This window comes from Lactuca saligna, chromosome 9, assembly GCF_052625555.1.
Source record: "Lactuca saligna cultivar CGN05327 chromosome 9, ASM5262555v1, whole genome shotgun sequence".
Lineage (NCBI taxonomy): Eukaryota > Viridiplantae > Streptophyta > Magnoliopsida > Asterales > Asteraceae > Lactuca > Lactuca saligna.
The window spans coordinates 75565628-75637716 of record NC_136425.1 but is presented as its reverse complement, the minus strand read 5'-3'; the positions used below and the strand labels follow the sequence as shown (position 1 = coordinate 75637716).

The 72089-nt window shown below is 39.7% G+C and overlaps 1 protein-coding gene across 2 annotated transcripts; it reads right to left on the bottom strand.

Moving 5' to 3' along the window:
- Positions 1-44654: 44654 nt before the first annotated feature.
- On the bottom strand, positions 44655-47045 carry LOC145015134 (AT-hook motif nuclear-localized protein 15-like). Of its 2 annotated transcripts, none has more exons than XM_078973581.1 (2): positions 45376-47045; positions 44655-44767 (listed from the first exon to the last, which is right to left on the bottom strand). In XM_078973581.1, the coding sequence occupies exon 1, from the start codon at positions 46430-46432 to the stop codon at positions 45431-45433; it is 1002 nt and encodes a 333-aa protein (XP_078829707.1). In that variant the 5' UTR covers positions 46433-47045; the 3' UTR covers positions 44655-44767; positions 45376-45430. The 2 variants fall into 2 exon arrangements, with proteins under 2 accessions (XP_078829707.1, XP_078829708.1); XM_078973582.1 differs by lacking the exon at positions 44655-44767 and adding an exon at positions 44825-45136.
- Positions 47046-72089: the final 25044 nt, after the last annotated feature.

Genomic DNA, 72089 nt, shown 5'->3' with positions numbered 1-72089 from the left:
AGTACCATTTGAGAGTGATCTTTGAGCTTAAAAGTGACTTTGGTGGACTTTTTGGTGTGTTTGCAAGAAGAAGAAGTTGGTGAGCAAGCCTTGGACATGGTTGAGCTTCAAGATCCTGAATCTACATCATCTTAGAAGGCTTTTGGAAGTAAAAATCTCATACTTGTTAATCCTATTGATAATTAGATTTAGGGTTTGTTTATAAGCTCATTTTTGGACCATGGATTCTCTTTTGTGAGTTTGAGCAACTCAAGAAGCCTACAATGCTAGATCTTAGTCCTTTTGGTGTGTTTGAGGCATAAAAATGCTATCTTGATGGTTGTTATGGCACCATGCATGAATATAGGTCCTTAAAGTGAGTCTTAATGGACAAAATGGGATGTTGGGCTCCTTTAAGGCATGCAAAGGCATAAAGTTGCCAACTTTATGCCCTAGGACCCCTTAAATGACCGAGATCTGGAAGTTGACGAAGTGACTGCATGGATTAAGCGCTTAATGGTTGAAAGTACTTACCAACTTAGTACATGTTGCATACTAAGATGTACTCCGCACATAATTCCTGAAGATCGAGTATGCTAACTGTATTGATGTTATGTTGCGCGTACGCCCAGTAGGTTGTTAGTCAGTTATTGGACTTTTGGGCCTTAGCTAGTTTTGGGCATTGGCCTGTTTAGGATCGGTAAGCCTATTTTTCTGTTGTGGTCCTCGTGTGTCATGATTTGGGCCATGGAGCCTATTACTGTGGATGGGAAGAATATTGTTAGGCCCATTATGGGAAAGGCGAATGGGATATATTCTAGAAGTTGGAGTTAGGGTTTTGGCCCATGTTTTGAGTATGTAGCATAATTCTGATTAGGGAAAATTATGTATATTTAGTGTGAGATTGTCATATCAGTAGCCGAGTAGTTAGTATTTATATGACAACCCGAAACTATTCCGTCACCGTAACCCATTTTCCATTAATAAAACTCGTTCTTATTTAACTTTTCCGTTAATTTTGGGATCAAACAAATAAAAATTTGTACTTTTACTATAACTTCATAAGGATCAGAATAAATTAAAATGCGGGAAACATCCTAAATATCCTTTTAAGAAGTTTTAGTTACAAACGAATTAAAATACGACCATTTAATCGGGTACGACCATAAGCCCCGTTTAACATCAGTATCGGGTAAAAATCCACTGGGCCAAAAACTCAAACCCTATATAAGGGTTGAGTGGTCACCAAGTTAGAACTTTTACCACTCTAGTCCCTCTCTCTCTACTCTCTCTCTCTTTAAGGCCCAATTCTCCCGAAATCCGCTAGTTTCCGCTCCAAGCTGTAAGTACACTTGCCCTAGCTTGTTCTACAACCCATTGCATGTCATTATAGCTAAAAAATCATCCAAGAAGGCTAAGAGTAAGGATTTTACGGCCCAAGAACACTCTAGGGCCGTAAACCCCAAAAAATGTGCCAAAATGGTCCCAAATCCCTTCCTTAGGCTTAGAGGCTAATTTAGAACATACCCTAGAAGTTTTTTAACCATTTAATCTTGTGTTTAGAGGCTTAAAAGAGGGTTTATGGCCCAAGAATATCCTGAGGCCGTAAACTCCCTTAAACCATGCAAAATGAGCCTTTAAACCCCTAATTAGCCTTATACCTTCACCTAGAAACACATAGGAGTGAACAAATCACCCAAAAAACGAAGTTTAAGGGGTGTCTAAGAGTTCATGGCCGTAAACCATGTGGTTTATGACCGTAAACTCCCAAGGAGTGGTCCTAGGACCGCAAACTCCAAGGGAGTGCTCCTTTGGAACCTTAAACACCCCTCAAGCCTTGTATATTGCCTTGGAATCCCTTCTAGAGCCACAAGAGACTTGAAAACACAAAAATACACTCCTCCCATGATTTTACGGCTGTAAACTCATGGTGGAGGTGGTCCCTCAGCCGTAAACTCACCTAAGGTGAGTTTGTGAGGAGTAAACCCCATAGTGAGGCCTAAAACTCCTTCCTTGCAACTCAATAGCCTTCTAGCACATAACCATAGAGCTTTTATTCACATTAGGATGTCTATTTGTGTTTAATTAGTGTTTAAATCACTAATTACTTGTAAACATATGTCTTCATATGTTACTAGGGTCATAAAGTGTGTACAAGTCTTTACTTGGCACCAAACGCTCAACCGACACTTCCACCCGATCTACTCGCTTCAGGTGAGTTCGTACCCCTTAATTAACCTTCTTTAAATGTTTTTACATGTTTTAAGGGGGATACAAGTAAATGCAAAAAGTTCTAGTTCCTAATCATATGTGATTTATAACATACAACCAAAAAGGATTTTTCTATACTTTTAACTATTTGTCAATAAAATTGTTTTAAATATTCATCAAAATGCATTTTCTAAACTAAAATTGTTGTTAAACTATTTTCAAATCATATTTAAATTACTTTTCTTTTAAACTATATCGACATCAATATATTTATATAAATAAGGCTTGAAGGACTTAGGACCGATAGCTCACCTTATTTCCTGTTCTTATTTGATTGTGGTCTTAGGGTATATTATTATCCGTTCGATTGTCATTGATTTCTTACTTATATATCATATATTGTGTTAGATATGAAAGTCTCCATCTTATACAATACCTTTGCATATCAAAGGCATGCGACTCTACACTCTATATAACTATAATAGGTATAGTTAATACTACTGCTCGTTACCTCTATCACTATGATACCCATTATAATTACTACCATCACGAGTTAAGACACATTTAAGAAAACACTCTCTATACTATACTAAAAGTTACTATACTATAATACAAGAAAATGCACTAATCCAGAATATAACACACTATCCCTCTATACGACACTCTACTACGTAAATACCATGTAACCAGGGCTTCCCGAAAGGAAAGCAACACTACATGTATAGATCTATACAGGATGGACGCTATTACATCTCGACTGTTATTTACAGTCCGAGCCGACTAGGCCCAGGGATGGCACTACATCACTACACTACAGATGACCGGGAAGGTCATTGGACCCTCTATAATCACTCAGTTTGGTTACATGAGAAATCATATCCATATCCAAATTAACACACTAAGAATTAAAGTCTAAGCTAATTCCCGAAGTAAATAAACATATATTGAAGTTGCAACACTACTACAGTAAATCAAAAATACTTTTACTCATCTACGTAACTTGTATGAAATTTATTACTTTATTTTTAACACTGAAGGTTTCAATTAGAATATTTTTACGCACTCAAAGGATTTAACTTACAAATATACCATCCTAGAAAATATAGGACTTTCTAGGGATTTCTACTACTCTCAACATTTATTTCAGCTTTTATATTACATGATTGTAAACACTTTTATACAAGAAATGACACTAAAATCTTATGAACTCACCAGCTTTATGTTGATACTCGTTTTCAAAATAACTTGTATCCTCAGTTCAAAGATAGACATGTACTGGTGCAGCTTTTGGGAAGATGGAGCATATACAAGACTCATCTTTTATTTTTATTATACTTTTGGTGTCTATCAACTGTACAGAACACGTTTGTATCTAAAATCACTATATTAATGCAATGGTTGTTGTCGCTTGTTTTTACTATTATGCAATTGTTATGATACTGTACATGACGTCCTCCACCCCAGAACGTATTCCGCCGTTTTCGGTTTTGGGGTGTGACAATTTACGAGTAGACCGAGGTGAGTCTTCTCACTATATCCATGGGTCGAAGGCACTAATGTCGGCCCATTACTTGTCATGTGGAATGATAATTATCTATGTGGTTGCTTGTTTGAAAGATCTCGGGGTAGCCTGTGGCACTTGTTTGGAAGACCATGGGAGTAGCTCATAGCATGGAAGACCATGAGGGTATCCCATGACATTTGGATATCAGACCATGGGGTAGCCCATGGCATTCCAGGGAAAATGATCATGGGGGTACTCAATGACAATTATTTATATGTTATGTGGTATTTTGGGAAAACTCATTAAGCTTTTGCATACAAATTGTATTGTGGTTTTAGGTACTTCTGGTACTAAAGGATATGACTCAGCTTGATGACACAACATTCACTCTCCACTATTTTTCGCTCTTGTTGATGTTGTTACTATGATAGTTTGACATGTTTATTTTGTAATTGATTTTGGAAGCAAATTATGGGTATAATTCTTAACTGAAAATGAAAATTTTGAGCCGGTTGTTTTTGCTGTTACAAAGATTTTAAGGTTTTTTGGTTTTTTTATGATTATAGAACGTTAGAATAAAAATTGAAGTGTCGATATATAGATATGTTACTTGATTTGTTTGATTGAAAATTTAGAATTCTTTTTGCATTTTTGTATATTTTAATGTTGTGGTGAAATGATGTATAAATTTTGTGTTGTAAATTACAAAGTAATGATTTTATATATTAGAATGTTAATTAGGATTAAATTGATTTTGGGTGAAAATTATCTTTTGTACTTTGTAACATATCATGTTTTTTTTTTTTTTTTTTTTCCTGATAAGAGGTGGGTAGGTATGGGAAAGAATAAGGGTTAGGGTGTATTTTTTTTAAATGCGTAATAGAAAGAAAGTAAAAAAAATTACATAAAGACAAGTTATTTATATCGGTTTTGGAAGGAAACGAAACTTTAACGAAAGACGCCTAAAATGATCATAACTATAAAAATAAAAGCAAATGGACCGTAATGATAATAATTAGTAAACAAAGGGACAGAGTTTACGGTTAGTTTTGTTTCTATTAATAAGTCTTTGTAACATATCATGTTTTTTTTTTTTTTTTTTTTTTTTTTTTTTTTTTTTTTGCTAATAAGAGGTGGGTGGGTATGCAAAAGAACGAGGGTTAGTGTGTATTTTCTAAAAATAAAATTTTATAATGGACTCTATAAGGAAATAAAATCATTCTATTAATTTTATAATAAATTTTCATAAATACTCCAAATGCTTTAATTATTTTGCAAATGGATTCTATAAGGAAATAAAATTAGACCTAATTACATTATAAAGTATTTAATGTTTATATATTGATATTAAATTTTTAATATTAATAAACTCGTGTAATACAGAGGTCTCACACCTAATGTTTAATAGAAAGTAAATGAAAAAAAAAAGAAATTAAATTGATTCCTACTTTTTATACCTACAAATATGCCTACTCAATAAAATTATGATAAGTATCATCTTTCCATATTTTTTAAACTAAATCATTAAGACTATATTAGGAATATATCAAATACAATTAAATTGAATGGTGATTTGTCATAATTTTAGTGGGTAGGAATAATTGTAGGAATAAAAGGTAGAAGACAATTTAATTTCTCAAAAAAAAAAATTACATAATGACAAGTTATTCATTTCGGTTTTGGAAGGACACAAAACTATGACGAAACACACTTAAAATGATCATAACCACAAAAATAAAAGTCAATGTAACGTAAGGAGAAAAATAGCAAACCAAATGGGACCAAATTTACAATTACTTTTGTTTTTATTAATATTTTCAGAGTTCTAATTTTCGTACATATATATATATATATATATATATATATATATATATATATATATATATATATATATATATATATATATATATATATATATATATATATATAGGGTAAAGTGAATATACCTAACAACCTTATATAAGCTTAGGTACCTAACCTCATCAAACTACGTCATTTTGCATTAAATTTTTATTGTAATCATCCAAGGTTCTTAAACTTCGTCCGTAAACTTGATTTACTTCAAAAAAAATTGGAAATTCATGATTATATTTCTCCTATATCATTTCGTTTGTAGCGGTAGGATATGAAGCCCATCAGGTGGTATTCGACAGAAAGACGTGATCTAAAAGAAAAATATTGGTGAAAGTTAAAAGATTTTGGAAATAATCAAGTTATGGAGTTGATGTTTAAGAACCTTAGGCAATTACAATGTAAATATGATACAAACCGATGTAATATTATAGAGTTAGGTACCTAAGCTTATATAAGGTTGTTAGGTATATTCACTTTACCCATATATATATATATATATATATATATATATATATATATATATATATATATATATATATATATATATATATATATATATATATATAGCGAGAGAGAGGTATGTTTAATAAGTAGTTTTATCTTTATACTATTGAATAATAGGAATTGTAAACTCTGTCCCTTTGGTTTACTAATTATTAGATTTTGAACAACTTCGGGTATTACGTCCTCGCGAAATTCCTTTGTTGCCTTCTTAATTTATCCTCCTCCTTGTCCTTTTGTCGGCCACTAGCTAAATAGTTTTTTGGGTTGCGCACATTTAAAGTTTTTAAATGGGTAAGCCTAGGACCTAGTGAGTTCGTGTTGCACATACATGTTCATCACTTAAAAAAAAACATATAGTTTTATTATATATCTTCAATAAATCATACAACAAAACATATAATCCGATAACATAATTTAGGGTAATGATTAATTATCCAGATAAAGAACTAAATGTTCATTTCCGTTCTCATTGAGACAACTCATCATCCATTGTACTCAAGTATTTTAAATATCCAAGAAAATGAGTATAAATCTCAATTCTCATCCCCACCGCTCACACACATCCGTCATGCTCATGACGATTAAACACCCTACCCGTTCCCACTAAACACGTCACCCAAAAAAAAACGCACAATAGATAAACAACTCAAAATAACATTTTCACACAACTATACTTATCATAAAATATACTATGAATAAATAACTAAAAAACCACATAATAAGCGCATGACAAACATATATGTGCGAGCAACCACAGAACACGAGAAAACTCACATCGATGACGTTAGGCCTTAACCGAAGCTTGTTACGCTACACGCACTCTACATTTAGCCAACATGTTTTCTAAGCCCACAATTCTAGAACAACATCCTACGTGTTCATTTTGGTTCAACTATCCACTTGTTTCGTTTGCCCCATCAAAATAATCATCATCTATGTTAGTTAAAATGTACGTAATAATTTTAGTACAAGTATTATCTTTTGTTGCATCAATATTTTCATATAAATAAAGTTTCACTCTCAAATATAATACTCGTATATTAAAACAATTTAAACGTTGAAATACAAATATGTTTGGTTTTAATAATAACAATAAAAACTAGTTGTTTCGTAAAATTTGATGGACTACTTTTGTCTTTCTTATATTCGTATAAAAGAATTTAGTATTGTCAATATGTTAACAGTTCAAGGACCATTTTTGTAAATTTAGTTTTTAATTCATAATAAAAAGAATGAAGAGTTTCCTTGAAACCAAAATTGATCATATGGAACTATTTTTTTGTAAATTTAAATCCCTCAAAAATAAAAAGTACACAGTTGATTACATTGTTTTGACCATTCTTAATACCCACCCAAAACAAAACCTGAATATCATTTCTTCTTTACCTTATATTATTTTTCGGCCATTTTTTTTTTATCAATTTGATGCTTCAAAATTTATGTAAAATTAATTTGTAAAACCAACATTAATCATCTCCGCTTCTTACCAAATGTAATCATAAACTATTTTTCAGGAATATTCTCGAAAGAATATGGATTCAAGCTTTTTATCAAAATTCAAACACTTCAAATTTTTCGTCAATTAAACTCTTATTAGCCAGAAAAGAGACATTAGATGGAACCAAAACACTTAATGGAGACGTACAACCCTAATCAAATGACTATATCAAACTAAAATCAAAGAATCATACCTTAATTTGCTAGAAAGCTCTGTAAATCTTCACACTTTCTTTCTCCGGTTTCTCACTTGATTATCAACTTTTTCTTGCAATTCTAATGGGTTTTTCATAGGGTTTTTCGAGCTTTATATAATGCCTAATATTTTAACTACTAAACGCTTTCACAGGCTTGAATTTACTACACCATTAAGGTTGGTGATGTTGAGGGTTAGCTCATTATATCTCCTAATTAAACCCAGTTACTCCTAATTAATCACCCATTATATTATTTTAATAATATATCCAAATTATGTATATTTATAACTTCATTTTAATTTGAGTTATCACAAACTTCCCCCCTTCAGAAAATTCCGTACTTGGAATTTGAATTCTTTAAACAAATATGGATATTTGTTCTTCATATCTCATTCGTTTTCTAGTGTTGCATTCGATCCCTTGGTATCTCTAATCATTGAGCCACCCATCCAACTCGATCCTTAAGAAGGTCCAATAGCTTGGAGACTTAACTTAACTTTACAAAATCGCACCATGTCTTTCCATGAGAATCCGTTCAACATGACTTTATCTACACCTGAAACACTATTGGCTTCCTACGTTTAACCAACTAACCTTTTCATTATTCATATGCATCCTTCAAGTTCTTCTCGAAATATATTAACTTTTGGTAGTTTGTCGAAAGATCTTGGATCTAACCAGTTGCTATCTTTTCCTTCCTACCTCATCCCTACATAGTAGGTACACTTCCTACCATATAAAATTTCATACTTTACCATAGAACTAATTTACTGTTAGATTATTCTTTCAAAATGATGACATAAAACAAAGGTTCCTATCAAAAATAGACAATTGAACCATCTTATCAACATACAGCTTAACTAACTTTTCCATCACGTATATTTCACCCGATGACACAGTTTAAGGGAGCATTTTATATATCCATAGAAATAACCAATGGCCCGCTTCCCTTTCCACTTGGCACGACCTGTCTGTTGTGCTCAAGCATTTAAATATCCAAGGAAATGAGTAATGTCCCAATTTACTATCTCCCGCCGGTCACACCACACCTGTTATGTTCTCGATTATCATACACCATGTCCTCCTTAAATGTGTCATCATATATTAGACAAAAAAAATTCTAAAAGCTTTCGATTTCTCCTCCACCGATGATTCTTTTCGACTCTTCTTCAGTCCACCCAATAAACCGAAAGCTACATCAATCCTCATCAACTTACTTGGTTCCTTCCTTACATACGACTTAGTGTACAAGTGACAATGTTAATCTTCCATACTCAGTAAGGATCTTACACCTTCTTTGATTTCTAGTAATCCATGCACATCTATAACGTCCCATCCTTTTCAAGTAGGTTATGCAACTATTAAATAAATCCTTTCATCCTTCTTGGTGCTAACCAATAGGACTTTCGAGAATATCCTTACCAATGATATATGTGTCACATCATGTTCTCTATTTTATACTCACATATGTATAGCTTTCTGATTATAATCTATGTGAGCTCGATTTCGACAACCAATCCATTCTTACCACAATAATCAAAATCTCACAATGATATGAATACAAGTTTTAGAGGTGCAAAACAACTATCCATTTCAATTAAACAATAATCAAAATCCTCTCTTATTATTATCCAATGGTTATCGTCATTATCTATTTCTAGAGAAACTTTTACATTCTAATCTCGGCACTTACAAAAAGTAAAGAAAGAAAAATGTTTGCATCCACAGCCAATAGCACCCATAATATAGATTTACTAAGAAATCACAAGCCACTATATCGGGGTATCCTGAGATTCCTAAGTTGTCATATGGAAAACTCTTCCTTTTGTTCTTGTTCTTTCTACCTTTTCATCTCCAGACTGATTCCCTTTCTCTGTCATCATGTGTTGGTTATTGTTTCCCTTATTATGAGGACATTTTGACCTGATGTGATATGGGGACCCGCACCCATAACATACTTTCCCTACTTTACAATTTGAAATGATATGTCCTATCTTTCCACATTTGTAGCAAGTTCTTTGGTTCATATTACACTCCCTTTTACGGAATCGTTTGCATATAGTACATTGTTCTATCCCAGACTGTTGCTCATAGTTATGCTCTGAATTAGAAGTCTTCCCTTTCTTTGAGTCTGTATTTGAACTTTCCAACTTCCTTTTTCCTGAATCCTTATTCTCACCTTGACGACTCATTTCCCGCTCTCGACCTTCCGCAACATGTACAGCAGACTGGAAGGTACCTGGTTTCTGAATTTCTACAAATTCACGAATGGCAGTTTTTAGTCCCCAAATATACCTCTCCACCCTCCTTTCTTCTGTAGACATGTAAAATTCGGAAAACCTAGCTTTCTCCGTGCACTTAGTTTTGTACTCTCTCACAGTCATATTCCCTTGTTCCAACCTCAAGAATTCTTCCTCCAACTGTTTAACCGTTATTCGAGGGCAAAACGTTTCTTTAAAGACTCTTAGAAACTCATCCCATGACATCTTCTTGGCCGCCTCATGCCCCCGAACTTCCTTCACCACGCCCCACCAATGTATTTCCTCCCCTTTTAACATTGTTGCAGCATAAATCACCTTGTCCTCATCCTCACATTTGCTAATATCAAATGTTCCCTCGATCTCCATGATCCATGTTGATGACAAAATGGGATCAATTTATCCATTAAATACGAGTGGCTTACAATTCATGAACGTCTTGTAACTACAACCCCTTTGTTCATGGTTGTTAATGTGCCTTGGTGGTTGTGCAATGTTTGGGTCGGGATTTGTATTGGGTATACTATACTCGTAGATTTCTTCACCTCCGCCCAAGTTACCCTAGTACTCACTTATTATTGCATCTTGTGCCTGAGCAACTACATCTGGAAAGGTAGTGTGTATCGCCCGAGCAATCTCATCAACTAACTCTTCTCTAGTGATCATGTTTGTTGCACGACCCCTTCCGCGAACTCGACCTCGGCCTCGACCATGGTGGGAGCCAGAGCTACCCTAGCCAGACGGTGTAGCTATCGGTGCTGTTACAGTTCCTTTCCCTCTTCCTCTACCCCTGCCTCCTCCTCTTCCTTGGCCACATCCACGACTCACATTAGGGATCAATGGAGTTTCTGATACATCTCCTGTAAGCTCCAACTGGAATTTGTTCTTCCTCACAGGTGATACTAGCAAACCTAACAGATCTCCCTGAAAACATGATACCTACAAGCGAGATGTGGTCTAATTTAGTCATTTGATTGCCTCTCATTTCTTCCGTCTAAGCATAAGTGTTTATGCAAACACTTAATCTGCTTAAACCAGTCTCTGATACCAACTTGTAACACCGTAATTTTCAAATATTGTTTAAATGAAAAATAATTGTTTCAACATCTCCCAAGATCAATTCAGAACTTACTTATAGACTAAACTATAGCGAAAGCAAGATAAAATTAAATAAAGTCTTCAATTGAACAACTTCGGGTGTTACATCTTCGTGAAATTCCTTTGTTGCCTTCTTAATTTATCCGCCTCCTTGTCCTTTTGTTTGCCACTAGCTAAATAGTTTCTTAGGTTGCGTACATTTAAAGTTTCTAAATGGGTAAGTGTAGCACCTGGTTCCCGGTACATATTTCTTGTAATTAAAAATTCAAAATTCATGCATTTTTGCCTTGGACTCAGCGAGTTGAAGGACCGAATCGCCGAATAGGAGCGGGATGAGACGTGAGGTATGAGCCTTGGACTTGGCGAGTCGGTTCCCCGACTCGGCGAGTAGGCCCTGTTTCGGCAAAAAAACCCTAACCCGAGTGTTGGCACCCTATTTAAGCACACTAACTTGGCCTCCCTTGTCACTAACACTTCTAGAGAGCTGTAGTGAGAGACCCTGGCCCCCATATTGTTCATCCGAAAGGACTTCAGACGTAGACCTTTTGGACGTATTAGAAGCCTAAAGTTTCTATGGTTGAAGTGATTGAGGTCCCCATTGGGTGTATGACCTCATAAAGAGCTTGGATTTGCCTTTTGGGTCTTGTAGGGCCATGCATGCACGTAAAGTTTGCAACTTTACGTGATAAGCATGCCCTAGGAACATAGATCTATGGTTTTGAAGTGTTGCATGTCTCAGATTTGGTCTGTATGGGAAATGGGTCAAGGGACTCGGCGAGTCCCAAAGTGGAACTCGGCGAGTCCCAAAGTGGAACTCGGCGAGTTCTTTGAAGATAGCATTAGACTCGGCGAGTAGGATGAACAACTTGGAGAGTCCTATGAAGATTGCCTGGTACTCGATGAGTTGTTCTTCAAACTTGACGAGTTAGATGAACAGTTACTGAGTAAGAGGGATAGGTATTGAAGGTCAAACCCTTCATATCTGCATGCGGAATTAGCAATCTACATGTAGAAACAGTCCCAGAAACTCAAATCCTCATAAAGGATGCTCTGGTAAGGATTTGGAAGCGAGTAGGAGATCTGCTCGTATGGACTCGGTGAGTTGTTCTTGGACTCGGCGAGTCGGATCGCGAGCTGGTTCTATCGTCCCAAGTAGTAAGCTAAGGGTGACTCAGTGAGTGGGAAAAGGGACTTGTAGAGTGGGATCGGGTTAGTGGGAGTAGGACTCGGCGATTCGGTGCCATGACTCGGCGAGTCCAGTCAACTGGAAGTTGACTTTAACCAAGGAGTTGACCTTGGACCAGGGGTGGGTCAGTAATCTAACCTAAGGGTGTGTATGAGTGGCTAATCTATGTTTATGATTTATAGCCGGAGGATTTCCACTTCAGCAGTCAGGCGCTTAGCAAGCAGACTTTCAGCAGCTAATTTTCGAGGAGAGTTACCTTCCAGTAACAGTGGATCTAAGGCCATAATGTCGGCGCACTAGTAGGAGTTGTATGATTAGATGATTGTCTCTGTGATATTCATCTAGGGTTGCTAATACATGTGTTATGTTTATGTGCTAGTATCATATGATGCTATGTACTAGTGACAGTACGGGAGATAGTCCTCAGAATACTGATCGATAGGACCGAAGGGGCAGATATGCCCAGCCATGCTAGATAGATTATGTGATACATGTTATGTGGTAGTGGTAGGGGTGAAATAGTCCCCAGTATCTGGTCGAGAGGATCGAAGGGGAGACTAGCACCCAGGTATGCTAGTTAGCATCCGGTCGAGATGACCGGAGGGGAGACCAGCACCCATATATGCTAGTCAGTATCTGTTCGAGAGGACCGAAGGGGTAGGTCGGGCACCCAGATATGCCTGACAATATATGTATGTTATGTGGTTATTTGGTATGTGGTACGGTGGGGGAACTCACTAAGCTTCGTGCTTACGATTTTTAGTTGTTGTTTCAGGTGCCTCTTCGGCAAAGGGGAAGGAGCTGGTGCAGTAGCGACATATCACACACACGCTCTTTGTTTTCCGCACTACGAGATATTATGGGATTTGTACTCTGACATTATGGTTGTTTTTATGTTTTGGTTCCGTACACGAAATATGTTGTATGAGATGATATGATCGGATGACGTTTTACTATAAATGTTTTACAAACCACTTATTTTAAATGAAATTTTTTGGTGTGAAAATTGGGTCGTTATAAGTTGGTATCAGAGCCCTGGTTTGAGGGATTCGGACACATCTTTGGGAGTGACTGAACTCAAACCGAGGGATTAAAGGATTTCGAAAATAAAAAAGTTTAATAAAAGATTAAGTAAAGAGTTTTAAGAAATAACGAAGTGTGTGATGTGCGCGACCGGCCGAGCTCAAGTAAGTATTCCCCAAAGTACCCATACAATGTTATACTATGTTTATCAGTTTCAGTAGAACAACATGCTAGAATAGGACTAAGGATCTAGGAGGATGCCTTACGTACCTGCTTTTGTGTTCCAACCTTATGTGAATTGCTTGCTAGAAATCGAGTAGACAGCAGTAGGATATCCTGTTTCGGTTATGCCTGATAGTATGAGTTCAACATTGAAGGCTAGTGCAGTTTTCTCATTGTGAGAATAGATTTCCTTGAATAGTTCCTGTATCCGAATGCTGCTTGCTTTGTGCTTTGTGGGACTCCAAGTGATGGGAGTTAGCCATTAGGTGAATACGTCACATCACATGGGATCAAGGTTGTATAATCTCAGAGTGTTGGATTTGGCCCGGCTGCGCATCTCTCGTTTGAGTCCAACCGTGGTAGGGATGAGTCTTTTACTCTAAGGACTATCCGAGCCTCGTCACATGTGATGGTATTCAGGTGATGGCTAATTGGCATTACAAGAGGCCTTCAGCAGCTGAGGATTGGTTTAAGTGGAGTCAGAGATTTTCCTAGGGTAAGCCTAGGATAAAGATAGTAGTGATCAGCAGTGGTAAAAAGGCATCTGGTGGAGTCAAGGCAGTCCTTGAAGAAGGTACGGATAGATGTGGAAGGTAGTATGGGCCTATACTACTGGAAGCAGAGGATCCGTACTCGAACCAAGGAAGGCCGAGATAAGACCAGAGAACTTGTAGTGGATGTGGTTCCTCAAGAGGTATCAGTATCGCTAGCCGTCATTGTTTATATATTGCATAATGGTGGTACTACGATCGAGGCCAGCCATTGGCAGTTCAGGAGAGGGATCAGGTTCCAAGCTAGGGGATGAGAGGCTACGCGAGTTCATCGCGTCAGAGATCACCAAGGGCATCCTTGAGTCGACTCTCATTATCTTTGGGTCGATCAAGGAAGGGATAGTTGAGTTGATGGAGGATCGCTTCAGGGCATTTAGGAGCGACATGGCATCTGGCCAGTCGGGATCTCGCATGCTGTCCTTTAAGGAATCCAGGGGCAGTGGTGTGCTAGATTTTCACGGGGCAAAGGACCCCATAGCTGCCAGGCGGTGGATTGCAAACATCGAGTATACATAGTTGACTAGCTTCTGCCCCGAGGGGTTGAAGGTGAGATACACATCAGGGTGTTTGAGATACAGAGCTAGAGACTGGTGGGAGTCTGTTGGTGACTCATTGGGAGCCTCGGCTGTCGAGGCTATGACCTGGTCGGACTTTGTGACCAGGTTCAGGGCAGAGTTTGCACCAGCTGTCGAGCTTCAGCAGCTGTCCAGGAAGTTTTTAGATATGTGGCAGACGACGGACACCGTGGCGGAGATCACCGCCAAGTTCCAGGAGAGGGCGTTGTTAGTACCCCAGTATGCAGGTGATGAGGATATTAGGAGGACCTGCTATCATGACATGCTACGAGCGGACATCCGAGAGCATGTTAGTTTCTCAGCTTGCCCTACCCTGGATTCCATGATTGCCGGGGCTAGGGAAAAGGAGACTGATCTGGAGCATATACGGAAGAGGAAGGCAGAGGAGGGACAGGTTACAGGGGCTTTGGGGAAGAAGCCCAAGGGATCAGATGCTGGGCCAAAAGGCCAACAGGAGCGAGGCCGCTGCAGGAAATGCGGCAAGACGCACGAGGGAGGGTGCAAGTTGGGATCATCAGGCTACTATAAGTGCGGCAAGTTAGGGAATTTTAGCAGGGATTGTACCGCCCCTGCACATGTCTTCTCGACGTATGAGTTGATGTGCTTCCACTGCAACCAGAGGGACCATAAGAAGGCTAATTGCCCCCAGTTGACGGCAACTTTAGCGCCAGTGAAGGCGCCAGCTCCAGCGACCCTGTGGATCACTGATGGCCGGTAGGGCAAGGCAGAGGCTCCAGTGGTGAGGAGTCGGGCATTCCAGTTGACTACCGAGGAGACACGTGCAGCACCCGATGTGGTCACTGGTATGATTCTTTACCTATACTTTTATGTTATGTTGCTATAATGTTGATATGTTATATGTATGTGCTCTGCTTAGGATCGTTCCATGTGAACGGTATCCCAGTTCAGGTGTTGTTCGATTCGGGGGCTACCTGAGCATTTGTTTCTCTTGTGCTTAGGAAGAAGTTTCCTGAGTCTTCGGGCATGTTGGATTGCCCTTTAGAGGTGGAGATTGTCGACGATCGTTCGGTGCGAGCATCAGAGGTTTTCAGGGATTGTGTATTGAGATTGTTTGAGGAGCGTTATCTGGTGGATCTGGTTCCCATACCTTTGCGGGGGAATAAGGTTATTATCGGTATGGATTGGTTAAGACCCAATGGGGCAAGAATTGACTGCGCGTAGCATTTGGTGCAGATCAGGACCCCAAGTGGGGGAGAGCTGGTGGTTCAGGGCGAGAAGTCACAGCGGGGACCAGCCCTATGTTCAACAGTGAGAGCTAGGCGTTACCTCCAGCAGGGTTGTGCAGGTTATGTCGCGTATGTTATGGATACCCGGGAGGCAGGTAGAGCGACAGTGGGCGAGGTGCCCGTAGTACGAGAGTTCGTGGACGTATTCCCCGAGGAGATGCCTGGGATACCTCTGGAGCCAGGTGGAGTTCAGGATCAAACTAGTCCCTGGTGTGGCTCCAATACCCAAGGCACTCTATCGGTTGGCTCGTCCCAAGATGCAGGAGTTGTCTATGCAGCTGCAGGAGCTGCTAGACAAGGGATTTATCAGGCCGAGCAGTTCACCCTGGGGAGCCCCGATTCTGTTTGTGAAGAATAAGGACGGGTTGCATCGGATGTGTATAGACTATTGGGAGCTAAACAAGGTGATAGCAAAGAACCATTACCCACTCCCGAGGATTGATGATCTCTTTGACCAGTTGTAGGGAGCAACTTGGTTCTCCAGGATCGATTTGCGTTCAGTTTATCATCAGATGAGGTTCAGAGAGGGGGATGTACAGAAGACCGCGTTTCGGATGCGCTATGGCCATTATGAGTTCGTGGTGATGCCGTTTGGGCTCACCAATGTTCCTGCAGCGTTCATGGACCTCATGAACCGCGTGTGCAGACTGATGCTGGATCAGTCTGTGATAGTTTTCATTGATGACATCTTCGTTTATTCCAAGACGCAGGAGGAGCATGAAGGGCATCTCCGAGAGGTGTTGGAGACCCTAAGGAGAGAGATCTTATATGATAAGTTCTCCAGGTGTGAGTTCTGGTTACTGTAACGCCCGTAGATCCGGGCTAGTCAATTTAAAGGCAATAGGGGTTGAAAATGACTTTTCAACAAAAGATTATTTAGAATAAATAATCTTAACCAAGTTGTAGAATATGTCACAAGGTTTCCGTACATATAAAGAACTCCAAAATCCGAGTTATAACAAAGAAGTTATGGCCCGTCGAAGTTTCGCGACGGAACCGGCACGGCACCGGGAAGCGTAAATAGTGAATTTACAATGAAGGACTTTTTAGCCTTAGTGATCTAAATGAAATTCGTAGAATATGTTAAACTAAGAACGTCGATAAAAAGAACGCCCAAATTTGACTTCGTATGAGAAAGTTATGATTTTTCTAAGATTCAGCTTAGCAGTATACAACCCGAAACTCGAATTTTAGTTCGAGCGGTTTTTGGATTACGCGGCCTAAATGAGAGTTGAAGGTCTCATTAATAGGAACTCAACGGTAAAAAGACAGACGAAAACGGAGTCCGTATGAAGGAGTTATGATATCTTCGCGGTCATTTAACAGTCTAAACGCCTCCTACTGTTAAATTTGAGATCGGTTGAGAATTAGCCGACGGAGTCTAAACGAAAGTTGTAGATCTTGATTTTACCTACGCGTGGATATAAAGAATGTCGAAAACGGAGCTCATAAGCGAAAGTTATGATTTTTCTAAGTTTGAAGGCTGGTACGCGATAGGGGTGACGTGGCACCACCAGAATTGGACACGTGGCACCACCAGAAGGCCACCACATGGACCAAATCGGCGAGTAGGTCCCCCTACTCGGCTAGTAGACCAGTCAGTACCCCTATAAATAGAGGTGCCGGTTCCCATTCATTCTCACACCTCAACCCTCTTCTTTCTCTCTCTAAACTCTCTCTCTAAGCCTCCCTAACCCCCCAAAGCCTAGGGTAACTTCCTAGCACGAGGCGGAAGCCCCGGAGCACCCGACGGCTCCGAGAAAAGAGCCTTTTGGCTTGGGAAACACTGCTCCAGCGAAGCCCGGTTTTGCAAAAAAACCAGTTGTAAGTGAGCTACGCCTACGCTAGTTTTAATATAGCTTCTAATTAATTATAGTAACATTATTAGGACCTTAAAATAATTATTTGGGCTATTATTATGAGTTATATTGAGTGTTATTTAACGCTTATATAATAATAATAATAACTATACTATTAATTAGTCGCGGTTAATGTTAGACTAAACCCTAGTGGTGTTGATACTAGGTTTTATCGAAGGAAATTGTGTTGAGTATCGAAGCGTTGTTCGAGTGTTGAGTCACCACCTATCAAGTGAGTGCATGGTCCCTTTCATCTTACACATAGATATAAAGTATTTATTATATAATTTACGTGTTGTGAGTGCATGGTCCCTTTCATCTTACACATAGATATGAAGTATTTATTATATAATTTACGTGTTGTGAGTGCATGGTCCCTTTCATCTTACACATAGATATGAAGTATTTATTATATAATTTACGTGTTGTGAGTGCATGGTCCCTTTCATCTTACACATAGATATGAAGTATTTATTATATAATTTACGTGTTGTGAGTGCATAGTCCCTTTCATCTTACACATAGATATGAAGTATTTTATATAAACTACGTGCTATGTGTGCATATTATCTGAATACTTGCTGTCTATGCTGGATGAACGTTTTATACATGTTTTAAAGGATTTAAACTGTATACGTATTTTATATATACGAATATGTTGGGTATGATGATGGGTAGATAAATGATGAGAGATAGAAGATGACGTGAGTATACATTGGCAGCTATAAACTTAGTGCCTATGGGACAAACACCGGTAGTTATGGACTTAGTACCTGTTAGACGTTGGTAGCTATGGATTTAGATCCTGTTGGGAATTGGTAGCTATGAACGTAGTACCTATTAGTTAGACGCTGGTAGCTAAGGATTTAGTACCTGTTGAACATTGGTAGCTATGGACTTAGTACCTATTAGATAAAGATTGGTAGCTATGGATTTAGTACCCGATGAATAGACTATAGCAGCATTAGTTTAAGAGCATTAGGGAAAATTCCTAACATGCGAACTAGGAATATGGATTTATTTCTAGAGCATTAGTTTAAGCGAACTAGGAATATGGATTTATTTCTAGACTTAAACTTAGAATGTTAAGTAATGATTGTGAGGAGTGTGTCAAATAGATTTAGGTAATACACCTGAATAGACACAAGCACTAGCTTATTTAGGGAAAATTCCTAACATGCTTTTTATGTGCTAAATGATTTATGATATGCATTATATGATCGGATCTATGGTCTGTTGCCGACCGGATCTGGAAATTTTATGTGCTCAGGTTTCTAAACGTTTAATTACGATATTAGAACTGGCATGTAACTTTTTGGAGTAATAAGGAGGAATATGTGTCTAATTCTTCCTTTATCTATATTCTCATCTCGATACACCAAACGCTCGCTTTGGAGAATAGAATGTTATGATAAGGACTCATAGAGAATTGAGTAAGTGGAGGAAATGAAAAGGCTTACGATAGTGAATGACACCTATCAGAAGATATCATAAGAGTGGTATCTTGCCTTTAGAATATGTCACGCTGTACGTTTAGAGGAGTAAAGTACGTCCGAAGTACACCTTCGATTGGCAGGATGATGGAATGATTGGCGTAATTCATGAAGTTGACCCATCGTATGGTATTTCCACCGAGCTGAAGCAGAATTGATGATTGAAGATACGCATAGAAGAAGTCCTAGTAGAGTCTAGGGAAAATTTTGTGATTGTTTGGACACATTTTTATGTGTTAAAAATTGTTTTGTGATAATAACTTGGGAAAACTGCGAGACAATACTTGGGACGAGTATGAGTAGGTGTGAAAGGTAGTAGATGCATATACTACCGGAAGCACAGTACTCACGCTTGGATCAGGGAAAGTCACAAGGTTACCAAGAAACTAGTAATTGATTTCGATTTATTCAAGTGTGTTGTTATCATTGTTTCGGTAATGACTAAGACGATTGTTGATATTCCGACCCTAGTTGTAACACCCCAAAGTTTGGAAAGCCAAGAAAAGAAAGAAAACCTCAAGTTTAGGGGAGACTCGACGAGTCCATGGAGGGACTCGGCGAGTCCGAGCGGGATCCGGGTTGTGGTGAAAGCGACCGACTCGGCGAGTCGGCCAGGGAGACTCGGCGAGTTGGGTTTGAATGGGGAAAACCCTAAACCCGGGAACTTGGAGCCTATTTAAGTGTCTCATTCTCCTTCCTAGGGTTCATTTATTACCTCTCTACCCCAGAACATCAAACCCTAGCCGCCATTTCCGTTTTTGGAGCTAGATCTTGCCTTGTAGAATGCATTACGCTTGGAGGAGGAAGAAAGACCTTGGAGGTGCAAGAAGGGATTGTAGATCTGGATTGTGGAGTCATTTCAGACCAAGTGGAGGTAATAAGTTGTTGCTTGGACTCTCTTTTTCATCTAGATCTACTCTTATGTGTGGGTTTTGGCCATTGTTGGTATGATATGTAACCAATTCGAGTTGGAGGTTCAGATCTGAGGTTGCTACCTCAGATCCATGTTGGTTTTGGTCTAGAATCCCTTAAAGTATCAGCCTTTGATATGTTGAAGAAGCATGTTTGCCATAAACCCGAATTTAGTGTGTTTTGAGCTTAGATCTCTCAATCTACACGTAAAGTTTGCCACTTTACGTGGGGAATAGGCCCTAGAATTATGGATCTAGGAGTTGGAAGTTCAGTTTGGCTCGAAAAGCCACTGCATGGATTGAGGAATGGATAGACTCGGCGAGTCCTTCGAGTGGACTCGGCGAGTAGATTGAAGGTGAGGAGGAACTCGACGAGTAGGATGAACAACTCGTCGAGTCGGATGAAGATAGGCATGGCCTCGGCGAGTTGGATGAACAACTCGACGAGTTGGTTGAAGATTGTCTAGGACTCGGCGAGTCTGTTCTTGGACTCGGCGAGTCAGATCGCGAAACCCTAAACCCTTCGAGTCGAGACCCGAATCAGTGAGTCGGGTGGTGACTCAGCGAGTTGCACAGGACAGGACTTGGACCTAGTTGGACTCGGCGAGTCGAGTCGCGAACAAGAAAGACTCAGGGCATATGAACCCGGCGAGTCAGTAGATAGACTCGGCGAGTAGGGTTGACCCGGAAGGTTGACTTTGACCAGGATTTTGACCTTGACCAGTTTTGACCTAGTAACCTTTGGAGGTCAGTTGGACTAAGTGTCATATTGATATTGGTAGCTTGAGGAGCTAGTGGAGCAGTAGTCGAAGTCAGAAGTCAGGTAGCAGTCAAGGATTAGCAGCAGCAGTTCAGCAGCATCAGGTGAGTTTCCTTCCAGTAGGGACGGGTCTAAGGCCACAATGTCGGCCCGTTTAGTTAGCAGTAGTTTCCGGACCTCGGTCCGATGCAGTAGTTAGTATGTTTGATGCCTTCGTGGCTCAGACAAAATTTATGTGCTATGGGTTATGTGTTATGTGTTCTGGGCTACGACCCGATGTAGTATGCAGTATATGTGTTCATGCTAGTTGATATGTTATGCTATGCTATGATTCAGTTAGTTCCGGACTTCGGTCCGATGCAGTTAGTTCCGGACTTTGGTCCGATGCAGTTAGTTCCGGACTTGGTCCGATGCAGGGGACAGGGTCCCAGTCAGTTCCGGAGTTCGGTCCGATGCAGTTAGTTCCGGACATTGGCCCGATGCAGGGGACAAGGTCCCAGTCAGTTTCGAACTTCGGTCCGATGCAGTTTCTGGGCTTCGTCCAGATGCAGTGGGCAAGGCCCAATATGTGTTTATATGTTATTGTATGGTATGTGGTAGTTTGGGGGAGCTCACTAAGCTTCGTGCTTACAGTTTCAGTTTTGGTTTCAGGTATTCAGTTTTCAAAAGAGGAGCTCGGGAAGATTGCAGTGCACACACCATTAGTTCAGCCTGGGATGTTTTTACTCTGATATATTTGACAATTGTTATAATATTCTGAGATACATTGCTTATGATTTCTATATAAGGTTTATTGACTATGGTTTTATCATTAAATTAAACGAAATTTTCAGACTGTGTTTTTTGAGATGTTACAGGTTGGTATCAGAGCCCTGGTTTGAGGGATTCAGATACACTTCCAGGTGTATCTGAACTCAAACTAAGGGGAAATAAAAGAGTTTTATTATTTAAAAATGAAAACGTCTTCTAAAAAGAATTTTGAAAGCACCTAGAAAGAAAGAAATTTTTAACGAGATAGAGGTGTGTGCATGCGATCAGCCGAGCTCAAGTAAGTACTCCCAATTTACCCATACAAGTTATGTTATGACTATCAGTATCAGTTCAGTTCAGTTTCAGTTTCAGCTTCAGTAGAACAGCATGCTAGAGTAGGACTAAGGATCTAGGATGATGCCTTATGTGTCTGCTTTATGTGTTTCAGCTTGATAAGAACTTCATGCTAGTAATGAGTAGACAGTAGTAGGATAGCCTGGGTAGGTTATGCCTGATAGTATGAGCTTAGCATTGTATGCTAGTGCAGTTTCTTGTTATGAGAATAGTTTTGCCTGAGTATGTTTCCCTTATCCGAATGTTGCTTGCTTCGTGCTTTGTAGAACTCTGAGTGATGAGAGTTAGCCATTAGGTGAATACGTCACATTACATGTGATCAGGGTTGAATAATCTCAGAGTGCTGGATTTGCCCTACTGCGCAGCTCTTGTTTGAGTCCAACCGTTTTAGGGACGAGACTTTTACTCGAAGGATTATCCGAGCCTCATCACATGTGATGGTATTCAGGTGGTGGCTAATTGACATTACAAGGAGGCCTTCAGCAGTTGAGGACTGTTTGAGTAGAGTCAGAGGTTCCCTAGGGCAAGCCTAGGATGAGAGTAGAAGAGATCAGTAGAGGAGTAAAGGGGACTTGGTGGAGTTGAGGTAACTCTTGAGGAAAGTACGGATAGATGTGGAAGGTAGTAGGGGCCCATACTACTGAAAGCAGAGGATCCGTACTCGATTCAAGAGGGGCCGAGGCGAAACCAAGGAACTAGTAGAGTATGTGAGAGATCCCTCAGCAGTAGTATGTATTTGGTCAGGGATTGTTATATTTTCAGCATGGCGACGTTGCGCGAGATATCAGTTGGCAGTTCAGGTGCAAGGAAGGGGTCTGGCTTGGGCTTTAGAGCCGGGCAGCTTGACGATCAGATGAGGGATTTCATTTCCGCGGAGATTATGTGCAACATCATCGATCAGACTCCAGTGATTTCCGGTTCAATTAGAGAGGCTATTGTGGAGTTTATGGACAGTCATATTGAGGCCTGTAGGGGCCGGGTTAGTTTCAGGACAGACTGGGGCTCGTCTAGGCCCCGAGTCTTTTGAAGTTCTGGGATCCATCAGAGAGGGAGATCCCATTTCTAGTTCTGCTATTAGGAGGCAGGGGTGAGTGGGGCATTCTATCTCCAAGAGAAACCATTGTATGATTGGATAGTTGAGGAAGTTTCACAAGCCATTCGCAAGGGTCTCCCATACATGGTCGTGAGGATCACTGATAGATTGATAGCAAGGCTTCAGGATCAGACATCTGTTGTTCAGACCGCAGACATTGTCGTTGGGGTAACGCAGGAGCGAGAGTCGGGCAAGGAGTCGGAAGGGAAGAGGAAAATGGATGAGACACAGGTTGCCACAGGTTCGAGTAAGAGGCCAAGAGTTCATATTTGAGGACGAGGAACTATCAGAGCCGCAGTCGATGCGGGAAGTGCGGAAGGACGCACATGGGTGCGTGTAGGCGTAGAAGTGGTGGTGATGTTGGGTGTTTCAAGCGCAGCCAGATTGGTCATTTTAGCAGAGACTGTGTTGTTACCATCGCCCAGAGACTTGATCCGTTGTGTTTCCATTGCAGTCAAAGGGGCCACAAGAAGGCCCACTATCTGAGTTGTATTCAGCAGGGCGGGCGCCAGCTCCTGCCCTTGGAACTTCGAGTACCGTCAGTGGTTGTCAAGGCCGGGCAAGGGTGCCTACGACTTGGAGCCGAGTTTCTCTGGTAGATTTCAGCAGGGATTCGAGCAGCACTGAGTAATGGAGGTATGAAACTTTGTTTTGTCAGCTTACGTTATGATATATTGCTATGGTTTCTGCATCAATCGTGGTACAAGTGTTGTGTTATGGAGTGGCTTGCCTGTGCTTATGTCATATGCCATTTGCATACCTCGGATGATTGGTTGGTAGTTAGGGGAGTACGGTAACTGTAGCATGGTAGAGAGAGATCTGGTTCGTTTCGCTAGCGGATAGTGGTTTGGATGGAATGGTCAAGTTCCTACCTGGCGGGCTTGGGCTCCCCAGTAGAAATTTTGGGATGGTAGTAAAGGTCGGGGTCTCTTTTGTATATGAAGCAGCAAGGGGTAAGCAGGATTGAAGTGGGGGAGGACCCTCCGGGTATACATGGATAAGAGTCGCTCAGAATGATTGTGCGGCCTCTGAGAAGAAGTGGTAGTAGCACAGTGATGGATGGATTGAGAAGTTCAGAATTGGGAGTTCGAGAACTTTTCCCAGCAGTGGGTTCATGTAATGGAGATGGTTAGAAACTGGTTAGGAATCCAGGATTTGAAGACTACCTGTAAAGACTCAAGTGAGTGGAATGAGGAACCCGAGAGCGGGCAACAAGAGATGTTTTGTATTAGTAGCCAGTGTATGAGGCAGCATGCAGGTTGCGTAGATTAAGGAGTTGGGAGGTTGGAAACTTCCCAACAATAGCTTCTTGTATCCGGATTAGTAGACAGTTGGGTTGGGAACCAAGCCGGAGAATTCCTTGACGAAGCACTAAGTATATCAAGGATATAAGATGTCGAGGATGATGCAGAATTCAAAGACTGAGGGCTGGTTTGAGAAATCGGGATGAAGAATCACTAGCGGGACTAGGGATAGTCAAGATGTCCTCGGGATAGTAGTAGTGTTGTAAGCCTGCGGGGGTAGCCGTAGCATTCACTAGCAGTCAGATAGTAGTAGTAGTGTTGTAAGCCTGCGGGGGTAGCCGTAGCATTCACTAGCAGTCAGATAATAGTAGAAGTGTTGTAAGCCTGCGGGGGTAGCCGTAACATTCACTAGCAGTCAGATAGTAGAAGTGTTGTAAGCCAGCGGGGGTAGCCGTAGCATTCACTAGCAGTCAGATAGTAGTAGTAGTGTTGTAAGCCTACGGGGGTAGCCGTAGCATTCACTAGCAGTCAGATAGTAGTAGAGTGTTGTAAGCCTGCGAGGGTAGCCGTAGCGTTCATTAGCAGCCAGATAGTATTTGAGACTTGTGAATCCGAGGGTGTAGCCGTGGCTTTTATCAGATTGGTAGCAGCATGAGCGCGTGGTTGAACGCGGGAATGTAGTAATTCCCACCCGTTCGGGTGCAGCGGTGGGAATATGGGAATCTACGGATTAGATTCGGATTTCCCAAATGGTTCAGTTATGGCTAAGTCAGCGAATCTTGGCTATAGATCGTCACATCAGTTATGAGATCAGAGTAGCAGTGGACTGTTGAGGTTCGGGTATGTTAAGGGCTACCGTCAGTCTGGGAGCCATCATGTTATTAGTCATAGAATGGATGATGTCAGGATGTGATGTAAGGACCCGATCGGTTGGATCGGAAGGTTGTTAGAGCCACAGTGACAGGATAACTAGTGGAAACTAGTCCTTGAGGAAGATTTCATTCAGAAGTCGTGGAAGCGACTAAGTGAGGAGTCCCTTGACTCCACAATTGGATTTGAGTTTAGTGTTTCAGGCAGCTCAGTGATTCAGCCCGATCAGCGTTTCAGGCAGTTTAGTGTTTTAGGCACGTTCAGTATTGTAGACAATTCAGTGTTTGAAAGGTTTCAGAGTTTTGGGTCAGTATTGTATTTGAGTTGGAATACATGTGTTGACGGTATAGTTGGTTGATTTGGAAATGACAAGTCTCTCTCAGCAGGATCAGTTGAGCCTTCGGCCGAGTATAAGTGACATGTAAAGATAGCTAGGCAGGTAGCTTTTCTTCGGGATGAAAGACTCGAGTTAGTAGGAGTTGAGTAATCAGATGGGATGTAAGCAAGCTGATTCAGTATGGATGACAGAATAGATGGGACAGTTATGGACAGTCGGGGTATCTTACGGAGTCGCTAGGAGCGGCTAGCAGATTGCGATGGAGTGTAGTGACCGGTGGGAGATGGTAACTCAGATATTGGCAGAATAGTTGAGCAAGGGCAGTCTCAGTGCATCCAGTAGGCAGTTGAGAGGCAACAGGATTTTCAGTCGGAGGAAGTATCGTTGAGGAAATTATGGAAAGGAGAAAGATTCAGTATGTACCAACAGTAGTGATCAGCATGGTGAGTGGCTGGAGTGATGGGCATAAGGGTGTTAGATTTTTCAGACCGGGAGTTGGAGGCAGCTCAAAGGCAGTTGATCGTAGAAAACTTCGAGGATGAAGTTTAGTTTAAGTGGGGGAGAGTTGTAACACCCCAAAGTTTGGAAAGCCAAGAAAAGAAAGAAAACCTCAAGTTTAGGGGAGACTCGGCGAGTCCATGGAGGGACTCGGCGAATCCGAGCGGGATCCGGGTTGTGGTTAAAGCGACCGACTCGGCGAGTCGGCCAGGGAGACTCGACGAGTTGGGTCTGAACGGGGAAAACCCTAAACACGGGAACTTGGAGCCTATTTAAGTGTCTCATTCTCCTTCCTAGGGTTCATTTATTGCCTCTCTACCCCAGAACATCAAACCCTAGCCACCATTTCCGTTTTTGGAGCTAGATCTTGCCTTGTAGAATGCATTACGCTTGGAGGAGGAAGAAAGACCTTGGAGGTGCAAGAAGGGATTGTAGATCTGGATTGTGGAGTCATTTCAGACCAAGTGGAGGTAATAAGTTGTTGCTTGGACTCTCTTTTTCATCTAGATCTACTCTTATGTGTGGGTTTTGGCCATTGTTGGTATGATATGTAACCAATTCGAGTTGGAGGTTCAGATCTGAGGTTGCTACCTCAGATCCATGTTGGTTTTGGTCTAGAATCCCTTAAAGTATCAGCCTTTGATATGTTGAAGAAGCATGTTTGCCATAAACCCGAATTTAGTGTGTTTTGAGCTTAGATCTCTCAATCTACACGTAAAGTTTGCCACTTTACGTGGGGAATAGGCCCTAGAAGTATGGATCTAGGAGTTGGAAGTTCAGTTTGGCTCGAAAAGCCACTGCATGGATTGAGGAATGGATAGACTCGGCGAGTCCTTCGAGTGGACTCGGCGAGTAGATTGAAGGTGAGGAGGAACTCAACGAGTAGGATGAACAACTCGTCGAGTTGGATGAAGATAGGCATGGCCTCGGCGAGTTGGATGAACAACTCGACGAGTTGGTTGAAGATTGTCTAGGACTCGGCGAGTCTGTTCTTGGACTCGGCGAGTCAGATCGCGAAACCCTAAACCCTTCGAGTCGAGACCCGAATCAGTGAGTCGGGTGGTGACTCAGCGAGTTGGACAGGACAGGACTTGGACCTAGTTGGACTCAGCGAGTCATGGATTGACTCGGCGAGTCGAGTCGCGAACAAGAAAGACTCAGGGCATATGAACCCGGCGAGTCAGTAGATAGACTCGGCGAGTAGGGTTGACCCGGAAGGTTGACTTTGACTAGGATTTTGACCTTGACCAGTTTTGACCTAGTAACCTTTGGAGGTCAGTTGGACTAAGTGTCATATTGATATTGGTAGCTTGAGGAGCTAGTGGAGCAGCAGTCAAAGTCAGAAGTCAGGTAGCAGTTAAGGATTAGCAGCAGCAGTTCAGCAGCATCAGGTGAGTTTCCTTCCAGTAGGGACGGGTCTAAGGCCACAATGCCGGCCCGTTCAGTTAGCAGTAGTTTCCGGACCTCGGTCCGATGCAGTAGTTAGTATGTTTGATGCCTTCGTGGCTCAGACAAAATTTATGTGCTATGGGTTATGTGTTATGTGTTCCGGGCTACGGCCCGATGTAGTATGCAGTATATGTGTTCATGCTAGTTGATATGTTATGCTATGCTATGATTCAGTCAGTTCCGGACTTCGGTCCGATGCAGCCAGTTCCGGACTTCGGTCCGATGTAGTTAGTTCCAGACTTCGGTCCGATGCAGTTAGTTCCGGACTTGGTCCGATGCAGGGGATAGGGTCCCAGTCAGTTCCGGAATTCGGTCCGATGCAGTTAGTTCCGGACATGGTCCGATGCAGGGGACAGGATCCCAGTCAGTTCCGGACTTCGGTCCGATGCAGTTAGTTCCGGACTTTGGCCCGATGCAGGGGACAAGGTCCCAGTCAGTTCCGGACTCCGGTCCGATGCAGTTTCCGGGCTTCGTCCCCATGCAGTGGGCAAGGCCCAATATGTGTTTATATGTTATTGTATGGTATGTGGTAGTTTGGGGGAGCTCACTAAGCTTCGTGCTTACAGTTTCAGTTTTGGTTTCAGGTATTCAGTTTTCAAAAGAGGAGCTCGGGAAGATTGCAGTGCACACACCATTTGTTCAACCTGGGATGTTTTTACTCTGATATATTTGACAATTGTTATAATATTCTGAGATACATTGCTTATGATTTCTATATGAGGTTTATTGACTATGGTTTTATCATTAAATTAAACGAAATTTTCAGACTGTGTTTTTTGGGATGTTACACTAGTGGTCATATCGAATTGAGTCCGACTACGATGAGTATGTTACGTGGTTCAGAGAACCAAGTTTGATGTAGCATCCGACTTAAACCAAACGATTGAAATCAAAGCGATCAATAGAAGTATCGTGCTCATTGTTAAAAGAAGATGGTTGCTAGAGATGCTACCTTTTTAGATGTGACTAGAACATGAAGGAAGGTATAGACTGTTCTGGAATTTGACTCTAGGAGACCTGAGTCTGAGCATTGCAACATACGATGAGAGGTCATTAGAATATGACACATCGGTCCATTGTATTAATAAAAGAACTTATCTTAAGTTTGTATCCAGTGAGGATCGAGATTGTGACTTGAAGGTCATAATTTGGAGTCTAACGTGAGATAGAGAGCGTATGCAAGATCGAGCACTGCCTGTAGTCAAGGAGTCTAAGAGTTAGATACACATTCGAAGAAACATCGAAGTTATGACTTAGGATGAATAGATAACAAATGGAGTCATCATGTGAGCCCTGTTTCGTTGATGATTCCGGGACGTAATCATCCTAAGGGGGAGATAATTGTAACGCCCGTAGATCCGGGCTAGTCAATTTAGAGGCAATAGGGGTTGAAAATGACTTTTCAACAAAAGATTATTTAGAGATCCGGGCTAGTCAATTTAGAGGCAATAGGGGTTGAAAATGACTTTTCAACAAAAGATTATTTAGAATAAATAATCTTAACCAAGTTGTAGAATATGTCACAAGGTTTCCGTACATATAAAGAACTCTGAAATCCAAGTTATAACGAAGAAGTTATGGCCCGTCGAAGTTTCGCGACGGAACCGGCACGGCACCGGGAAGCGTAAATAGTGAATTTACGATGAAGGACTTTTTAGCCTTAGTGATCTAAATGAAATTCGTAGAATATGTTAAACTAAGAGCGTCGATAAAAAGAACGCCCAAATCTGACTTCGTATGAGGAAGTTATGATTTTTCTAAGATTCAGCTTAGTAGTATACAACCCGAAACTCGAATTTTAGTTCGAGCGGTTTTTGGATTACGCGAACTAAATGAGAGTTGAAGGTATCATTAATAGGAACTCAACGGTAAAAAGACAGACGAAAACGGAGTCCGTATGAAGGAGTTATGATATCTTCGCGGTCATTTAACAATCTAAACGCCTCCTACTGTTAAATTTGAGATCGGTTGAGAATTAGCCGACGGAGTCTAAACGAAAGTTGTAGATCTTGATTTTACCTACACGTGGATATAAAGAACGTCGAAAACGGAGCTCATAAGCGAAAGTTATGATTTTTCTAAGTTTGAAGGCTGATACGCGATAAGGGGTGACGTGGCACCACCAGAATTGGACACGTGGCACCACCAGAAGGCCACCACATGGACCAAATCGGTGAGTAGGTCCCCCCTACTCGGCGAGTAGACCAGTCAGCACCCCTATAAATAGAGGTGTCGGGTTCCATTCATTCTCACACCTCAACCCTCTTCTTTCTCTCTCTAAACTCTCTCTCTAAGCCTCCCTAACCCCCCAAAGCCTAGGGTAACTTCCTAGCACGAGGCGGAAGCCCCGGAGCACCCGAAGGCTCCGAGAAAAGAGCCTTTTGGCTTGGGAAACGCTGCTCCAGCGAAGCCCGGTTTTGCAAAAAAACCAGTTGTAAGTGAGCTACGCCTACGCTAGTTTTAATATAGCTTCTAATTAATTATAGTAACATTATTAGGACCTTAAAATAATTATTTGGGCTATTATTATGAGTTATATTGAGTGTTATTTAACGCTTATATAATAATAATAATAACTATACTATTAATTAGTCGCGGTTAATGTTAGACTAAACCCTAGTGGTGTTGATACTAGGTTTTATCGAAGGAAATTGTGTTGAGTATCGAAGCGTTGTCCGAGTGTTGAGTCACCACCTATCAAGTGAGTGCATGGTCCCTTTCATCTTACACATAGATATAAAGTATTTATTATATAATTTACGTGTTGTGAGTGCATGGTCCCTTTCATCTTACACATAGATATGAAGTATTTATTATATAATTTACGTGTTGTGAGTGCATGGTCCCTTTCATCTTACACATAGATATGAAGTATTTATTATATAATTTACATGTTGTGAGTGCATGGTACCTTTCATCTTACACATAGATATGAAGTATTTATTATATAATTTACGTGTTGTGAGTGCATAGTCCCTTTCATCTTACACATAGATATGAAGTATTTTATATAAACTACATGCTATGTGTGCATATTATCTGAATACTTGCTGTCTATGCTGGATGAACGTTTTATACATGTTTTAAAGGATTTAAACTGTATACGTATTTTATATATACGAATATGTTGGGTATGATGATGGGTAGATAAATGATGAGAGATAGAAGATGACGTGAGTATACATTGGCAGCTATAGACTTAGTGCCTATGGGACAAACACCGGTAGCTATGGACTTAGTACCTGTTAGACGTTGGTAGCTATGGATTTAGTACCTGTTGGGAATTGGTAGCTATGAACTTAGTACCTATTAGTTAGACGCTGGTAGCTAAGGATTTAGTACCTGTTGAACATTGGTAGCTATGGACTTAGTACCTATTAGATAAAGACTGGTAGCTATGGATTTAGTACCCGATGAATAGACTATAGCAGCTATGGAATTAGTGCTTTATGAACGAACATTGGCAGCTATGGATTTAGTGCCAATCCTAGAACCCTGGAAGTAAGGGACTTCGGAATAAACGAATGAAGGATAGATGACTCTTAGGTTAAATCCTTAAAGAGTAAAGAAGATAATGGGGATGGGTAATTGGGTTGATTGTTTGATTAAACATAATAATTATATTATTGTGGGTTGAAAACCCTATGTACTCACCAGGTTTCCCAACCTGGCCCACTCAGTTTATGTATATCACAGGTGACGAAATGAAGTGACATTACACTGAGAGATTTAAAGAGATGTAGATCACTAGTGTAAATAATTGTAAGTTCTGTTTATGCTTATGTTTCTGTATTAACGATGACATCCCAAACGTTTTAAGATGAATAAAAATATGTTTCTTTGAAAATGTTTTAATAACGTATTTATCGTGTTTTTCTGGGAACAAATTCCGCAACCTTTTTATAAAATGAAGTACTCTGATTTTCATAAAGCATAAACAAAATCGGTCTTTTCTGGCCGTGATTTTGGGGATGTCACAGTTACGCGAGGTGAAATTTCTTGGGCACCTTGTCAACCAGGACGAGATTTCAGTAGACCCGGCCAAGGTAGAGGACGTGATGAGATGGGAGGTTCCGAAGTCTCCATCTGAGATTTGGAGTTTCCTGGGTTTAGCGGGCTATTATCGGAGATTCATCCAGGATTTCTCCAAGATAGTCGTACCATTGACCAGGCTAACAAGGAAGGTCGTGGTATTTCGTTGGGGGATTGAGCAGCAGGCATCGTTTGAGACACTGAGACAGAGATTGTGCGAGGCACCAATCTTAGCCCTACCAGAGGGCATAGAGGATTTTGTTGTGTACTGCGATGCGTCCATCTCAGGTTTGGGCGCGGTATTGATGCAGAGAGGGCATGTCATCGCCTACGCGTCAAGGCAGCTGAAACCTCACGAGGCGAGTTACCCGACGCATGACTTGGAGCTGGGGGCTGTTGTGTTCGCCCTCAAGATTTGGCGTCATTACCTCTATGGGGTTTGCTGTACCATTTACACGGACCATAAGAGTTTGAGGTACCTCATGGATTAGCCGAATGTAAACATGAGGCAGCGTCGGTGGTTGGATGTGTTAAAGGATTATGATTATGAGATCCTTTATCACCTAGGGAAGGCCAATGTGGTGGCTGATGCGCTTAGCCGTAAGGCAGCGCGGATCTGAGATATCTGCCTATGAATGACCGTAGTGACTCCGCTGTTGGAGCGGATTTGGGAGGCTCAACAGGAGGCTATGAAGGAGGAACATCGGAAGAGTGAGCAGATTGTGGGATAGGTTTCCTCCTTCGACTATGATAGTCGAGGGTTATTGACTCTTCACCATAGGGTGTGGGTCCGTTATCATGGAGGCATGTGCCAGGTTCTGATGGAGGAGGCGCACAAATCCCGGTTCTCCATTCATCTTGGGGCGATGAAGATGTATGGGGATCTTCGTCTAGACTATTGGTGGCCCTGAATGAAGTGCAATGTGGCTTGGTACGTTGAGCGGTGTTTGACCTGCAGGAAGGTCAAGGCCAAGCATCAGAGACCGCACAGAAAGATGCAACCGTTGGACATCCCGTTGTTGAAATTGGAAGATATTATGATGGATTTTATCACAAAGCTTCCCAGGACCGCGCGAGGAATGGATTCGATATGGGTCATCGTGGATCGATTGACCAAGAGCGCCCATTTTATTCCAATTCAGGAGAGCATATCGACCGAAAAGTTGGCCGACATCTATATCAGGGAGATAGTGGTGCAGAACAGGGTGCTATGATATGGGCATATTTAGTTATAAAATTCATGCATGATCTTAATACTTTATGTTGATTTTGTCTCATTTAATGAACAAAAGGTGCTTAATTAGATTAAATATTTCATTTTCAGCAACAATGACATGCTCGGAAGGAAAAGGAAGCGGAACTAGCGATTGGAGGCTTGGATATTGGATTTTGAAGAAAGAAGGATGTTGCTGGACAGCTTGACCCCTCGTCAGTGTTTTGGCCATATCTCATGAACCGTAATTCCGATTGATGAGATTCAAAATTTTCTGAAAAGTAGACACAATTTCGGACGACTTTCGTGTTTGAGACAATGCTGATTCTAAACGTACTCGGCGAGTAGGGTCGATTACTCGCCGAGTTGGTCAGAAGTTTCGCGATTCTGGACGCGCTGACTTGCCGTACACGGGTTTTAAGTGATGGACTCGCCGAGTAGCCTCTGTTTTGTGAAAATCTATATAAAGGGACTTTCAGATCGATATCAGAGGATATAGATGAACCCTTGGAGGCCAATTATCGAGTAAAGGTGCTGCTAGAGCGTGGGAAGCAAGGGAATCAACCCTACATTCAATTTTAAGGAGAATCAAGTCAAAATCAAGTTTACTCTTACCTAATCTCTTTTTTGAACTATGTTTTTACCAATTGATTTCGTTTTTGTGCTTGTTTCTACTGTAATCATGAGCTAAAAACTCATAACTTGTGTTAGGGTAGATGAATTTGTGAACATGGATTGATTATTTGATTAGGATTAATTTTAATTGGTGATTATGTTTTATTAAGCTTGTTAAAGAACCTTACGTGTTAACAATAACTATTCTTCTATTAATAAATCAGTAATTAAGTTGTATGAACATCTCTTAGTTGCTAATTTCATATGATTTACGTGACCACATAGTTGTATGTCTAGGAATAACGAATGTGAAACTAGAATTAACTTGAAGATATGTAAGTTAATGTGTGAGCTTGTGTGATACACCATCAACAAGAGGTTAATTGAATCACCAATTTGATTAGCTAATTACAAGTCTTTCTAAACCCGAATCAACAAACTAGGAAATTCTTTAATTTAGACAACTGGCCATTACTTGAATTAATATGTTTTCTAAGGATTAGCTATAGCGAATGTGAATCTAATCACTTTAGTCGGTAACCAATGAAGCATTAATCCGATATATTTACCATAAAATCATCCATGGGAACAAATGATTCGAACCTAAACAGAAGTCCTTTTTAATCATTGAATTTAGTTGATCTTTGTTTTCTTAGCTATTAGTTGCTTAGTTTGCGTGTTAGTAAAGTATTTAAGTTTCTAGTCTTGCAAAACTAGAGAAACCCCCTTTCTATTACTTGTTTTATTTAGATAATATTAGCATCTATTTTAATTGTTTACCGTTCCCTATGTTCGATACCCTACTTACCTGAACTAAACTGCTAATCGATAGGTACACTGCCTTTCGTGTGTTTGTCTTTGTGTTTGAGTTAGTAGGATTAAAACTAGTTGGTTTTACACACATCATGCTAGTATCCGTGATTTCAGATAGGGATGTGCGTTTTACTTCCAGGTTTTGGAAGAAATTTCATGACAAGTTGGGCACTCGTCTGCATTTTAGCACCGCTTTTCACCCCGCAGACAGATGGTCAGAGTGAGCGAACCATCCAGACTCTAGAGGATATGTTGCGAGCATACGTGCTAGACTTTGGTGGTAGCTGGGATACCTATCTTCCTCTAGCTGAGTTCTCGTACAACAACAGCTACCACGCGAGTATTGATCGACCTCCCTTTGAAATGTTGCACAGAAGGAGGTGTCGGACCATGATATGTTGGGGTGAGGTTGGCCAGAGGGTTATGGGGAGCACCGATGTAGTGCTGAAGACGACCGAAAAGATTCAGCAAGTTTGGAGCAGGTGTCAGACTGCACAGAGTTGGCAGAAAATTTATGCCGACAAGTGTCGTTCAGACTTGGAATTCCAAGTCGGGGATATGGTTCTACTGAAGGTGTCGCCATGGAAAGGCGTCATCCGATTCAAAAAACGAGGCAAGTTGGGCCCAAGGTACATCGGGTCATGCAGGGTTCTAGCTTGGGTGGGTAAGGTGGCGTATAGGCAGGATCTACCAGCCAAACTCAGCCAGATCCACAACACTTTCCACGTCTCTTAGTTGCGTAAGTGTTTGGTGGACGGCTCAGCAGTGGTGCCTTTGGAGGATATTCAGGTCGATGACAGCCTGGATTACATCAAGCGGCATGTGGCAATCCTCGACAGGAAGTCGAAGGATCTGAGGAATAAGAGGGTGGAACTCGTAAAGGTGCAATGGCAGCACCAGAAAGGATCGGAGTGGACTTGGGAGGCGGTGGAAGAGATGATGGAGCACTACCCCGAGCTGTTTCAGGATCGAGCAGCAGACTTCGAGGACGAAGTCTAAAATAAGTGGGGGAGATTTGTAGCACCTGGTTCCCGGTACGTATTTCTTGTAATTAAAAATTAAAAATTCATACATTTTTGCCTTTGAATCGGTGAGTAGAAGGACCGACTCGCCGAGTAGGAGCGGGATGAGACGTGAGGTCTGATCCTTGGACTCGGCGAGTCGGTTCCCCGAATCGGCGAGTAGGCCCTGTTTGGGCAAAAAAAACCTAACCCGAGTGTTGGCACCCTATTTAAGCACATTAACTCGGTCTCCCTTGTCACTAACACTTCTAGAGAGCTGTAGTGAGAGACCCTAGCCCCCATATTGTTCATGTGAGTGATTTTTCTTGGTGCAGGAAGTTTGGAGCTTAGAAGAAGAAGGAGGAGGTTGAAGAGTGTAAGGAGGGGAGTAGATCCGAAATCTACACTGTGAGAAGCTTCCACTCAGGTAGAAAAGTTCCTACCTTGATCACTAGGTCATTAGATACCATTTTTGTCCCAAATTGGTGGTTTTCAAGCCCTAAAACACAAAACACCATGTGTTTGTGCTTAATGATCCGAAAGGACTTCAGACCACGACCTTGTGGACGTATTAGAAGCCTAAAGTTTCTGTGGTTGAAGTGATTGAGGTCCCCATTAGGTGTATGACCTCATAAAGAGCTTGGATTTGCCTTTTGGGGCTTGTAGGGCCATGCATGCACGTAAAGCTTGCAACTTTACGTGATAAGCATGCCCTAGGAACATAGATCTATGGTTTTGAAGCGTTGCATGTATCAGATTTGGTCTGTATAGGAAATGGGTCAAGGAACTCGGCGAGTCCAAAGTGGAACTCCGCAAGTTCTTTGAAGATGGCCTTAGACTCAGCGAGTTGGATGAACAACTCGGCGAGTCCTATGAAGATTGCCTGGTACTCGGCGAGTTGTTCTTCAAACTCAGCGAGTCAGATGAATAGTTACTGAGTAAGAGGGATTTAGGTATTGAAGGTCAAACCCTTCGTATCTGCACAAGGATTAGCAATCTACGTGTAGCAATAGTCCCAGAAACCCAAATCCTCATAAAGGATGCTCTGGTGAGGATTTGGAAGCGAGTAGGAGATCTGCTCGTATGGACTCGGCGAGTTGTTCTTGGACTCGGCGAGTCGGATCACGAGTCGGTTCTATCTTTATAGGGTGACTCAGTGAGTGGGAAAAGGGACTTGTAGAGTGAGATCGGGTTAGTGGGAGAAGGAATCGGTGAGTCGGTGCCATGACTCGGCGAGTCCAGTCAACTGGAAGTTCACTTTGACCAAGGAGTTGACCTTGGATGTATGAGTGGCTAATCTATGTTAATGATTTATAGCCGGAGGATTTCCGATTCAGCAGTCAGGCGCTTAGCAAGCAGACTTTTAGCAGCTAATTTTCGAGGAGAGTTACCTTCCAGTAGCAGTGGGTCTAAGGCCACAATGTCGGCGCACTAGTAGGAGTTGTATGATTAGATGATTGTCTCTATGATATTCATCTAGGGTTGCTAATACATGTGTTATGTTTATGTACTAGTATCATATGATGCTATGTGCTAGTGACAGTACGGGAGATAGTCCCCAGAATACCGTTCGATAGGACCGAAGGGGCAGATATGCCCAGCCATGCTAGATAGATTATGTGATACATGTTATGTGGTAGTGGTAGGGGTGAAATATTCCCCAGTATCCGGTCGAGAGGATCGAAGGGGAGACCAGCACCCAGGTATGCTAGTTAGTATCCGGTCAAGAGGACCGAAGGGGAGACCAGCACCCATATATGCTAGTCAGTATCCGTTCGAGAGGACCGAAGGGGTAGGTCGGGCACCCAGATATGCCTGACAATATATGTATGTTATGTGGTTATTTGGTATGTGGTACGGTGGGGGAACTCACTAATCTTCGTGCTTACGGTTTTTAGTTGTTGTTTCAGGTGCCTCTTCAGCGAAGGGGAAGGAGCTGGCGCGGTAGCGGCATATCACACACACGCTCTTTGTTTTCCGCACTACGAGATATTCTGGGATTTGTACTCTGACATTATGGTTGTTTTTATGTTTTGGTTCCGTACACGAAATATGTTGTATGAGATGATATGATCGGATGACGTTTTACTATAAATATTTTATAAACCACTTATTTTAAATGAAATTTTTGGCCGTGAAAATTGGGTCGTTACAGTAATCCTAGGGCCTAGTGAGTTCGTGTTGCACATACATGTCCATCACTTAAAAAACCATATAGTTTTATTATATATATTCAATAAAGCATACAACAAAACATATCATCCGATAACATAATTTAGGGGAACGATTAATTATCTAGAGAAAGAACTAAAAGTTCATTTCTCTTCTCATTGAGACAACTCATCATCCATTGTACTCAAGTATTTTAAATATCCAAGGAAGTGAGTATAAATCTCAATTCTCATCCCCGCCAATCACACACATCCGTCATGCTCATGGCGATTAAACACCTTACCCGTTCCCACTAAACACGTCACCCAAAAAAACGCACAATAGATAAACAACTCAAAATAACATTTTCACACAACCATACTTATCATAAAATATACTATGAATAAATAAATAAAAACCACATAATAAGTGCATGACAAACATTTATGTGCGAGCAACCACAGAACACAAGAAAACTCACCTCGATGACGTTAGGCCTTAACCGAAGCTTGTGACGCTACACGCACCCTATATTTAGCCAACATGTTTTCTACAGCCACAATTCTAGAACAACATCATACGTGTTCATTTTGGTTCAACTATCCACGTGTCTCGTTCGGCCAATCAAAATAATCAACATCTACGTTAGTTAAAACGTACATCATAATTTTAGTACAATTATTATCTTTTGTTGCATCAGTATTTTCATATAAATAAAGTTTCATTCTCAAATATAATACTCATATATTAAAACACTTGAAACATTGAAATACAAACATGTTTGGTTTTAATAATAACAATAAAAACTAGTTGTTTAGTAAAACTTGATGGACCACTTTTGTCTTTCTTATTTTCGTATAAAAAAATTTAGTATTGTCAATATGTTAACAATTAAAGGACCAGTTTTGTGACTTTAGTTTTTAATTCAGAATAAAAAGAATGAAGCGTTTCAAGGAAATGAAAACTTGATCAAAACCAGAGGGACTCTTTCTGTAAATTTGAATCCCTCAAAAAGAAAAAGTACACAGTTGACTACGTTGTTTTGACCGTTCTTGCTACCCACCCAAAACAAAACCTGAATATCATTTCTTCTTTACCTGACACTATTTTCTGCCATTTTTTTTATCAATTTGATGCTTCAAAATTTATGTAAAATTAATTTGTAAAACCAACATTAATCATCTCCGCTTTTACCAAATGTAATCATAAACTATTTTTCAGGAATACTCTCGAAAGAATATGGATTCAAGCTTTTTATCAAAATCCAAACATTTCAAAATTTTCATCAATTAAACTCTTATTAGCCAGAAAAGGGACATTAGATGGAACCAAAACACTTAATGGAGACGTACAACCCTAATCAAATGACTATATCAAACTAAAATCAAAGAATCTGTAGCACCTGGTTCCTGCTATGTAAATCTTATTTAAGTATTTTCCATTTTTAGCCTTGGACTCGGCGAGTCACAGGTCCAACTCACCGAGTAGGGACGAGACCCAGGACACGTTTAAGTTGGCGACTCGGCGAGTCCATATCCTGGACTCGGCGAGTCCATATCCTGGACTCGGCGAGTCACCGTTGTTGGATGAAACCCTAAGTTTCAGGGGTTTGCACCCTATTTAAACCTCATATCCGCCCCATGGCAGCCCCCATTCACCCCCAGAGCTCCCAACCCTCGTTCTAAGCTTGTTCCTTGAGAGTTTGAGGCTATTGTGTGTGTTCTTGAAGGCTTTGAGGCAAGAAGGGGAAGTAGATCAAGTGGAAGGAGAGCCATCCAAGCATCATTGTGTTCTTTCAGCAGTTTCATTGAGGTATACCCCATTTTCCCCCTATTTCTATGCTTAAGGTTTCATTTAAGACATTCTTGAGCCATTCCCCAAGCTAGTATGTGCATAATGTTTCGTAATAAGTTGATTGGCCTCGAGATCTAGGCAAGATTGAGCTCCAGGAGCTCAGATCTGTTAGCTTTATGGACCCATGTGGCTTGTTCACCCTAGATATACCCTTTTGAGGCATTTTGAACCCTAAAATCCATATTGGTGAATATCTACACATAAAGTTGGAAACTTTACGTGTGATTCGTGTCCTAGAAGCCCAGATCCGTGAATGGCATGGACTTGAATCGAACAAATCAGTGTAATTAATGGGTGCATGGCAACGACTCGACGAGTCGTTCATATGACTCGGCGAGTCTACTTGCGAGTCTTCGAGTTGTCCCCTTTTTGCTGTATCGAGTTTGAGCAGTGAGTCACAAGGTGTGACTCGGTGAGTTGGAAGCTGAACTCACCCATGGTAGGACTCGGCGAGTCATGGCCTGGCTCGGCGAGTCCAAGGCAATCTTCATAGATCAAGAACAGACTCGGCGAGTTGTTCATACAACTCGGCGAGTCTAAGCATGAGTGTTCATCGGATGAAGATGAACTCGACGAGTTGTTCATACAACTCGGCGAGTAGGATGAAGAACTTCAATGTCAGTTTAGAAGAAGAACTCGTCGAGTCATAGCCTAACTCGACGAGTAGAAACAGGGACTCAGGACAATTGTCTGGATAGGAACTCGGCGAGTTGGAGAGCCAACTCGGCGAGTCGGTTCAACTGAAAGTTGACTATGACTTTGAATTAGGGCTTGACCAGGGGTAAAATGGTCATTTTACCCAAAGGGCAGTTAGCAGTGTTTGATTGAGTATGTTGTGGGAATTGCAGTCGGAGGATTTCCGAAGCAGCAGCAGCAGCAGTCAGTCAGTTCCCGATCAGTTCAACAGCTACTTTGAGGTGAGTTACCTTCTAGTAGTGGTGGGTCTACGGCCACAATGCCGGCCCACCAGTAGGAGTTGTATGGAGATGTTTGTCTTTGTGATATTCATCTAAGGGATTGCCACTATCTGTGTTGCATTTACGTACTAGTGACAGTAGGGGGAGATAGTCCCCAAGATATCCGGTCGATAGGGACGAAGGGGTAGTCATACCCAGCCATGTTAGATAGATTCTGATATTGTGTTTCCTCAGTATCCGGTCGAGAGGACCGAAGGGGAGGGCAGCACCTAGATATGCTAGGCAGTATCCGATCGAGAGGACCGAATGGGAGGCCAGCACCTAGATATGCTAGGCAGTATCCGGTCGAGAGGATCGAAGGGGTAGGTCGGGCACCCAGATATGCCTGACAATTTACGTATGTTATGTGATTATGTGGTATGTGGTACAGTGGAGGAACTCACTAAGCTTTGTGCTTACGTTTTACAGTTTTGGTTTCAGGTACCTCTTCTTTGAAGGGAAAGGAGCTGGCGCGGTAGCGACACATCATGCACACACTCTGGGTTCCGCACTTACGAGATTCACTGGGATTTGTACTATGATATTTTGATGGGTTGTATGGTTTGACTTTTTAAACATGGTTTACGTTGTGTTATTGTGTGATCAAACAATGTTTTTAATTGTTAATGTTTTTTAAAGTAATGTTTTAAAACGAAATTTTCGGACGTGAAAATTGGGTCGTTACAGAATCATACCTTAATTTGCTAGAAATCTCCATAAATCTTCACACTTTCTTTCTCCGGTTTCTCACTTGATTATCAACCTTTTCTTGCAATTCTAATCGTTTTTTCATAGGGTTTTTCGATATTTATATAATGCCTAATATTTTAACTACTAAACCCTTTCACATGCTTGAATTTACTACATCATTAAGGTTGGTGATGTTGAGGGTTAGCTCATTATTTCTCCTAATTAAACCCAGTTACTCCTAATTAATCACTCATTAAATTATTTTAATAATATAACCAAATTATATATATATATATATATATATATATATATATATATATATATATATATATATATATATATATATATATTTATACTTTTATTTTAATTTTAGTTATCATAAACTTCCTCCCTTCAAAAAATTCCGTCCTCGAAATTTGAATTCTTTAAACAAATATGGATATTTGGTCTTCATATCTCGTTCGTTTTCTAGTGTTGCATTCGATCCATTGGTATCTCTAATCAATGAGCCACCCATCCAACTCGATGCTTAAGAAGGTCCAATAGCTCAGAGACTTAACTTACCTTTACAAAATCGCATCATATCTTTCCATGAGAATCCATTCATCATGACTTTTTCTCCACCTGAAACACTATTGGCTACCTACGGTTAACCACCTACCCTTTTCGTTATTCATATGCATCCTTCAAGTTCTTTTCGAAATATTAAACTTTCGGTAGTTTGTCGAAAGATCTTGGATCTAACCGGTTGCTATCTTTTCCTTCCTAACTTATCCTTACATAGTAGGTACACTTCCTACCATGTAAAATTTCATATAAAAGAATTTAGTATTGTCAACATGTTAACAGTTCAAGGACCATTTTTGTAAATTTACTTTTTAATTCATATTAAAAAGAATGAAGCGTTTACTTGAAACAAAAACTTGATCAAAACCAGAGGGGACTCTTTCGTAAATTTGAATCCCTTCAAAATAAAAAGTACACAGCTGACTACGTTGTTTTGACCGTTCTTACTACCCACCCAAAACAAAACCCGAATATCATTTCTTCTTTACCTGACACTATTTTTCTGCCATTTTTTTTATCAATTTGATGCTTCAAAATTTATGTAAAATTAATTTGTAAAACCAACATTAATCATCTCCGCTTCTTACCAAATGTAATCATAAACTATTTTTCAGGAATACTCTCGAATGAATATGGATTCAAGCTTTTTATTCAAATTCAAACATTTCAAAATTTTCATCAATTAAACTTTTATTGGCCAGAACAGAGACATTAGATGGAACCAAAACACTTAATGGAGACGTACAACCCTAATCAAATGACTATACCAAGCTAAAATCAAACAATCATACCTTAATTTGCTAGGAAGCTCCGTAAATCTTCACACTTTCTTTCTCCGATTTCTCACTTGATTATTAACATTTTCTTGCAATTCTAATGGGTTTTTCATAGGGTTTTTCGAGCTTTATATAATGCCTAAGATTTTAACTACTAAAACCCTTTCACATGCTCGAATTTACTACATCATTAATGGTGGTGGTTTTGAGGGTTTAAAGCTCATTATTTCTCCTAATTAAACCCAGTTACTCCTAATTAATCACCCATTATATTATTTTAATAATATAACAAAATTATATATATATATATATATATATATATATATATATATATATATATATATATATATATATATATATATACTTTTATTTTAATTTGAGTTATCACATTACCGGTAGCTTTTGACACTTTTACCCTTTTTTTTCCGGTTAGCCGGTAATTAAGACTTTTTCTTTGTCAATAATAATAATAATAATAAAGTTTAGGACTTTACTGTCAAATCGTTAATTAGGATTTTATTGTCAAAAAAATAAAGTTTAGGACATTCTTGTCAAATCGTTGAAAATATTGAGACTTTAGTGTATATATCCTTTTTTTGGTTAGAAATTTATTGGTATGATACTCTTTAAACATAAGAGTTATTGAAACATTCTCTAGTCAGCTAGATCCTATTGAAATAATTAATGTTTGCTTCTTGTTAAATTGTTTTTTTAATCTCAACAAACCGACATTGAAAAAATGGAGATAATCCAGAAAGAAAAAAAAAAAGAAAGAAAGAATTTGTATTGGCTTTTTGTAGTCCCAAAAATGGAGAAATAAGAAACTGGAAAAAAAAAACAAAATTTCCTTTCTTTCCGTTCTCGATATTCATACATTTTTTTACTAGGCATGTGTTGTTTGTGTTTGTATAATCTGTCCCCACTTTTTAGTTCATGATTTGGCGGCAAGAAGAAAGTTTTACAAGTCTTTTCATCATTTCTTGCCTTTTCTTTTGCATATATTTTTCCTGGTTGTAATTGTATCAGGGTAAAGATCATGATGGTAAGAAAAACAATAGTACTGCAACAAAAGTCACAATTAAAAGTTATTGGGTTACGAAAATACACTAAAGTCCAATATTTTCAACGATTTGACAAAAATGTCCTAAATTTTATTTTTTTGATAGTAAATTTCTAATTGACGATTTGAAAAAAAAGTCTTAAACTTTATTTTTTTAACAAAAAGTCCTAATTACCGGCTAACCAGAAAAAAATGCTAAAAGTGTCAAAAAATGCCGATAATTTGGACTTTGTTGTCAAAAAAATAAAGTTTAGGACTTTCTTATTAAATCGATGAAAATATTGAAACTTTAGTATATATATCTCATATCTCTACCCAAAATTTTCTAGTATAATACGAGTTTTCTTTTTAAAAAAAATAAAAACTAAACCTTCTAAAATCTTTCAAAATCTCGTTGCCCAACGTATTATGCATATTAAAAAACATCATAACGAGTAATGAAAGAAATTAAAAATAAAAAAGTAAAAAAAAAAAATTATAAACTTTTTTACTATTACAATGTAAATTACAAACTTCTCAATTATGTCAATAAATGCTTCATTTTCTAAGAAACGTGCATGTTTTGTATTTATATATATATTTTTTGAGTAGGTGGCATTATTTTTCTTGATAATCTCAACGCCTACTTGTTGACAAAAGAGTGAGTTGCCATTAATGTACAAAACAGATGAGTCCCCATTCATACATCTTGTCATTCTTTTACTACTTTTGGCAAATTCATTTAAAGATAGGGAGAAGATATTCCAATATTTCATTTTCAACAAATTTCTATTTGACTTTAAAAGTTCTAATAATTTTCTTTATAAAAATATCATAACATTCAACTTATACTTTAAATTTTCGGGTACTTTCATCTCGATTTTCATAAGCATGTACAATTGATTCTTATGAACTACCAAAAAAACCCAACAACTATACACTACATTTTTTTTAAACACAACAAATGCAATGAAATTTGAAATATTATAATTATACTAGAAATATGAGACTAATTCAAGGTCGTCATGGAGGATGTCAAAATGTTGGAACGTTTTTAGTAAGTAATTAAGGAACTGTAATCAACATTAACATGTGGAAGACCTTCTTTCAAGGTTTAACGGTTTTCAAACATGATTGGTTTTTGGTTCACTTTCCATTTTTGTTATGTGCTTTATTGCTAATTACGTGCCATAGTTATCACTTGTTTCAAGTTTGGTTTGGTTTTCTCACTTATTATTAGATCTCACTATTTATTAGACATTTTTATCATTAAAAAAATTATATATAAAACAAATATTATTAAATATTTCCAAACTGGGAGTTGGTGGATCTACTTTAGACACCTTTAAAACAATAAACTTAAGGATATCCTTGTAAACTTGCAACGTTTAAGGTCTCTATATATATATATATATATATAAGCTTAGAAAATTACACACTCCTTCATCGATTTGCTACGTTATATATATCAACATCCTTTAATAAAAATCAACAAATTTTAGTGGTCTTCTTACAGATAGCTACCTCTTCTTCTACCTGTCCACAAAATAAAGTATTTTAATGTTTAAAAGACAAACAACACCGTACCAAATATTTAGTAGTCGTCATTAAAAGATTACGTAGACATTTAATTAATTTAATAATTAACTATTTATCTAACTAATCTACCAAATATTTCTAACTTGAACAATTGTTCTTTGACATAGAGATTCACAATCCAATGAAAACCGAAGCACAGTTGCATAGATTTACGATATTAGAAAATATATTAAAATATCTTTTTTTCTTGGTGCAAGTGGATGATTCTTGGAAACAAAGCAAATGAGCTGGTGAAACATGATTGAACCCCGCAATCTTCTTTATCTTACAAAAACTGAAACCACAATTACTTCCCTTCTTTAACACCTGCAACTCACCCATCTTAATTGCTCAAAAATGTAAAAAAAAGAAACAAAGAAGAAAAGGAAAATTTTAAAATATACTTTAAAAGTAAACTTCAAGAACCATCATCAACTAAACCCCACAATAGAAAGATCACAGTAATCTTACAACATAACAACAAGGTAAAATAAAAACCCTAATCCTACTTAGAAGTAGAAAAAGAAAAGAAAGAAAAAAAAAAAAAAACGAAATAAAGATTCTACCTTTTTTAGTTTCTACTCTATTCTTCTACCAAAGAGGAAGTTGCTTTTAGAATAGCTAGAAATTAGATGGGGGAGGGCGTGGGGGTGTAGCCCAAAACATATCTTGATGCATTTGACCATTTGGTAATATTTTAGGGGGTTGATTGTAAATTGGCATTGAGGAGGATGGTATGTTGTCTGTCTGAGGAGCACCCCCTCCAGATTTAGGACTGTTTCCAGAATTTACCCCTTGTGTTTGCTGTAATTGCATTTCACTACCTTCACCTGTACCTCCTCCGTCATCTTCCAATGGCAGCCTCTCATAAGTCGCATTCGTGAAGGTGGCTGCAATCACCATAACTGGACCAGACGCCACAAGTTGGCCCACCACCGTCCCACCCACAACCTGACCTTGTCCGCCAGCTAAATACACTGTTAGCCCGGTGGCCCCCGGCGGAGATGGTGCGGGGAGGAATGCACCCGAGAGCGATAGAATCTCAAACCTCCCTTGGAGACTTAACACACCGCCTGGCGCCGCCGGTTGTCGGAGGGTGACGTTGGTTACGATTCCAGTGCCGCTTAATACCGAAACGCCACGGTGGCGCCGCTGTGCGAATGTTGCTATGCACTCGGAAATGTCACTGCCACTGCTGATTTCCAATACGTGGCTCCGGAGAGCGTTGGGGCTTTCTTTCGTGATCACTATCGGTGGTTTGGGTTTGTTCTTTGAACCAGGTGGCCTCCCTCTCGGCCGCCGACCACCGCCAGAGCTCGTCGGTTCCGAGATCTCCAACGACCCTCCACCCCCGACATTATTGTGTTCCTGGTCTTCAAACTCTTCATCATTTTCCTCGTGATCATCATTCATGTGGATATGGTTATGGTTCTTGTTCGAATTGCTTCCTGTACTATTCGTCGCATTTTCCAAGAACTCTTGCTCCATCCTAACCTGCCCAACCCTGTTCAACCGCGGCTTCTCCTCCTCCGCCGTGTCCCTCAAGTGTAGCGACGGCGGTTGTCCCGACGATGTCATCTGATGATTCAACCCTACATTACCAGCCCACCATCGATTCGCCATGGTCCAAGAATCCAAAATATCAACAGAAAATAAAAACAACTTCTTGAAAACAATATCTCTTACAAGATATATCCAACTTGTCAGATAGCTACCCACAAAATTTTAAAGATCCACTACGTAGATAGAATCCAAAGGAAACAAAACGATAACCTTTATCCACTTGCTGAACCCATTTGCATGAAAACCCTAATCCACAAAATCTCCAGATCTATACCACTGTACTCTACACCCAAAAATAAACCCAACAACTTGAAACACCAAAGCAAATCAGGCAAGATGCAATCTTTCAAACCTGTACGCAAAAACTTTAAACCACCTGTATAGTACAAGTAGCTAGAGAGAGAGAGAGAGAGAAGAGAAAGAAGAATAGGGTATATCAGTGTAGAGGTGAAACTAGGGTTTGAGGTGAAGAAAGAGAAAAAGAGTGAGTGGGGGCGTACGTTTTAACAGAGAGATGGGCAGAAAAAGGAAAGCAAGTAGGATTTAGGAATGGCGGTTTCAGAAGAAAAAAGGGTTTTTGATGAGAGAGTTGATGTTAATGTTATCCTTTGGGGTGGTGAAAAGTAGTAAGCCAATAGGGCATCGGGGAACACAGAGTACAGCTGGTGAGATATGGTAATTTTTGACATGTTATGGTGTTTACGCGTTGCAAATTGAGCAAACTCTTGGCTTCATATTGACTGGTCTTATTATTCGTTTTTTGACCAAATACCTTCCTATTTTCTTGCCTTCCCGATAAATAAATTGATAAAGTTTTTGAGTTTGGTAAAAATGGTATTATTGTAATGGAAATAAAAGAATAAAAAATGGAAGATTTAGGGGTTCTTTTTGAAGCAAAAGAAGTACAACGGCTTTGTAATTTAATATGAATGAATGAATGTTTCATAGTTAAGAAAACATTTGAATATATTAATAAAAGAAATTAAAATAATAAGGGATACTGAAGTCAATCTTGTCTACTGTTTTCACACTATTTGACAATAATATATATGCTGACCGCATTTGGATACCTATTTATAATATTACTTATATATTCTAACGTTAATTTTCTAAATAACATGGCGTAGCCGAATTTTTTGTTACAACGTTTGTTAAAATGTTAAATTAAAGAGCCAGTCGCCAAAATACTATAAAATAGATAGTTTATATTTAAAATTTTAACCGCTTTTTGCACATTTTAAATTGGTTTTATTTATTTATTTTTATTTATTTTTTTTTATTTATTTTTTTTCCTTTTTGCTTTTTAAATTTTTGTTTGAAACTTCATCTCACTATAAGAATTTTACTATTTTAGGACGAGGCGACACATTAGTATACAGTTGGACGTCTAGATGTCTCCGCTCAAATAGGCTCGTACATATTACATATATTAGGTTAATATCCGTGGAAATCACGTGGAAATCACGGTTATAAAATAAATTAAATATTTATTGTAATAAATTAAATAATATATATTAGGGAATATGACTTATCAAGGTAATTAACTTTTCGGTATGTTCACATCTGGGTAACTATCTTTTTTTTTGTATATATGTAGGTAACAAACTTTTTGGAAGTATTCACATATGACCATTATGACCTGCTATAGCAGGTTAAATCCTAGATGTGAACGATTTCAACAAGTTTGTTACCTAGATGTGTACAAAAAAAATAGTTACCCAAATATGAACAAAACGAAAAGTAAAAATTAAATTACATGAATGGTCCCTGTGGTTTGAGGGAATTTGTAGTTTTGGTCGCTAACTTATTTTTTTAACTTAAATGGTCCCTATTGTTTATTTTTGTTGCGCGTTTGGTCCCCATCTTACCTAAAAATACTATTGTGCCCTTATTAGTTTATTTTTTTTAATTAATTTTCTTATCTATGTATTTATTTTTTATATATTTATAAAAATTAATAGATCACACATATTTGTATCTCCTCGGATGATCCCTGCTATTTATTTTTTAATTAATTTAATTTTTTTTAACTCAGATGGTCCCTACTATTTAATTTTGTTACGAACTTGGTCTCTGTATTACCTAAAAAGACTATCGTCCCCTTATTATTTTTTTTTAATTAGTTTTCTTGTTTATGTACTTATGCTTTATATGTTTAAGAAAAATTAGTAGACCTCACATATCTGTATCTCCTCACCATCCCATCTTTCAGCATTCTCAACTTCTATTTATTTTTCATCTTTAGTGATATCGACGTCTTCATCATCACTTCTTTTTTCGGTCCTTCAACTCCGTCGAATCAATACCACAACCTACTAAAGATGAAGAGACAGTAGGTTATGGTGTTGGTTCGTCAGAGTTGAAGTACCAAAAAAAAAAAAAGACGGTGAAGACGTCGATGTTACTAAAGGTGGAAAAGAAATAGAAGATTGAGAGGATCAGAGATGAGATGGTGAATGGTAAGACTCAAATTAAATTTCTCAAATGTGGTTTCAGGTTTACGGTGATGAGATACATATATGTGGGGTATATTAATTTTTTTTATAAAAAATAAATACATAAATAAGAAAATTAATTAAAAAAATTAATAAGGGAAAAATACTATTTTTAGATAACACAGAGATCAAACGCGTAACAAAAATAACAGTAAGGATCATCCGAGTTAAAAAAAATTAATTAAAAATAAACAGTAGAGATCATCCGAAGAGATACAAATATATGTGGTCTATTAATTTTTTTAAATATGTAAAAAATAAATACATAGATAATAAAATTAATTTAAAAAATAAATTAATAAGGGCACAATAGTATTTTTAGGTAAGACGGGGATCAAACGCGCAACAAAAATAAACAGTAGGGACCATTTAAGTTAAAAATATAAATTAGCGACCAAAACCACAAAGTCCCCCAAACCACAGGGACCATTCATGTTATTTAATTTTTAATTTTCGTTTTGTTCATATTTGGGTAACTATTTTTTTTGTACACATCTAGGTAACAAACTTGTTGAAAGCGTTCACATCTAGGATTTAACCTGCTATAGCAGGTCATAATAGTCATATGTGAACACTTCCAAAAAGTTTGTTACCTAGATATATACAAAAAAAGATAATTACCCAGATGTGAACATAGCGAAAAGTTAATTACCTTGATAAGTCATATTCCCTATATATTATAAATCAATTTTTTGTTGACGTGTTTCATCCTAAAAGAGAGGAGTTAATTAGTGAAAATATAATTAATGAGGAAAAACCAAAAACTGACAAGTGATAAATAATTAATTTCAAGCTCTAATTGATTGACACGTGGCAAATTTACTACTCTTTTATTAGGTAGGAATAGGAGATTCTCATAATCTATGTGTTTTCCTTATGTCCAAAAACCTTATACTAAAAAAAATCATTTTTAGACTATAAACTATATTATAATGCACAAACCCTATATTATACCTAACATTATATATAGTGTCGGATATTAGTGTAACACTAAATAGAGTGTTGAATAAAGAACAATATACCTAGAGTATTCTTTTTATTGTTAAATATAGTGTAATGGGTTGGAAGACTTTAATGTATACACTATCTTTTACACTATAATTATAGGTACAGTGTAAAAAATAGTGTTAAATGTTAAAGATTATCTAATCAAAGTCATATCCATCGTTTAGATAATACATCTTTGCTTATGTTCTCATTTAGATAATAACGGAGACAGGAATATGGTGACGTGCTGTCGCATATAGTGTTATAGAACAAAAAACCCAACGTTTTCCATCTTTTGGTGTCGCCGCTAATACATGTCATCTATAATGCATTGACACTGCTAAATGTCTGGCCATTTTTATTCTTAAAACAAATAACTCTATTTCCTTCTCTTTTTCCTATCATTTCAACATTTCGTTTTCCTTTCTCTTGAGGAACAACACTACCACAACATCTACTTTGTTTTGTTGTCGTTCACAAGCACCACCACCACCAGGTCTTTCACTTTGTGTCGTCGAATGAACACCTAGCACTACATTGCCTTCATTTTTCTACGCTTTCACAGTTCTAGCTTCTTTTTTCTCAAAAGACACATCACTTATAACACTTGTTCTTTTAATATAGTAAATTAATATTGCTTTGAAAACATTCTTATAATTTAAATCATGATCATTAAAACATGGTTTCACAAACACCAAAACAGTTTACTATTGCTTCAAAAATATCTACCACCTGTATAACTGATAACACACAAACCAATGTAAAGAGGAAATTACATATACAAAATAGGGACTAAGTCTAATCCTTTTAAAAGCTTGTTGTTAGTCTTCACACTCACTAACTTCTTGCACCTAACACTATGATATTGATAGTGAGATACACGACATTAAATAAAAACATATGTAAGACAATAATGTCTCGTGAGTGATATAGGTTTGGACCCACACATTTACAACATTTGACAAAATATCATTTGCATTAACTTTAAAACACTTTTTGACTATGTAATGTATGTCTTTTCACGATGAAAATGTATACATTTCGTCTCGTGTTGCTATTCATTTTCAATTTGATTTTATGTCATATGTCTGATGAGGACCATGTCACCTGGCATGACCTTAGTTGCTAACTACCCAGGAAAATAAATCATCATCTCATGGTCTCAACATTTGAGACGTCTACTCCGTGATGGGGGTACCCTCCGATACAGTTTGATTTGTCTTCGCATGGGAATTTCATAATCAGGTCCTCACATGGGAAATTAATAAGATCATCCCTGCATAGGAAATCAGTAAGTTGCTCCATGCGAAGGAAATTCATAAGTTGGTCCCTCGCTACATTAACAAGTTAGTTAGCTTTTACATTACTTTTACTTTACAGTACAATTCGTCCAATCATGCATGATGACACTTTTCTTTTTAAGACTCGATCATAAACAATGTCATGCCTTATAGATAAATCATAATAATAATCATTGAGTAATTTCATATAACACATGTATGGATTCATTCATTTTTAAAAATTCATAACATTAGTTCGTTATCTTCCAAAATCATATAAAAATGATCATGAATACAACTTAACTCTTCATACATTAAGTTATGTACCCATAGCTTAAATGTTCCATAAATGTAACACCCGGAATCTTAAGGAACAATTGTTGAGAATAAATCCCCTTTCGAGGATTGGACATGACATGTTGGAGGAACCTGAAGGGTTTTGAGCATTCTAACACTCCTAATGTGTACATCCAACCCTAGAAACCTTGGATCTATGTTTTGCTAAGAGAGATGAGGGTGGCTTAGAAATTTGGCTGGCTCTTCAAAATAATAGGTCGGCCAAAAATTCTAGGGTTCAGGTTCTAATTATAGTGAAGTCAAAAAATCCTAGATAAGCCCAAATCCAATATTATGTTCAACCGCGTAATTATCAAACTTCCTGATTATCCACCAGGGATAATTCTTGAATTCCTCATGCTTCATAAAAACATCCAAGCCTTATGGAGGGTTCTAGAATGCCTCTTGCTCAGCAATCGAATAATTGCACTTTAATCTGTAACACCGTAAAAATTTAAAACAATTTTTCATAGTTTAATGCATACTTTTATTCACAATATTAAAAATCTCATTGTTTCTCATAACAAAAAAAAGTCAAAAGCCCAAGATCATAACATATGTAAAACTCCGCACGTGTGTGTACTGATCATGCCGACGCCTTACGACGATCCTCACTGGTACCTGAAACACATCACAGAAACATAGTAAGCACAAGGCTTATTGAGTTCCCCAAAATACCGCATACAACACATAGGCCACTCGAGGCTACAGTATGACCCTCTGGTCAATGTATCTCAGCGGGACCTTCCAGTTCCGTAGCTCGTTGGACCATCTGGTCCGGTCATAGCTCGTTGGGCCCTCTGGCCCGGTCTGTATCGTTGGTCCCATTGTTCCGGTCTGTATCGTTGGACCCTTCGGTCCGGTCCATATCGTTGGATCCTCCTGTCCGGTCTATACAACACATAACAAAATCATAACACATAGCACATAAACATATACATACTCATAGCATATATGACCCTCCGGTCTATACGTAACTACCACTCTAGGTAATGTATAGTGAGAAGACTCACCTCGGGTGAAGAACAGCTCCTATAAACGCTGCTGCGATGAACCGGTCTCTAACTCTGTACCAAACCCACAATTATCTCAATTAGGAGCTAAGTCTAACTTCCTACTTATCAGGTCAAAGGATAGGCCACCGACCAGCCCACCAATCCCTTAGCCTATTGGGCCCACCAAGGCCCAATAATAAATGGGCCCACACACGACCCAATTCCTAAACAGAAAGGCAAGCCCACCCCAAGGGCCCCAAGCACAATTATACCCTCCCCTGGTCCAAAACTCTATTGCGTGACGTCCAAACTCCAGGCCCAACTCCTAAAGCCGAACACAAAGGTTAACCCAAAAACCCCTAGAAGGAGTTATGCGGGGCATAACCCCTTTGGTATGCTCAGCGTACCCAGACGCACATGGATCTGATCGGGGCCTCAAACGACTACGTTGTGCGTTCCTAGACTTACACCCATCGTAAGTCCCAGACTTATAATTCCTCTGATTTCGGTTTGAATGGGTTAAGACAAAAGCTGAAAACTTAGATCTGGACATTCCTCAGTCTCCCAAACCATAAAGTCGAGACCTTTAGGCCTTTGCATGGTTGAAAAGGTTATAACTCACTTCAGCCTTTTATCCCCTTTTCTCTTTAAGACAAAACTCATGCATGACTCGATAACCATGACCAAGATTGGATTTTTATGGCTCTACAACACACATATCACTGAAATGGGACAAATCTAGGTCCATGGAGTCCCTTTTGCTCATAAAGTCTCCACCTTTGGGACTTAAACCCTAGAAATGGACCATGAAGCATAATACAAGAAGGGTAAGGAAAGCTCAAAGCTTTTTACCTCAAATATAAGCTCCAACCCATGTAGAACTCGGATCTACTCTTGCTCTCCAACTTCAAGCTCTTCCAATGGCCTCCTCTTCACCTTCTTCACCTTGAAATGGCATCATCAAGCTTAAAAAACACACACACAAGCCCACTTCGGGTTTTCTTCTCTCTTAGGGTCCCCTTTTTGAATAATGGTGGCTGAGGGAAAGGCCTTAACATCCCTCTTATAGTGCACAAGCCAGAATTAGGGTTTTGAGTCTGGGCTCACTACGCCCAGCGTAATTTAAGGTACGCCCAGCGTACCACATATACTCTACGTCCAACTTAAGCGCATGAGTACGCACATCGTACTCCTTTGTATGCCCAATGTACTCATCTGTGACAATTCTCAATTATGGGTCAAACTTGACAATTTAGCAGAAGAAGAAGGGTTAAATAAATATTCTCCAAATTCTTGGGTGTTACAATTCTCCCCCACTTGAATTAGATTTCGCCTTCGAAATCACTCCTTAACCACATATATTTCAATCTCTGGAAGGCATCTACTGAATGAATCTCATACAACATCGAAAACTTCTTCCATGGACAACTGAACCTACACAGAACTCCCAAAATCAAAACTAATCCAACCACTCTAACGCTGATATGCTCAATCCTAATATCTGGAAACTCTAGTGGCCTGACCTGCCGCCGGACTGCCTACTCCAACGATCACCATGATACTCGATCCTCGAATGTCAAACCCTGATAATTCACTGATCCTCTGACTCTGACGAGACTGAAACCCAAAATCGGCTACCGCTCCCTCATACCAACCCTACTAAATGATCTGACTCATGACCCAAGCACAGAAAGGTCCACACCTGACTAGGGCTCATACACCCACTAACTGCTATCTGCACCCATCCGAAAGGAACCCCTAACACTTTGCCCTCGTAACAAAATAATAACCATGCTCGATCAGAAGTTTCCTCAGACATCACTCTCATAAGCCTCACCTTTAGTCCCCATATCCATTTTGACACCACACGAGGTCTGACCTCAACCCACACATTGAACCTTCATGGTTACCCATCACATGATCCAACATCTCACGGCCCAGTGACGGACAAGTCACAAAGTTCTCTTTACTCCAAACGGATACTATACTCTCAAATAGAATCGTCTCATGTACCCCATGGTATATCCCGTACCAACGAACTGACCCTACTCAGGTATAAGATATCGGGTGACAACAATAACTCCCCTCTTAACATGGAATTCACCTCTACATCCAAAACTCGCACCGCGTACCTGACGCATCAGCATAGCCCAACTCATCTTGGGAGTTTGGGGCTGCCCTAAAGTTGGAATTACTCATTCCAACAAAACACCCATCACATAACTCATGAATCGCATCCTGCGCACAAACCACCTCCCTAAATCCCTTTGGTTGTGACAGCCACAACTTAATTTGAAATATCGCGATTTCCGACAAGTATGGAGACCCTAGTCTCGGCCCTATTTCGACCGCCAGGCTCCCAAAACTCAACCATTAGGGCTACCCAAGCCTAAAATTCTCATGTGTCATGCTCTGATCAAAGAGTATTCCCTCATAACCACCTCTCGTTGACTAGAGAATACCACTACTACCTGTAGTATTACAATAACCTCCATCTGAGTAGTGATTACTACGGCTCCTCATAGCATCACAACACCCTCCTCTGACTAGTGAGTACTACGGCTCCCCGTAGCATCGCAACATCCTCCTCGGACTAGTGAGTACTACGGCTCCCTGTAGCATCACAACATCCTCCTCTGACTAGTGAGTACTACGGCTCCCTGTAGCATTACAACATCCTCCTCTGAGTAGTGAGTACTACGGCTCCCCATAGCATCGCCACACCCTCTGACTAGTAAGTACGACGGCTCCCCGTAGCATCACCACACCCTCTGACTAGTGAGTACTACGGCTCCCCGTAGCATCACCACACCCTCTGACTAGTAAGTACTATGTCTCCCCGTAGCATCACCACACCCTCTGACTAGTGAGTACTACAACTCCTAGTAGCATCATCACACTGCGTCTATTAACTCATGCTCCGCGATCTAACATAAATAGATCCCCACACTCATCCAAATCGTGCATCAATATTTCTGGCAACAACCGCCAGAACCAGAACACTTTTCCCCGTTGCAATCCTCATTTCTAAATAATTCCTCTTGATGTCAATACCCGAAGGCTTCCATTGGAATCATAGATACTCGATACACCACTTGCCGTCACAAACTCAAGACTCTTCGGAAATCAGGGCATTATACTCGGATCCTTCGAAACACCATTACAGAACATTACAATGTCCTACCTCAACCCCTTATCTTCTGAATCTCGGCATCATGTAGATACAATAATCCATTCCCTCCGAATCTCGTAATTAACCCTTCGTTTTACCCAATGCGTAACCTCGGTGTATCCAAACACTCCAATGCGTAATCTCGTAATTAACCCTTCCATTGGAATCATAGATACTCGATACACCATTGACGCACTAACAGTATGTTCTACAGAGTGTTGCCACCAATAACATCGCACCTACTCTTGGAAGGTACTACCCAATGCCCGACGATCTCCCCTCATAGATATCAAGCAACCCCAATTATCCTGACTCTCCGAAGAAATCCCTAGTAACTTCTCATCACGACTGCCTCTAGTCCTTCAAACATCTCATACCACTCCACTACCAGACATTTCAACTGTCCAGTAATACTCTGACTATCAGATTGGAAATACTGAATCATCATACTCCTCATCCTCAACTTCTCAACCAACGTGTGAATCATCACTGGAACAGGGACTCCACTCCCATACTCAATACCCATCATAGATAAAAGAGCCACCGCCCTGTTGTACTCTTCTGGATTACCCGTTGTTACGGCTAACACATGCCCTATTATACTCAATTAGGGTGCATCCAGGCCCTAGACCATCTCAACCCCAACTAACAACCTACTCATGATATATCATTATCTCACGGCAGACATGCCGCCAGATACTCTGGTGGGATATCGTCATCACTGTCAACCCGCAGGGTTTATTCCTCACCCCAAACCGAAGTCTCACTCCTCTTATGTTTTTCCACCAGAAACTGGAATAACACTACTCATGTCACAGAAGGTGACATCTCTTCTATCGGCTAATTGCTCATCTTAAGCCGCAATTCTCCATGCAAGCCATCTCTACTCATCCTCGAGTTTTGCGATTCTATCTGACATCTAACCAAATATGCCTTGGAATTATCTTGACCCTCCCCCTCTCAAGGTATGCTTCTTTGAACTCATTCATCATGGCCTTCTAGCCTCATATACTATCGTATCTGATCCTCACCAAATCAATCATGACTGGGTAACCGAATAACCACAAGCATCCTCGCCACAAGTCATGGTACTCAGTCCAGGACATCACCTCTCATTCTGTTACAATGCATGGTACCCGGACCATGGCATCACTCCTCAGTCTGCTACGGTGCATTGTACTCGAACCATGACAACACTCCTCGATGTGCTACGATGCATGGTACTCGAACCATGACGTCACTCTTCAATCCGCTAAGATACATGGTACTCGAACCATGACATCACTCTTTAATCTGCCACCAACCATGGTACTCGAATCATGAAGAATCCTCTCGATCACCTCTAGATCTCTTGTCCCTACTTGGTTCCTAGTACCCTAAGGATTCTTTCTTGGACTGCTCACTGATCCGGTGTCTTCAGTAGTACGGGCCGTATACTACCGTCCACACCACATCAGTATTCATCCCAAGTCCTCCTCCTAGGATCCCAGATCACAAGTACTCTGATCTCTCTATGCATAGTCTTCTCTCCAACAGACCTCTCATAAGCTCCTCGCTGCTACCTACTCACTCTCAAGCATCTCATAGTAGTAGAAATCACCTAGGCTAAGGCATCACAAATCAGGCCACTCTAGTTCTAATATGATTACCTAGCCTACTCTTACATGCATATCATACCATATCACAACTCATAACACATAATGTAAGGGTATTTTGGGAAATCACCGTTCGGTGCTGGCTGATCGTACACACTTCTCTGCTCTGCTCTTTTCAAACCTTTTACTCTTATAGAAAAACTTGTTTTAATTTAAAAAAATCTCACAAATCCTCAGTTTGAGTTCAAATACTCCCGAAGGTGCATCCGAATCCCTCAAACCAAGGCTCTGATATGAACCTGTAACACCGTAAAAATTTAAAACAATTTTTCATAGTTTAAAGCATACTTTTATTCACAATATTAAAAATCTCATTGTCTCTCACAACAAAACAAAAGTCAAAAGCCCAAGATCATAACATATGTAAAACTCTGCATGTGTGTGTACTGATCATGCTGGTGCCTTCCTACGATCCTCACTGGTACCTGAAACACATCACACAAACATAGTAAGCACAAGGCTTAGTGAGTTCCCCAAAATACTGCATACAACACATACGCCACTCGAGGCTATAGTACGACCCTCCGGTCGATGTGTCTCAGCGGGACCCTCCAGTCCCGTAGCTCGTTGGACCATCTGGTCCGGTCATAGCTCTTTGGGCCCTCTGGCCCGGTCTGTATCGTTGGACCCATTGGTCCGGTCTGTATCGTTGGAACCTTCAGTCTGATCTATATCGTTGGATCCTCCGGTCCGGTCTATACAACACATAACATAAGCATAACACATAACACATAAACACATACATACTCATAGCATATATGACCCTCCGATCCACACGTAACTACCACTCTAGGTAATGTATAGTGAGAAGACTCACCTCGGGTGAAGAACAACTCCTATAAACGTTGCTGCCATGCACCGGCCTCTAACTCTGTACCAAACCCAAAATTATCTCAATTAGGAGCTAAGACTAACTTCCCACTTATCAGGTCAATGGATAGGCCACCAACTAGCCCACCAATCCCTTAGCCTATTGGGCCCACCAAGGCCCAATAATAAATGGGCCCACACACAACCCAATTCCTAAATAGAAAGGCAAGCCCACCCCAAGGGCCCCAAGCACAATTATACCCTCCCCTGGTCCAAAACTCTATTGTGTAACGTCCAAACTCTAGGCCCAACTCCTAAAGCCCAACACTAAGCTTAGCCCAAAAACCCTCAGAAGTATTTACGCGGGGCGTACCCCTTTGGTACGCTCAGCGTACCCAGACGCACATGAATATGATCAGGGCCTCAAACGACTACGTTATGCGTTCCTAGACTTACGCCCAACGTAAGTCTCCGACTTACAATTCCTCTAATTTCGGTCTGAATGGGTTAATACAAAAGCTCAAAACTCAGATCTGGACATTCCTCAGTCTCCCAAACCATAAAGTCGAGACCTTTAGGCCTTTGCATGACCGAAAAGGTTATAACTCACTTCAACCTTTTATCCCCTTTTCTCTTTAAGACCAAACTCATGCATGACTCCATAACCATGACCAAGATTGGATTTTTATGGCTCTATAACACACATATCACTGAAATGGGACAAATCTAGGTCCATGGATTCCCTTATGCTCATAAAGTCTCCACCTTTGGGACTTAAACCCTAGAAATGGACCATGAAGCCTAAAACAAGAAGAGCAAGGTAGGAGCTTTTTACCTCATATAGAAGCTCCAACCCATGTAGAACTCGGATCTACTCTTGCTCTCCAGCTTCAAGCTCTTCCAATGGCCTCCTCTTCACCTTCTTCACCTTGAAATGGCACCATCAAGCTTAAAAAACACACACACAATCCCACTACGAGTTTTCTTCTCTCTTAGGGTTACCTTTCTGAATAATGGTGGCTTGGGGAAAGGCCTTAACATCCCTCTTATAGTGCACAAGCCAGAATTAGGGTTTTGATTCTGGGCTCACTACACCCAGCGTAATTTAAGGTACACCCAACATACCGCATATACTCCGCGTCCAACTGAAGCACATGAGTACGCGCATCGTACTCCTTTGTACGCCCAATGTACTCATCTGTGACAATTCTAAATTATGGGTTAAACTTGACAATTTAGCAGAAAAAGAAGGGTTAAATAAATATACTACAAATTCCCGGGTGTTACATAATCCCTACACTTTTAATTAATTCTTTTAATCCTAAAATTAATTCCAATTAATTTTTGATTAAATATTAATTAAATATTACTATTTCTATTTAATATATTATTTTCATAATATATTAACAAATTATTTATTTCAATTTATTAATCAAATAATAAATAAACCTTTCTCTCTCCAAAAATCATCATGTCCAGTTGCTAGTTTTTAGGACAGCCCAAAAGGACAGTGCCACTATTAATTCAAGTATATATACCAATTATAGTTATAGGCTTAGAAAGTAATCCAAAATGTACATGCTAGGATACCTACACCTCATACCAGATTAAACGCTTCACTACCCACAACACTTCCCGTGATACAATTCTAAGAACTAGGATTCCATAAACATGAACCTGGCCGCTACTCCCTTGGATTCGCGTTTTAACCAAACCCTTACTCTTATCAACTGTGAAAACATCTCAACCATCTCAAATTTTAGTTACTCAAGTGAAATCATGTTGCAGTTACTTCTATCTCATTGTGTTGAATTTATCGCATTAATCTGGTTGCAATTCTCTTACACTCGAACCTTGGTCGATCCCTTACATCCCAAAATTATCTTAATTTCCAATAGTCAAAAGAATTTTAACTACCACTTCCTCTATCCCACTGCTGAACTGATACGTTGACTAGACTATTGATCTTCCAATCATACCTAACTTTCTTCCAACAGTGTACCACAACAAATTTCTCGACAATCTAAATCCAACTCAACAAGATGTGTCCCACTCATAACTATCAGCATGCAAAATAACATATGCCTACCCTTCGATAATAATAACCTGGTGATCACAAGGAATTGTGATTCTTAGGTGGGGACAAAACTAAATTGAACATAAAGTCTTAACTCTCACTCACATAAGCAGACAAAATTAAAATTTATGAAAGGATACATACCTGCGAGGTCTTGACGTCATTGGTCTCTCCCTTGAAAAGTCGCGGGTGATGGGGTCTGAGCCGCCTCAATCAACTACAGTTGGCAATTTGCCCTAAGGTGACCAGGATGATGACAACGATAAAATTATTCTACCTTCATGATGCATTCATGGAAATGTGGCCTTTCCAACCGCACCTGCACACATTTGGGTGTACCGCACACATGCTTACGGGTTCGCTTACCCTTATCATAAATATCATGGCCCCTCATGCCTCTAGCACTAGGAATGACAACATCAAACTGCTTAGATGTTTCTAGCAGAGTCAGATCACAAGTCCGCTTCCTTTTTCCTAATTATATCTCCAAACCAAGCTCCTGATCCCGAGTCACCTCAACCATCCCATAAATTGCTTGAATGGTCAAGATCGAATCCTTGAACTGTTGGGTTTTCAACGCATCAAATACACTCTAAACTATGTAGCGGAAAAAATTGAAACTACGATATACCTAAGTATACGCACACTTTAGGATGTATGGTTTCATACTAATTCCATTTACACCAGAAAACAAAAACATAAAGAAGAAAAACATACCTCTTGCGTAGCACTTGATCTCCATGTTTGAGATCTTGATCCTATATGAAGTTGCTTGGATGAGAGGACCCAAACCAGAATCCTTCTAATGGTATCACACCCAATGACACCAAAGAGTGGAACAAAAATAAATAGGAGGATGACCAATTTCACAAACCCTTAGAGGGGGATAGGAAGAAGGGCTGACGAAACTTTAACCCAAGGTGCAAGAAAGAATGAAATCCCTAAGGCCTTATTTATAGCCTTGGGTCCTTTCCTAGGTTTTGTACTCCTTCCCATGTAGGATGGAATACCTAGAATGAATTTCACTCCTTTTCCCATGTGGGATGGAGTGATTTTCATCCAACCCTAAGTTCATAAGGATTATGGAACATTCCTGATTAACCAACTATCGATTAATGAATATTCAACCCTTTCATTAATTAAACTGTTAATTAATTTGCAAAATATATTTCCAATTAGTTTCTAATTAATCATAAACCATAATAATTAATACACCAATTTATCCTTTATTTATTCTACTCAATTTGGGTCTTGAGAGTTACCTAAAAGGACCCTGTTATTATTAGAAATATTACCAATAGTTAACGACCTTGACACACTTTTCAACACGAACTTGGCGACCCACCTGTCAGTGACATGACCAATAATTTCGGGTAACTCCTCATGTATAGTTTGCGAAATATCATTGGCAATCCAATCAAGTAATCGATCCCATTGAAGGCATGGTACGTAACCCACCTTCTATCCCTCATGACAAGAACTAGAAATAGGATCCTGCTCTCCGAAAAATCCTATGGCTCCACAAGCCTTGAGCTCCCGATGAGCCCACAATTATCCTACTGCTATCTCAGCCCGAAAGGCACTAAGACAATCATCCAAAAGCTCCATGATCCCTTCCTTAATGGTACCAAAGATCACAAAAGTTTGCTCAAAAATACCATGGTGATCTCCGATGAAATGAACTCCTACATATATCAATCCATCGCCTGAATACCAGCTGATGAGCCTGAACCAGATCCTCCTCTACAAGTGATCATCACCATTCTGAAAAGCAACCATACAATAACTAGAACATACACAGAGAATCCTTATCACACAGGCTTTCAAGATTTTTTATGATTCCCCTCGATTCGAGTATGGATCTTGTGCTTTCATTAGTACGATCTCAATACTATCTTCCAAACCTATCCTTACTTTCCTCAAAAGTTATCACGGATCCTCTACGTTACCTTCTCAAAATGGTACTCCACGTACTTGTTAAACAACCCAATTAACCTAATCAAGCTCTTTCTAGGCTCTCATAGGTTCCCGATCTCACCCTGCCATTGGCTGTTGAAAAACTCCCAATAATGTTCATTGACTACTTCATGAATGGAATCACATGCAACAAAGCTTAGATATTCCTTCAAGTAAAAGACTCAACCCCACAACAGTTAGACTCAAACAAGACCTGTGCAATAGATCTAAATCTTCCACTCTGATATTATTTAACCCTTGCAGTATATGAGTTAATGTATTCACTTAGTAGCTAATTCACATCACTTAGGGTTCCACAAAGCACAAAGCAAGCAATATTCGTGTAGTAACACTCTAAGCCACACAACAAACAAAGGACATCCCAAGTTCACTTACTACCACCCATGGTAGGAACTTCCACTCTCACTGCCAGTTTCCATATGCATGCAAATTATGCACAATATAGGATCAAATAGACTGTCAACTAAAAGACTCTACCCTAGGACAACAACCAAACGAGGAGCATGAAATAAGGCTAAATCAGTCATTCGAGGGCTATATGATCCTAATCGTATATAATTTTTAAAGCATACACTTAGCAATCACTTTTACCAATATGGATTCCAAATCTAGCATATCATACAATTCTTGTAGACGATGAGGCATCACATATTAGGCAAATATATCATGCATTTCCGCAAGGTATCCATAGCTTTATCCTAGTATTCAAACATTTATATCATATAAAATATCAATATGTATAAGTATTCTGGGAATCATGTACTGGAGCTCGAATGATTGCACACATCGCACCCATTTTTACTTAGTAAATATATTTTTAGAAGTTCAAATTCAATTTTCTTTTAAAGATTATCATTTCCTCAGTTTGAGTTCTGACACACCCGAAAGTGTGGCCGAATCTTTCAAACCAAGGCTCTAATACCAACTTGTAACGTCCCAAAAATTCATAATAGAAATTTTGTTTTTAAAGCAGTAATCCATATAAACAAGTTGTTCCAAAAAAATCAAGTAAATATATTATATATAAACATCAGCATAAATATTATAAACGTGAAAAACTCTAGGGGATTTTGTGCAGTCACGCCAGGCCCTTCCTTTTCGAACCGGAAGTACCTGAAACCATAACCATAACAATATAAGCACAAAGCTTAGTGAGATCTCCAGAATACCACATACCATACATATCCATGGGCCTATCCCTGAGGTATATTCCAACCTAAAAAGCAAATATGGGCCTCGCCCTAGAGCCTCGCTCTAGGTTTATTTCAACCCGATCACTAAATATGATAATTGTAATGTCGAGGGCTAGATCCCGATCTTACATACATGTGCCATGGGCTACCACTATGGTTATTCCTTGTAATATCGAGGGACAAATCCTGGTTTTACATACAAGGGCCATGGGTCACCCCTATGGTATTTCATGCAAGTATAACAAAAACAACTAACATTTTATAATACAATTCCTAGTAGGATGACATTGGCTCCTTCGACCCACATGTAGAGTGAGGAGACTCACCTCATGGATAGATGAGAAACTGAAACAACACGCTGCTCCGAAATCAACTCTACCAGTCACGTTTATGAATATAGTGACCAAAACTAAGAATATAGATAAAATACCCAAAATACCCCTAGGTCAAACTTTAGATAAAATCCAGGCCAAAATCAATAGTTAAAATTCAACCCAACTAGCCACCACATCGTGGCCTCCTTGGCCACAACATGGTCGCAAACCGCCAAGACAAACAGGTCTTGACCAAGTTACCACATCGTAGTGACCTCAACTACGCCGTGTAATGCGTCTCAACATCTTAACCAATTAACTCTTTCTTCCCTCAACTACAAAACTCCAAGGCTGAGATCTAGTCCTTCCTATGGTCTTGATGGGTAAAGTTTCCAACATTAACCATAAGACCCTTCTATAAGCCAAACTTCCAAACCAACCACCAACAGTGACTTAATCATCAAGACTCTCATTAAGCACCAAATACTTAGAGTTGCACCTCCAAAGTTCAAGAAAAATTTCACACTCCAAAGGGACCTTAAAAATCATGGCTTTTTGGACTTGCATGTCCAAAACATGCCTTTTCCATTTTAGGTAAAAAATAAATTTTAATGACCAAAATCCCATGCATGACATCAATACTTGATTATAATTCAGATACAAGACACTAAATATTCCATTTGACCTGGACATTAATAAAGTTGGAAACTTTATGAGATCTCATCGCTTAAGTCCATCAAAATCATGGAAAAAGGGGAAAAAACACGAGGTCTAGCAACATGGAAAGAAAAAGGTTGAGTCTTGGGAACTTACCAAGTTCCAAGAGATAAGCTTAGTTGAAGAAATGATGCTTGCCAACTAACCAACCCACTGATAGCTTCCTTTTCCTTCTAAAATCACCAAATAGCACCAAGAATGGGCTCACAACTCAAGTGGAGGCCGAGGTTAGGGTTTCTGAGGTGAAAGGAGATTTGGAGGCTAATGATGAACCCTAAAATGGGTTAGAGAGGCTAACGATTGAATACAACACCGTGGTGACCTACACCACATCGTGGCGTTCCAAATGTCATGCAACCAAATTGGACGGTTCCTCCACCACTTCGTGGTCAGTGCAAAAAATCACCAAACATCAAAAGAACTGAATCACGAGAATCCAGGTGTTACAATATGTATATATATATATATATATATATATATATATATATATATATATATATAATTGATTAGACATGTAGAGAAATCAAGATGCTTTAAATTCAAAGGCTTTTTTATTTAACCTCCAAAAAATACAAGGTAAAAATTTCACTTTTAAAACAACCAAAAACCAATATTCATTCATTTCAAATAAAAGATAATCAAAGTATGATAATGTGTCTTTAAACATCAATGATAAAACAAAAGATAGTACGTAATCAAATTTAGGGTGTGCAATGCAATCATGTCGATCTCTTCCCTTTTGAATTGGAATTACCTTAAACATTTAAACACAAAATCATAAGAACAAAGCTTAGTAAGTTTCCCTCAAAATACTGTATACAAAAAAAAGAATGGGACTAGCCCAACATATACGCTTTAGGCCGGACTCATTCATTCGGGCCCAACCCATATAATCGTTACCAACCTATATAATTCGGACCCACCAATATAAATGAGCCCATCTTGTCTAAAACAAAAAATACACATGAAAGAGTCACACAAACAGTCTAGCATCGTATAGTACTCTAAGAAGACTCACCTCACAATGTAACTCAACAGTCAACAAGCTCTCAAACTCTCGACATAGGTGCTAAATGCCACCTATATAACAACGCAAGGAAAAACCCTTTGCTTTCCATTTTGAAACTAGTAAATTGACTAAAGTGCACAAGTCAAAAGTCAATCATCGATGTCAACGGTCAAAGTCAAAATCAATAACAGGTGACCTCCATGTCATGGCCATCCTTAAGCCACGTCATAGTCCATGGGTCTAAACCTGATTAGAATCCAAATTAGACAAGTCAATATGGCCTTAGCCGATCTCCATGTCATGGTCTTTCATTAGCCACGTCATATAATAATAATGATAAAGCAATCGATCCACCCCCAATCGCCACACTGTAGCGACTAAATGCCACACCATGGGAACTAGGTTATAAACAACTTGATGGATTAAGTTGTTTCCTTCAAATCCTAGAGCTTCACTGTTCATATATGGTCTATCCAATGGTCCAGATGGATAAAGTTTCCAACTTTATCCATTAAGACCACTAAAGAGGTTAACATCTCAAACTGTAGGTTCCAAAAAGGCAAAACATGACATGGACTCAACCATTAAGCACTTATTCTTTAAATTCCTTAGTTCGTCTTCTCTAGAAGACTTTCTTACACGAAAAATAACATACAAGTTAGGGCTTTATATATATACATGTAAAATGCATGTCTTGACTTCATATTAGTTCAAAATATGGGTTTATGGGCAAAACTCATGCATGGATTCAAAACCCACTCTTACTTCAGATCCAAAGCATCAAACACGACAAATGTCCCAGAGATTCATAAATTTGCAACCTTTATGAGATCTCGCCACCCTACCTTCCTAAACATGAATAACATGGGACAAAACTAAATATCTAACAACCTAACATCATAAAGATTGAGTATTGGACACTTATAAAGGTTTATAAGTGTGCTTTAAGAAGGTATGGAAACATTCTTGCTGGATCTTGGCTTACTTCTTTCTTCTTTCTTCCTTTCAGAACTTCCAATAAAACTAAAAATGAGCTCAAAAAGGGAGCAAAAGGTTTTAGGGTTTTGTTTAGAGCAATAGGAGGTGATGGAGGCTGAGGGTGGGGGGAAAACCCTAGCCATCACTTCCTTTAATGTCACACCCCTGGAAGGTGGCGAAAGCATCGAGGGGTGATGATGGTATATAGATTACCCAAATTACATAGTACAAACTATAAATTCCTTTGATTAATAAATAATGTCTATTACATGGGATAAACAAAAAACCCTATCTATCTTCGAGATGCTTGTCCTTCCTTGTATTGATTTCTTCTCCCTCCTAGTAATACATACGATTTCGAAAACATCAACTTGATGCTTGTGAGTTCACAGGTTAACCGATATCGATAAAAATCTTTTTGAAAACTTTTTATGATCTTTGTTTATGAATAAGAGTATTTTACATTTATCAATTCCTAGGTTTTCCATTTCATATCTTCAAAATCCTTTTATTTATAAAAATTTATCTTTCAGGATGTATAGTCGATCCCAATATTTTATATCATTCTTCTTTCACTTTAAGGATATTTTTACTAATCCTAACTTGTTTTAATGTGCTTCTAAGATATTTTATGAATCCTAACTTATAAATATATTTCAAGGATATATTGTGAATCCTAACTTAAATACTTTATACGATATTTTACCAATCAAAATTTATTATAGAAAAAACATCATAAATGGTCCCTGTGTTTTTCTCAGATTCTGAAGTTTAGTCCCTGTGGTTTAAAAATCTCATAGATGGCCACTGTGCTTTCAAAACTTTTGACGATTGGTCCTTATGGCTAACTCCGTTAAGTTTTGTCTGTTAACTGAAGGGTAATTTCGTCATTTCACTACCACAGGGACCATTTATGATTTTATCTCTTATTTAAAAAAATATATGCAAATGGATCTCTCTCTCTCTCTCTCATGGTGGAAGAAGCGTTCACCCAAGGTGTTGTTTTTTGATAATCACCACAAGGGGAAGCCTCTTCTTCTATTCTTCTTGTCGAGGATCAAAAACCAAACACCCCACTTGCTATCCTATTTTCAATCAGCTTCATCCTCCCCTATTCTTCATGTTTTCTGTTGGACAGAAGAGAGATAGCCGAGAGCTACCAGAGTAGCCCGCGATGCCAAAACAATCAACGACAGCCCTACTGTCGCTTTCATTTTCTTCCTTCCTCAAGCAACCAAAGCACCGATTGTGCACTCCTTGATCGATGACTACTGCTGTTGCTTTTCTTCGATTGGGTCTTCGTTTTATAAAAATTGATTACTTTTTCCTAAATAGGTCTTTGTTTTATCAAATTAAAACCGACATAATTGGCGATTTGAAGCTACTTATCATGGATCTAGAAATTGGGTCTCGTCAAAATCATATAAGGGTAAGATCAGTATGTTTATATACTATAATTTGTTGATTTAGGGGTTCATCTGCGAAAACTATCTGCTTCTTTGAATTTCAAAATTAATTGCATTCATTTGGAATCTCATTGATGCCCAGAATCATCTTCCAAAAGGCAGCCATTAAATGTCAAGTACCTACGTGATTCTTGATTTCTATCGCTAGTGACGGAAGACCCCTGTGGTGGCTAGGGATTTTAACCCAGTTTGGAATGAGGTTTTGGAGTTTAATGTCAGAAAACCGGCAAATATGTTCACTGATATGCTTGAAGTTGATGTTATTCATGACAACACTCTTGGGATAATGCGCCGACATAATTTTCTAGGTAGAGTCCGCTTGAATTCATAGCAGTTTCTAAAGAAAGGGAGGAGGCTATGATTTATTATCCTTTGGAGAAGAAATTTTACTTTGTTGATGATGATGCTTTGTCGCCGGCACCACCATCTCCTCCTCAATTTGATAAGGTGAAGGTTGAGCCAAATTCAATGGAAGATGCTAAATCGAAAGTTGATGCTACCCCAAGATCTGATTCACAACCACCACCAGCATCGGAGGTGGCACCTACAAATGTTGCACCATAATCGAAGCATTGAGACATACACAATCAAAAATTAAAAGACATACACTCACATTCAATAATGAATAATATGAAGAAAAAGCAAGTTGAGACTTGGTTCAATGTATGTGTCGACGGTGATGGTGGTGGTTCAATTGTGTTCCGAAAAAAACTCAGGATCACATTCAAAGAAGACAGAAAGGTGTGTAGACCTAGTTTAAGAACATTCCAATTTTGTTTTTTGGGTTTTAAAGATAAGGTTTATGGGTTTGATTTTTTTTTTTTGGGTTTCGACCATGGATCAATTTTGTATAATTTCAAAACCGAGTTAATTTGTTGAAGAGCTCTTGGAGATGGGTGTCAAAGATGGTGAATTTGGTTGTGGAAATGATGATGATGAAAGTGTTTTAGAGAGAGAGAGAGACAGAGAGAGAGAGAGAGAGAAAGAGAGAGAGAGAGAGAGAGGACCTTTTATATATTAAATAATTATATTTATTTTTTTTACAAATAAGAAAAAATCATAAATGGTCCTTGTGGTAGTGAAATGATGAAAATACCCTTCAGTTAACAGACAAAACTTAACGGAGTTAGCCACAAGGACCAATCGTCAAAAGTTTTGAAAGCACAAGGACCATCTATGAGATTTTTAGACCACGGGGACTAAACTTCAGAATTTGGGAAAATACGGGGACCATTTATGATGTTTTTTCTTTATTATAGAAAAAACATCATAAATGGTCCCTATGTTTTCTCAGATTCTAAAGTTTAGTCCCTGTGGTTCAAAAATCTCATAGATGGTCACTGTGCTTTCAAAACTTTTGACGATTGGTCCTTGTGGCTAACTCCGTTAAGTTTTGTCTGTTAACTGAAGGGTAATTTCGTCATTTCACTACCATAGGGACCATTTATGATTTTTTCTCGTATTTAAAAAAATATATGCGAATGGATCTCTCTCTCTCTCTCTCTCATGGTGGAAGAAGCGTTCACCCAAGGTGTTGTTTTTTGATAATCACCACAAGGAAAAGCCTCTTCTACTCTTCTTCTTGTCGAGGATCAAAAACCAAACACCCCACCTGCTATGCTATTTTCAATCTGCTTCATCCTCCCCTATTCTTCGTGTTTTCTGTTGGACAGAAGAGAGTCAGTCCGCTGACTCGTCGAGTCCCTATGCTCTGAAAACTCTCATATCGCGACCCAACTCGCCGAGTCACCCCAAGAATCGCCGAGTCCCACGAACTCTGAGTCACCTCCTGTTCAACTCACCGAGTTGTCCCTCAACTCACCGATTCACAGCTCAACCAAAACGGTTAGGACTTCGCGACTAGACTCGAAGAGTCCAAGAACGGACTCGCCGAGTCCAAGGCAATCTTTAACAGACTTGCCGAGTACACCCATGTGACTCGCCGAGTGCCTCTAGTTCTTAATCCATACAGAGGCTTTCCAAGCCATGCAGGGTCTCTAATCCATAGATCTACTCTTATACAAGCCATCCATCATGTAAAATGGCAAACTTTACATTAATCGAAGGATATCTAAGCATAATACACTCTAGGCTAGGGTTTGGGACAAAAAGGCTTTATCAACAACTCTTGAACAGGGACTTTATGCTCTTTTGCATCATCACTACTCTAGATCTGAGGTAACAACCTCAGATCCAACCTCCAAACTCAAGATAGCACTAGGTATACTCCAAAAAATCCCACAAATGATAGATCTAGATGGATAACAACTCAAGCAACGAATTATTACCTCAAGAGAAGACTGCAACAGAAGAATAAGCCAAAACCTTGTAAATCCCCTTGCTCGAAGCCCCTTAATCTTCAAAGATCTCTTTAATAAACACTCCTTCAATATCCAAATACTCTCTAATTCTCTCACAAACGAATATTAGGGTTTCTGGACTTCAAGTGAGAGTAAAGAGGCTGGCGAGAGGGTATTATGTTCTTTATATAGGGATCAACCTCTAGGATTAGGGTTTTCTCCAAACAACACCAAGTCATCGAGTCCAGCCACCGACTCGTCGAGTTGGCCACTTAACACGCGACCAAAATCGCGACCCTACTCACCGAGTCTACCCATGGACTCGCCGAGTTAACCATCCACATTTTCACTTTGAAGCCTAAACTCGTACTCCTGAACTCGGGATGTTACAATTCCCCCCCACTTAAATTAGGCTTCGCCCTCAAAGCCTAAGGCAACACAAACTCCAGAAACTACTCTCGCAATGCACCACCTGGGATTAACCAAACCAGGTTCCCCAAAATACTACCACCGGAATCCGAAACCCAACTCTTCCCCTGCAGTGTCCTGACCACCGCCTCAAGCCGGCCACCGGCTTCATCCTCTGATAACCACGCTTATCAACCGAGTACCACTCCATGATACTTCACTCGTTCCAAATCACAACAATCACTTGACTCCTACGAGTTAGATATAACCCTAAACCACCGGAATCCTACCCGGTACCAGTTGTTGGGACTCATCCCGCTTCCCTTTCCGAATCCAATTCGTTCCTTCCCGAGCTGACAAGATGACTCATCCTTCAGCTCCTGAGCACTCCCAAGAGCTCTCTTTTGCAATCACATACAAATTCTGAATTTGATCTAACATCCTCGGGCTGGAAAACCCCACATACTGATGATACCTCTTGACATTCCCAGGGTGAATCACCGCCACATACGCGACCTCCTGATTACAACCATACCGAAAATCCAAGGCTCCATCCTTGCTTCCCTTCCGAACTCCTCTGGTACTATACCACCGTAAATTCATCCCCAACCTCAACAGACACCCAATCCGGATGTGCTCCCATACCACTTGTATTTCACAGTGCTTCAACAACCCTAATTGAAATACTTTCAATCCTCCATTCTCACTACTGCTTCCACTTCCATGAACCAACACTCCTTCCTGGAGTTACATATCTTTCCCTTTCCTTATCCATGGGAATCTACTTGCCAACCTCGCCGCTTCAGACGCGTTCCACGACGTACACACCCCATTCTACACTATCCCTTGTAGAGTAACCGCTACTCCGTGCATCGCACATGCTTTAAATCTACTCGCATGGACTCTCAAGTCCATGCACCGCCTCCCACTAACATGATCAATACCCGGGGCCAGACCTACTGGTTGCCGTTGCACCGCAGCATACTTAATCCATCTCCTCATATCGATCTATCAGCACCTACCAAGTCTTCAGCATAACTGTACCGCCTTACCAGGCCTTCAGCCAATCTGGACCACTCTCAGAACCTTCAGCATGTCTGGACCGCCCTCCAGGGACTTCAGCCTGTCAGGATCGTTCTCCGAGCCTTCGGCCTAACTGGTACGCCCACAGCTCTTCAGTCTCCCGGGACCGCTCAGACTATCGTATCTCATCCCAAACTATCCTTCTTGGGACTCTCTCCCGAACATACTATTCTATCCCTCTAGGTGTTCTGAACTCTAACTCCATTCTAATCTCGGAATCCTTTTCATGGCCTAACCTAGGCCTAACATCAAACACTATCTACCCTGACTCCATGGTCTGCTTCCTGCCCCCACTAGTCTGCCACTTACTCATACTAGCCCATACTCTTGGCTGACTGAAACACCACCGACTTCCAAACAGCTAGTCAAACTCAGATACTTGTCGATCCTCCTGAAAATTTTCCAACTCTCCCCCACTTAGAACACTGACCTCCAAATACCGGTGACTCATCAGGTCTAGAACAA

Coding starts and splice junctions, on each gene's coding strand:
- LOC145015134 (XM_078973581.1), bottom strand. CDS start 46,432: ATGGCGAATCGATGGTGGGCTGGTAATGTAGGGTTGAATCATCAGATG.